Source organism: Lacerta agilis, chromosome 6, assembly GCF_009819535.1.
Source record: "Lacerta agilis isolate rLacAgi1 chromosome 6, rLacAgi1.pri, whole genome shotgun sequence".
NCBI classification, from domain to species: Eukaryota; Metazoa; Chordata; class Lepidosauria; order Squamata; family Lacertidae; genus Lacerta; species Lacerta agilis.
Window position 1 is genome coordinate 14,513,975 of NC_046317.1, and position 60,237 is coordinate 14,574,211.

At 41.6% G+C, this 60,237-nt stretch overlaps 2 protein-coding genes across 2 annotated transcripts; both read left to right on the forward strand.

Annotated features, from left to right (window-relative positions):
- Positions 1 to 932: 932 nt before the first annotated feature.
- Positions 933 to 45,880, forward strand: CFH (complement factor H). Its single transcript, XM_033151085.1, has 23 exons — positions 933 to 1,235; positions 9,097 to 9,288; positions 10,906 to 11,011; positions 11,846 to 11,922; positions 13,459 to 13,653; positions 15,791 to 15,961; positions 18,610 to 18,783; positions 19,520 to 19,720; positions 21,486 to 21,665; positions 22,182 to 22,358; positions 23,611 to 23,787; positions 25,004 to 25,177; positions 26,178 to 26,366; positions 27,729 to 27,908; positions 29,268 to 29,432; positions 30,394 to 30,564; positions 32,075 to 32,251; positions 33,759 to 33,935; positions 38,337 to 38,513; positions 40,131 to 40,307; positions 41,916 to 42,131; positions 44,117 to 44,313; positions 45,392 to 45,880. Exons 1-23 carry the CDS (start codon positions 1,169 to 1,171, stop codon positions 45,404 to 45,406), a joined length of 3,732 nt encoding a protein of 1,243 aa, XP_033006976.1. The 5' UTR covers positions 933 to 1,168; the 3' UTR covers positions 45,407 to 45,880.
- A 5,152-nt stretch (positions 45,881 to 51,032) lies between these two features.
- On the forward strand, positions 51,033 to 56,117 carry LOC117047859 (coagulation factor XIII B chain-like). Its single transcript, XM_033151086.1, has 5 exons — positions 51,033 to 51,404; positions 52,472 to 52,642; positions 53,204 to 53,392; positions 54,419 to 54,601; positions 56,110 to 56,117. The coding sequence occupies exons 1-5, from the start codon at positions 51,341 to 51,343 to the stop codon at positions 56,115 to 56,117; spliced, it is 615 nt and encodes a 204-aa protein (XP_033006977.1). The 5' UTR covers positions 51,033 to 51,340.
- Positions 56,118 to 60,237: the final 4,120 nt, after the last annotated feature.

The window sequence follows — 60,237 nt, forward strand, 5'->3', positions numbered from 1 at the left end:
CCTTCACTGCCTCTCGCAGTTTGGCCAAACTCATGTTAGTAGCTTCGAGAACACTGTCCAACCATCTCATCCTCTGTCATCCCCTTCTCCTTGTGCCCTCCATCTTTCCCAACATCAGGGTCTTTTCCAGGGAGTCTTCTCTTCTCATGAGGTGGCCAAAGTACTGGAGCCTCAACTTCAGGATCTGTCCTTCTAGTGAGCACTCAGGGCTGATTTCCTTGAGAATGGATAGGTTTGATCTTCTTGCAGTCCATGGGACTCTCCAGAGTCTCCTCCAGCAAGTAAATACCGTACATTAAAGTGCAGCACCCAATAAATACCTTGTTGATCTTATGTAAATTATACAGGTCCCCTCCCCCAATAATATTTTCAGAAAACTGAATAAGATGTAATGAACCATGTCTGGGGTTAGTGCTGGTGGGGAGCGAGGAATAGGTGTAAATCAGGGGTCAGCAACCTTTTTCAGCTGTGGGCCAGTCCACCGTCCCTCAGACCATGTGGTGGGCCGGACTATATTTTGAAAAAATATATGAACGAATTCCTATGCCCCACAAATAAGCCAGAGATGCATTTTAAATAAAAGCACACATTCTACTCATGTAAAAACACCAGGCAGACGCCCACAAATAACCCAGAGATGCATTTTAAATAAAAGGACACATTCTATTCATGTAAAAACACGGGCCGGATTGAGAAGGTGATTGGGCCGCATCCGGCCCCCGGGCCTTAGTTTGGGGACCCCTGGTGTAAATGTTAGCAGCCCATATGGTAAAATTCTGGAACCTCTGTAAAATCTGGAATCCTTTGGGCAGCTTGTAGCCCAGTGCAACTCTATTTGGGTTTTCTGGGAAATTCCCAATGAAAATAGCCACATATGTGAAGCATGAAAGAGTGAAAGCAAACAGAGCAGGAAGGGCAGAGGCAGTTGAGAAATTGGGGAAGTATTTTCTACTTCGTTTGCATAATTCTCTGCCAAAAGAAAGGGCTGATTGTGTGCATGTTGCAACAGGGTTAGAGGGGGAAGTGATTGGTGAAGTGAGAAGAAAAAGCTTAAGCAAGGTCATTCCTTGGCTCAATCAGGAGAGGCTAAGTGGATGTAGCAGAGACTAAGAGGCAACCAGGCAGAATCTGTTTGGAAAGGGTGTCCACCCCTTTGCAAGTCTCAGTAATGATGCCACATTTGCTGAGCTATACTGCTCTGCTTCTGCTATGGATATGTTGCTCTGCGCAGAAGGGTAAGTAGTTGAATTTTAAACCGATGCAGGGGACAAAAAAAATAGATCTCAGTGTTCGAACAATGCAGTTGATAAGTCTGTATTTTATTTCTCTAAGGCTGCAATCCTAAATACTCCTAATTCATTGGGATTTGGCTATAAGAGTTGTACGAGTTCCAGATTCATTCCTTTCAGATTTCCATTGTGCAGTTAAAGACGTGAGTGGTTGGACTCAGCTGTAGTTCCAGGTATGCTTGAGAAGAAAGCTGTTCAGTGTGACCCTAAGCACGTTTATTCAGAAGTACGTCCCACTGAGTTCAATGAGTTTATCTCTCATGTAATTGTTCCTACCATCTTATCAAGGTAGGAGTTCTACTAGAAAGGGCTGCATTGTAACCCAGCCTGCCTCCAGAGAATCAGAAATGAAGACTTGGACCACATTAAGAGGCATTATTGTGTGCATGTGTGGCGATGCTTGAGCATCAGCCCTAAACCAGTTAGGAGTAAGTTCCCTTGAACACTCTGGATTGCAGCTGCAACTTCTGAGTAGACTGCAAATACTACATTGTTAGTATATGCGAGAGGGCAGAACCACCCAGCTGAAAATACTTCGTATTCGGTAGAAACCAATTCTCCATCTCACTGAACTGTGAGAGTCCGTGTTGTTATGCACAACTGAAGTGTGACTAGAAAACAAGGAGGCTAAAAGCAGGTATATGGATCCAAGAAATTTTGCATAAACATAGAAGTGGAGAGGGTTTTGCATATTCAATTGCTCTGCAAAAAAGAGAGAAGAGGTGCATTTTATGTCATTGCTGAGGTGTATAGGTATGATGGCAAAGGGCAGAATTCCTGTACCTTTAACATTCCTGTAAGTGTAGCTTGTTATGTTTGGGGACTGGATTTGCTGAAAGGTGGAGAAGCAAATGTTACAACATGTTGGAAATGTGGCTTAACACCAGCAGACTAATGTATGTATGGTGGTCGTGTCCTAGTATATTCACCTTTTTTGGATCCAGTTAAGGAGAGGCATTAATAAAGCGTCAAATGCTAAATTTGTGAAAGACTTGTGCTTTTCTCTTTTTTGGAAAACAAAATACGAGCTTAAAACCAGTGCTCATATCTGTTCCATTACATTGCAAGAACAGTGTCCCTTTTATATTTGTAGTACACAATTTCACATGTAAATTGTATTTGTTATAAGAAAGCTGCAGTTCTATATACTAGCGGTGGGGAACATTTTGCCCTGAAACCCTGGGGAGCCACTGTCAGTCAGTGTAGACAGTGTTTCACAAACTTGGATCCCCTGCTGTTGTTGGACTACAACTCCCATCATCCCTGACCACTGGTCCTGCTAGCTAAAGATGATGGGAGTTGTAGTCCAACAACAGCAGGGTACTTCAGCTTGAGAAACACCAATGTCAACAATACTAAGCTAGATCGAACTACGGCAACTTACTATTCCATATTGTGTTGGAGTAAAAAAAAAATTAAAAAGTATGCAAGCAGAAAAATATTTAGCAAGTATCTATTGCCACTGTTATTTCTAAAAATTAGTTATGAACCACCTTCTTGGCAATGAATGCTTATTCTGTGCATTCTTTAATAGCCCATCTTCAAAGTATTTCTGTGCCACCGTGCACTTTGTATCACCTTGAGATGTTCAAACTAATTATTTTAGGGCTTAGTGGTAACTATCTTAATGGGTACAAAATATTGATCAGATGCCATAGCTGCCATTATGCACTATGCAATGAACATGCATGTCCCAAAGCAGGGGGTATGGTTAGGATGGGGGATAAGCTTAGAAAAAATATTGTTTTGGCAAGCAAATTCCAGCTGGTCGCTTACGTTCGGAAGTATTTGCGTGTCGAGGTTCCAGGACAGCTCCCCATCCCCAATAATTCAGACGTCACACAGTCATTTAAGTTTTAAGGTTTGTGGCATAATTTTGGCCACAACTTTATTTAAATACAACCAATGTGAGTGGTTGCTTAGGCATTGGTTCCGACTATCTGTCCCCCGCCCTGGGACAGAACTGACACCCGCTAGCCAGCGAAGTCAGTAAGGGTAAACACCTCTAGGGGAGAGATCAGGAGCTAGGTGCCAGGCCCTCTGCTCTCCCCCAAATGATCCCAGGGGCTCTTGCACGGCCCTAGCCCCTTCTCGGGGGGGGGGGGTACGGACAAAAGCAAGATGAGCCCCTGGATTCCTTTAACGGAATACCCTTGCAGCAGCATTTTGCAAGGGTAGGCCCAGCCAATTCCATACCCCTGCAGCAGCATTCTTAGGGGCAGGCCCAGCCAATTCCTTGCCCCTACACCAACCAATTTTAACCAATGCCTAACTGCAACCTTACAAGTTGTGACGACTTGCTACGCAGTAGGCAAAAACCAAGTTGTCCTGTTAACCCTTCCGCAACCCGTGCTCTCTCTAAGTGGAGAACCCGCTTTATCATACAATGTGACACCCCCCCCACACTACACTGTGGGTTTTCACTGCCCCCACAGTTGGGGCCCACCCAAGTTATTGCCTGAGGGACAGCAGCAAATGGCATCTCCCCATAGTACCTAACCTGCTTGGTACCTAAGACCAGTAAAGTTATTTTAGCATCTTACATACAAAAAAACCCCATAAACACTCTCCTCTACTCTGGGAAGAAAAATGGAACAACAATAAATTAAATAACTGACCATTTGCTACCTTTTCATAATGCCCAGTATTAGCCAGCACACTGTGCCAGACAAAGGTGGTTACTGTGAACATAGAGGGCCACTTTTGCAAATAATATGTGGCTGTTGTGTAGTCAATGCTTGAAACCTTATGAGCCAAATAGAGAGTGAGAATCACTGGGTAGCCATTTTTGACAGCATTCCCATGGCAACTGTAATGTGTGAACCAGTCCTAATTTGTGCACACTGCCTCTAACCTCCCCCCTCTCTCTCTCACAAACACACAATTACAACACCAGCTAGAATATTCAAATCTTGCCTTGTAAATACCCTTATATTGCCATGAACTGCAAACCTCTATTTGGAAGTCGACATTGGGCAAGGATGTAGTTAATCATTAGTTACGAGAGAGCCAGCCTATGCTCCTTTTTTGTTAGTGCTCAAGTCCAATTTTTCATGCTGCGCTCCCAGGTATAATAGAACAAATAATATTGTAGACTTCCGTTTATATCCATTGCTCATCGGATATTCTTGTGGGTGGTAATGGGGAAATAAGAGAGTATTTCTGAGATAAAAATTCTTCGTCTGCAGTGTTGATCAGGATTCCTGTTTAGATTAAAATAACCGGGAACAGCAATCTTCTGCATGCTGTCAAATCACAAAGAGTTGTTGCTGATCACTGTTTTGAAAACCATTCTTCACCCAGAATGTTTTCTAACATGTTCTGAAATGTTTCCATTATATAAATGCAAAGGAAGGCATGTATGTCTGGGGTTATTTTCTTTCTTTCTTTCTTTCTTTCTTTCTTTCTTTCTTTTTGAAAAGCAAAATTCATACATTTGAAATCTGAAAAGAAGCTGAAAGCCCCATAGCTGTTATTGCTGCATGCTATGCAGGGGCACTTAGCAGGAACTAAGCTGAAATTCCTTAGGACACTTATTTTCTGAGAGAAATTTCCGAGATCCCCCCTTCCCCCCCTCAACTCTTGGCAGAAAAGGAAGGCACCCCCACCACTGAATTTCCTCTGAATATTCTTCACCCTATTTTTGTGGCAACTTCCACACACACACCCCCAACCAAAGCTGTGGCACGGCACTGGGCATTGTGGAGAAGGCAAAAATAGTGGCTGGGTTGTGGACACTGGTTGCCTCTGCTCCTGTTTAAAGTGACCACAATGAGAAGCCTAAGATAGAAAGGAAGGAAGATGCTAACAGTGAGTCTCACTCCTATTAGAGCTGACTCCTGTTGGAAAATGTCTTCTCCCTGTGAAGAAATTTGCTGAAGTGGCCCTTCCGTCTTCTTCAGCCACAACTGAAGTGGAGAATTCCAAGAGGCAATTTGCACAGGGCTCTAAATTATAATGTGAGCCTGTAAGGCCCAGTAAACTAGGTCTCTCTTTCTGTTTTTCTTTCTTTCTCTTTCTGTATGTCACTGCATAAAATTGCCTCTTCCTTCTCTCCACTATTCCCCTGCTGTCACATCATTAAGGCTGTGAGGCAAGCATGGGGACACTTCTCATGTGTACATGCCCCGAAGCCCAGTCCCTTTGGCTCTTAAGAGCTGCTGTAGGAAACAGAAGTGTTTGCCCTGAGGGGAGTGGGAGAGAGCTGTCGAACCAGCTGCAGATGGTAAAAAGGCATTCTAGCCCCCGAGGCTACCTGAGCCTCCAGTGGCAGAACTGGATGCAGAAGCACCCCTCACAAACTGCAAGTCCCTTCATGGGGAGTGTGACCCCATCCAACTGATCAATTTCTCAGACATAGGAACGACTCACCCACAGTGCCAGGATTCAAGCTCAGCTTGTTTTTCCGCATCCATTTCACCACTGCATCCCAGCAGTGGTCCAGGGACTTTGCAGCCTCTCCTGATTCAGATGTTATGAAGAAATAGAACTGAGTCTCATCCACATACTGAGGGCATCTAACCCCCAAACTCCTAATGACTGCTCCCAATGGCTTCATGCAGATATTAAATAGCACTGGAACATAATAGTTCCATATAACACCAGTCCTGAAAGACCTACATTGGCTCCCAGTACGTTTCCGAGCACAATTCAAAGTGTTGGTCTGATCACTCCAAAGTTAAGTGACTTAATTCTCATAGTGTGCAGCCAGTTGGTCACAGTGGGTCTTTGGGGTATCCACAGGTTCCTCCCCTACACAACGCATTCCTTCACATGCTGCTTGTGAGCTTTCAGAGGGATATCACTGGCTGCTGTTGGATACAATGCATTCGTGCAAACAGCCCCATAGAAAAGATTCCCATCTGCCTTGCACTTTAAACACTATTGACTGCCTGCACAAGAGTCTGCAGAATGGAATTTGGGCATTCTCGGATCATGCTCGGAGGTGTAGCAATGATAGTTCCTTGCAGCAAAAACAGCAGAGAGTCTTCTGGTGACTGGATAGCTCAGTTGATTAGAGCATGGTGCTGGTCACACCAAGGCTGCAGGATCGATGCCCACATGGGACAGCTGCATATTCCAGCATTGCAGGGGGTTGGACCAGATGATCCTCAGAGTCCCCTTCCATCTCTACTATTCTATGACTCTAACTTAAAGTATAGCAGCATTTATAATGCCATATACCTTTGCAGACTGAAGTCCATCAAATTCATGAAGTGTCATTGAGTTGCATGGTTTGTTGGGGAGAGGTGGACTCGTAAATAGTAATGTCGGAAGCAAAATGGTGATGATTATGCTATCGGCCAGGACAATTCGCAAAAAAACAATTACTCACATGATTTCTCAAATCATGAAAAAGTTGGAGAATTTTTTTTACAGAGAAGGTTCATATAGTAGTGGAACAAGTTTACAGCTCCGCATATCAAACAAAACTTGGAAAATAAGTAGAAGAAAGCAAGTTTGAATGGGTCTTTCAAAATCTTTAATCAGACAGTGCATCCTTTGGATAGTATTACTGCACCCTCTAGTGGGAGCAATAGTACTTTATAAAATCCAACTGCACACTTGAAAAAAACAGAGCTGAATCCATTTTCAATAATAGTCTGAGGCTATGCTCCAGTAACTACAAATGTAGTATTAAGTCAGATAATCAGTTTCATTCCTAAACCACTGAGCTCACGTACCCTTGTGTAGGATCATGCCGTTCAGTTAACTGATCGACAGAGCAATCTGAATTGCCTTGCACTAGTCTGGTTTTGTATGGGATGTTAGGGGAGGAAGAGTACCTCTGGTAGGGGGCACGTTGTGCCTCTTCCAGGGTAGTTTGACCATAGTTGGTCTCCACCCTGCACTCAGCTTTTGCCTGTGGCTCCTAGAATAAGACATGCTCTGATGGATTGAGTGGATGAGGCCAACAGTGGGTCCAATGGTCATGAAGGTGATTTCTGCACGTGCTGTAGAGGGAAGTGAGGGGCAATGAAGCTTGTGTAGGAGAAGGAAGTCTCTGATCCTAAACTTCTGCTGCCTTGTGGGATATCTTCAGGATAGGAAAAGGCTAAGCATGAAACCCTACACAAATCCAGAGTGGAGTCCCTAAGATAGTTGAATGGCAACTTGTACACCTCCTTATGGCAACTCCTGCAGCCAAGTTGGTGCCAAACGTATGGCTCTGTTTTTCTTTGGACCACATCAGCATGGCTTGTCACCTCGGCAGCCCAAGCTTGCACCCCAGGGAGGCCACTTCAGTGCTGCTAATGCAGCGGTTTAACTTCACCCCAAGAGACACACTCCATTGTCTCTCGAGACAGACTAATGCCAACAACCACCACCGTCTGGTTGTGCACGGACCCACCCCCTTTAAAATAACACCAGTATCACTTCATCAGCACAGACCTCCTCCTTCCTCCTGTCATTATTAACCAAATGTTAATTCACTAATGTGTTAATTTCATAAAGTTCCCTACTCATTAACTATTGGTCTCAATTCATTAAAGAGAATGTATTGAACTCGGAACTTGAATCCAGACAAACAAACAAAATGTGCTTGTCACTGTTGCCTCAGTTCTTGATTACTTTGAAACTTCCCCTCTAAACTCTATATGTCTTCTAAAAGTAATACCTCTAACCAGAATTTTAAAGCTTTTAATCATTATTCTGCTTTTACTATTTCTCCTTCTTTCTGTGCCACATTCCCACAAAATTGTACCCCAAATGGCTTACAACATATCAAATGGATAATAGCCATTCAAAATAGATATAGAGAGATAGAGAGATAGATAGATGGATAGATGATAGATAGATAGATGATAGAGGATAGATAGATATAGATAGATAGATAGATAGATAGATAGATAGATAGATAGATAGATAGATAGATATTGATAGAGATAGATAGATAGATAGATATTGATAGAGATAGATAGATAGATAGATAGATAGATAGATAGATGATAGAAACAATTAGAAATAATACTAACATCGGTAAGAAAACAAAGATCAGTCTGTACAACATTGTGTAAAACAATGTAAATGATTGCTTAAATTAAACAATATTGCATAAAACAATAAGAGTAAACTAATCTAACTGAATGGCTTAAATCTGATGAAGCAACAGCCACATCTCTTGGCTCCACAACCATTAACAGCAGCTCTTCAGCTGAACACCACTCAAGATGTCTAACAGCTTTTCCACATTCTTCTCTACATGTTAATCCCAGCTGGCTAGGCCTAAACTAGAAGAAAATAAACCAGTAAATTAAACCATGTAATCTAAGAGTGTTTGATGGGGCACAGTCTATCACTTGCTTCCTAGACCCTTGTCTATAATGGCTCATTGCATCTAACTGGGTGGGGTGGGGTGGGGTGGGGTTCTAAGAAACTTAATTCTTCACTAAGACTCCCTAAAGAACACTCCTGGAACAGCCCTTGGATTCAAATAACCTTGATCAATATTAGCCCATTATCAATGTCCCCTTCTCGGATAAGGTATTGAAGTGATTAGTGTCCTTGCCGAATTAGTGTGTTGCCTGATAGGACCAGTATTTTGTGAGAATCCCAGCAATGGGCAACAGGGGGTATTCTGAACATTTTGCACTGGTGGACTGCAACTTACTTTCTGCTCAAACCTGATTTCTAGTGCAGTAAAGGGAGATTATATAGCAATCACAATTACGAAGCCAGCATTTTTATTGCTTAATTCATTGGAATCCTCAGTTCTTGCTCTTTTTTTCTTCAGATTCTTTAAATGTTAGTGTACAGGACCTGGAAGTCATGCTTGATTGATGCTTCCCCCCCCACTCTTATCTAGGTGAAAATGACTGCGGACCACCCCCAAGGAGAGACCGTGAAGAACTTGCAAAATTACCAGGCAAACCATCCTATTCCCATGGGGAAGAAGTAGTCTACAACTGCCGGCCTGGATATATAAAACTTGGGCGCCTTAGATTTTCTTGTAACGATGGAGAATGGGTGCAATCTGTACCACATGTGGAATGCAGAAGTAAGTAAAAGCATAACTTTGCAGAATTCAGAACCACGGGCGATTGAAATATTTTGAGCAGTTAATTTTCTCTCTCTTTGTGATAATCATTGGGATGACTCTTTTTTTTTAGCATTCTAACAGAGGGACCACAAGGTTCTATTTCAGTTTGTAGGCACTATCTCCTTTTTTTGTTTGACATTTGGATTCCATTATTTGTTTCCACTCAGAGAGGTGGAGAAATATTATCATTTTCCTTTTTACCTGAAAGCTGAGTACTGCCTACACTTCTTCTCCTTCTGCTTCTCCTTTGGCGATCACTCATAGCCAAGTAAGATTGTCTTCCATAAACACGGTTTTAAAAGTGAGTCCATACGTGACTGTGGAGGCCAATTCTGGATCCACACGTCCTTCCACAGTGGGGACATAGGTTTCTGGGTGGGAGTTGATCACGGTGATGGTTTGCCAAGCATGCCACCCTCTTAGCACATTTCTCCCTTTCGTCCTGAGTTTGAGCGCCTTCAAAGCCCATGACACCTTTGGTAAAGGCTGTTCTCCAATTGGAGTGCTTGCAGGCCAGTGTTTCCCAGTTGTCAGTGTTTATACTACATTTTTAAAGATTTGCCTTGAGAGAGTCTTTGAAACAGTGTGGTGTAGTGGTTAAGAGTGGTAGACTCGTAATCTGGGGAACCGGGTTTGTGTCTCCGCTCCTCCACATGCAGCTGCTGGGTGACCTTGGGCTAGTCACACTTCTTTGAAGTCTCTCAGCCCCACTCACCTCACAGAGTGTTTGTTGTGGGGGAGGAAGGGAAAGGAGAATGTTAGCCGCTTTCAGACTCCTTCGGGTAGTGAAAAGTGGGATATCAAATCCAAACTCTTCTTCTTCTTCTTCTTCTTCTTCTTTTGTTGACCACCAGAATTACGCTTTCCATTTTCAAGTTCAGAATAGAGTACAGTGGTACCTCCGGTTACGTACTTAATTCGTTCTGGAGGTCCATTCTTAACCTGAAACTGTTCTTAACATGAAGCAGCACTTTAGCTAATGGGGCCTCCTGCTGTTGCCGCGCCGCCAGAGCACAATTTCTGTTCTTATCCTGAAGCAAAGTTCTTAACCTGAAGCGTTATTTCTGGGTTAGTGGAGTTTGTAACCTGAAGCGTATCTAACCTGAAGCATATGTAAGCCGGGGTACCACTGTAGTTGCTTTGGAAGACGATAACCAGGCACCCACACAACATGACCAGTCCAAAGAAGTTGATGTTGAAGAATCATTGCACACACAAACACGCACACACACGGAAGCTGAGGACCAAGTATAATGTTATGAAGAAAAGTTGTTCGCCACCACAAACAGCTCCGTATCTCCCTGGTTAAGCCTTCTAAAAGAAGGTGCTTGAAGCAACTTAAGACTTCCACACGAAGAGGCACCTGGCGAATCAGACCAGCAGCGGGGGAAGTCTGAGCTCAATGATGTCGCACGTCTTCTATTACTTCACGGAGAGACAAGAAGAGGAGATGCAAGGCTGTTCTTCATAGTCTCATATATTCCTGCTAACATTGCATGGTTCTCAAATGCCATGTTTTTTTCTGGCCAGAAATGTTATAATGCATTACATTTCACTTTTCTTTTTAATTTCCAGAAAAGCCTTGTGGACATCCTGGAGATATCCAGTCTGGCTCTTTTGAGATTGCTAATGAAAATGAATTTGTCTTTGGCGCTCGTGTTGTGTATCGGTGTGATGAAGGGTAAGTCTCCCCCCTTCAGATATTTAATCACAGTAGTATTTTTAGGACAGCTGGTATATGATTAGAAATTCTACTGATAAAAAACTCTCATTTAAAAAAATAGAACACCAGGTGTATATTACATTCTTAAATGAGTGGTTGTTCTGGGATACTGGGGTGCTTGACATGGGTGGTGCTGTGGTCTAAACCACTGAGCCTGTTGGGCTTGCCAATCAGAAGGTTGGCGGTTCGAATCCCCGTGACCGAGTGAGTTCCCGTTGCTCTGTCCCAGCTGCTGCCAACCTAGCAGTTCGAAAGCACACCAGTGCAAGTAGATAAATAGGTATCGCTGTGGCGGGAAGGTAAACGGCGTTTCCATGCGCTCTGGTTTCTGTCACGGTGTCCCGTTGCGCCAGAAGCGGTTCAGTCATGCTGGCCACATGACCAAGAAAGCTGTCTGTGGACAAAAACCGGCTCCCTCGGCCTGAAAGCGAGATGAGTGCCGCAATCCCACAGTCGCCTTTGATTGGACTTAACCGTCCAGGGCTCCTTACATTTTTTGCTTGTCTGCTCTTGGACTAAGGCACCCATTTCATTGCAAGGTATTTCAGCCAGAAGAAAACAAGTGGCTGCAAGTTATTTTTATCAGCTTTGCCTGTTGTGCAAGCTGCGACCGTTCCTGAACATTTGTGTCATCCCTAGAAACAACTAGAAAATACCTTCTATTCTAGAAGCAATTGCTTGAGCCTCATGTTTCAAAGTATTATTACAGAAGCTGATCTTCTCATGTAGTTCTAGAGTTTTAAAAAGTTTCAATTTGTTTGTTTGTTTGTTTGTTTATAAAAAACCTTCCAGGTACAAGATGCTTAGTCATACAAATTACCGTGATTGTCGTGCAGATGGCTGGAGCAATGATGTCCCTCATTGTGAAGGTAAGTGGACCTTCAGAGATCTTGACTGAAATTCAGAGTACATCAGAATTGTCTAAGGTTCTATAAGGTGGCTTCCACCAATTATCCTTTATTCCCTTTCCCCTTTGTTCTGAAGCCTGGGGAACTCACAGAGGAGCTTTCCAGGGTGCTGCAACCCTCTGTGTATATCTGAAAGTTCTTTCTATGTGTGACTGAACCTGAGCCTTTGTCCTTTAATTGTTTTACTTGGAGCAAGAAGCATTTCTCTTTTGTTCACACAGCTCCCAGGATTCCATAGTGTTATAAGTTTGCGGGTGCCAGACCACCATAATCTCCAGGCTGAGCAAGTGTTAGAATTCAATGATGGCTTGGGTTGTTAAAACTGGGTGCCAGACCCATGTGTATTAGGCTGTATGCTAGGCACTTCTAATCCCCTGGAACCAGCAAGTGTTAAAAGCTAGTTAAATTCAGCTAGCCTCCTGTGTTGAGATGGGCCATTAAGACAACAAAGGTCAAAGGAACTCATTGTGAGATAGCAAATGGTTGGGGTCTCGCCCTCAAAAGATAAAGCCGCAGAGCTTAGGTTAGAAAGGTTAGAGTTAGGTGTTGTGACGGAGAAGCAGAAGAGCAGGAGGCAGAGCACAATATTTGATGCCTGTTTGAATCCAAAGTTGTGTCTATGGGAGACGCAAGACCCATTTGGGTGTTGATGCTGTGAATCCCTCCATCATAGGCTCAGGTTCTATGTATGTGTAAATAAACCATATATCACAAAACAGTGTAGTCACCCCTGTGTCTCATTCCCAAATTGTGAGAATCTATGAATATTGGTCTACTTTTTTGTGGAGGAATTGTTTCTTTGCTAATGGAAACGTTGACGTAGCTAGCAATTCATACTGTAGAGATTGAAGATTTACTGGTTTTAAAAGGAATGTTTGGCTGCTGTGATAGCCAACACTTTGGGCTATAGATTGTATGTTATGGCCAATGGCAAAGATAAGAAAAACTGAACAGAAAATCTTGTGTATATTAAATCCACACACAGCCTGATTTAATTTTGATAGATCTGCTCAATAATTCAGTCTGGGCCGGGCTTCCTGTTTCCTGTGTGCCAAGGGTTGGATGGAAATAATCAGAAAATGATGAGGAAATTGCATTTTCTGCATTCCTCTTCAGGTGATAAGTAGTATACTTGAATGTCTTCTGTTGAGTACAGTCATACCTTGGATCCCGAATGCCCTGGAACTCTCCTGAAAACCACAAACCTGGAAGTGTTTGTTCCAGTTTGTGAGCGTTCTTTTGGAACCTGAATGTCTGACGGGACTTCTGTGGCTTCTGATTGGCTTCAGGAGCTTCCTGCAGCCAATCAGAAGCTGCGATTTGGTTTTCGAATGTTTTGGAAGTCGAATGGACTTCCGGAATGGATCCCGTTTGACTTCCAAGGTACGACTGTATTATGGTTGTAGTAATTATGCTACTCATTTTCTACTGTTTTTCTTGATCACCTTAAAAAAAAAAAAACTTGCTAAACTTTGCATGACATTATTTGTTTTATAGTGATGAAGTGTTTCCCAGTAAAAGCACCAGAAAATGGAAGAATCGTTATGACTGGAGTACAAGACTTAGACCAGGAATTTCTGTTTGGCCAGGTGTTACGATTTGAATGCTCCGGAAGTTTCAAAATCCAGGGATCCGAACAAATCTTTTGCACAGCTCATGGAAACTGGAGTGACAATGTACCGAGATGTGTAGGTTAGTTGGGAGGAGGGGATAAAACGAACAATCGAAAGCAGCAGAATATATGTTAAAGCTCAGTGCTTAAAGCCCCTTTTGCATGCTAAAAAGTATCACCAAAGAGTTTGTATAGAATAATAAGGTTGGTTCATTTAAAATTAGGTCCATCAATTCCATACCCTCCAACATTTCTCTGATGAAAATAGGGATGTTCCATTGCATAATGTTATTTTTACTATTTGCAGCATACCCCACATATCTTATTGGGTTGCCCCAGACACTCTGGGCAGCTTCCAACATATATAAAAACTTAATAACATTTTAAAAAAACTATACAGGATTACCTAAAGATGGCTCGGGGGTCAGATAACTCCATACCCTCCAACATTTCTCTTATGAAAATAGGGACATCCTAAGGAAAAGTGGGACATTCCAGGATCAGCTCAGAAACCAGGACAGCTTCTCTAAATCAGGGACACCCCTGGAAAATAGGAACATTCCTGGAAAATAGGGACACTTGGAGGGTCTGCAGTTCCCCTTAGCTTTGCCTAACTAAATCAATGATTTAATGAGTCTTTGAATTTATTGATGGTGTGTTAACATGTGTCCCTTATCACATGTGATGTTCACGTGTACATGTGCCATCAATGGAAGCATGTCTTCTTATACTTGAGGGGGGAGGGGCTCAGAAGATGGTTCACCATGGGGACATTTTCTTTTTTACAGTAACAGGGGGAGATCGGCAGTAGAGCAATCTTGATGAGGTCCCGTAAAGACTGATTGAAGATTGAAGAATGGGGGCACTCTTAAATGCTTTATTTCCTTAAAAGGTGGGGGGATGTTACTTGACACAACAGGCAAGCCATCTACAAAAAAGAGGTAGGGTATTTTAAGCGATCAGTAAAGGTAAAGGGACCCCTGACCATTAGGTCCAGTCATGGACGACTCTGGGGTTGCGTCGCCCATCTCGCTTTATTGGCTGAGGGAGCCGGTGTGCAGCTTCCGGGTCATGTGGCCAGCATGACTAAGCTGCTTCTGGCGAACCAGAGCAGCACACAGAAACACCATTTACCTTCCCGCCGGAGCGGTACCTATTTATCTACTTGCACTTGACATGCTTTCGAACTGCTAGGTTGGCAGGAGCAGGGACCAAGCAACGGGAGCTCACCCTGTCGCGGGGATTTGAACCGCCGACCTTCAGATTGGCAAGCCCTAGGCTCTGTGGTTTAACCCACAGCGCCACCCAATTCCTAAGTACTTTGTGCAAATTGAATAGAGTACCTCTGCCATCCAGAGTTTCATGTTCAAACCTGGGTATGGGGCAACTAGCCTTTCCAGATGCCAGCTTGTAGAGATAGTGTTTTTGGAAAGGCCATTTTTGTTCTCACCAGGGCTAATGAATGGCCAAATACTGGATTGTGGCCAAATACTGGATTGTGTAGAGCAATGCATTTTCACGCATCCAGAATCCTTAGGCAATGACGGCAAGCACAATTCCAGCAGGGGAGGAGAAGCAAGGTTGCCACGGCTCACTTCCTTTGTTGTGCTTCTATGACATAGGCATTGCTTTTAGAGCAAACGAGTCAAGATGCTCAAGGGAAATGTTCAGGATGCTAGGGAGGCAGTAACTCTTGTTGCAGCGGCCGGTAGGGGAGCATTGCTCTCCTGGCATCACTGCCAGTTAGAGAAAGGGGAAGGTCAAGGCAGTGAGGAGTTCAGCACAGTGCAGTGGCAGTGGCAGGAGTGCTGGATTGACTCTGCCACTGCACCTGTGTCGCAACTCCCCACTGCCTTGCCCTCCACTCTTGGTAGTTGGCAGCAATGTACGACATTGGGAAGCCCAGGTGAGCAAAGCCAAACCACCCACACCACTCAGCCAGCCACAACATATGGAAGCTGTTGAGAATATTTTATGTCACTGGACTTGAATCTACCAGTAGTTCCTTCCTGAATGAGAATTATGACTTCAGTTCTGCATTTATCCTGCTCTCGTGCACGATTACGTGACTCCTTCTGAGTTCTGGCACCTTAGAAATGGGAATACAGTGAATTGTTCATTGAAGAAACTTTTTAGAAACATTGCATTACATTTCTTTTTGTTACAAGTTAACCCCTCGTTTCCTAATACAGAAATTTTGTTTGTATTTTGCCATAGAAATTACTTGCCATGAAGAAAACATTGATCATGGATATATAATAAACCCAAAGAAACTTTACAAAGAGGGGGAGCGAGTGCACTTCTCATGTAATAATGGGTACAAGCATGCTGAGAGGTCGGATGCTACTTGCACTCGGAATGGGTGGAGTTCAAGACTTGCGTGCATAGGTTTGTATGTTTCTAGTCCCTAAAGCTGTCGTTGTTTCGGTGTAATCATGTGCATGCTTACTTTGAAGTTAGCCCACTCTGTTGCACGGATCTCTCAGGGAATTGTGCACAAGATTGCAATTTTAGCCAAGTGGATTAGATTAGATTAGATTAGATTAGATTAGATGATTTAAATAGATCAGAACGTTATCGTTGGTGGATTGGGATAATGATTTTTATGCCTTTAAATCTATGCCATTTATTTACTCATCACTTACATCTCGCATATAGGAGGGAATGCTCCTTCTGCAGTGGTGTCCGGAAAGGAAACTGTTGTTGTTGTTGTTGTTGTTTTGTTGTTGTTGTTGTTGTTGTTGTTGTTGTCAGATAGATATTTATTATTATAGCCATTGGCCCATCGCGCATGATTTTTCAAACAACATATATATACTTAGCCTTTCTACTTAGAACTTCGAGAGGACTTTAAAGTAACAGACTAAGCAGTAAATTTACAACATAAAACATCACCCCCTATTTATAAAATTATAAAAACATCAATTAAGGTATCACATAATTACATCCTGAGTCATGATTTAAAAGGAATGTCCAATCCGCCCAGAAGTCTGTTTTTCTTCTTTTGGGATAGGACAGTGATCAGAAATCTGGCAACCATAAGTGATCTTGGAGGGTCTTCATCATTCAGTAGGTATCTCAGTTTGGCTTCGTTCGAGTCATCGGCAATTCCCTTTAAATATGGAGCGAGAAACTTACTCCTGGACGATGAGTGAAGAGCACAAGCAAAGATTATGTGATACAACGATTCTGGTGCTCTGCAATTACAGTCACATAAGAGCGATATGTGTCCATTGGAGAATCTATTTCCCAACACGTTGGATGGGAAGGTGTTAAATCTGGCCTTGATAAAGGCATATCTATGAGCTGAGGAAGTTAAGGAATTCAAATAATTTGGGAGTTTTAGGGGGGGGGTAGTAAACCAAGGTTAAGAGGTGAACAGGTACCACTACCCAACACCATTTTCTGCTGCAAGTCCATCTCCTCTAATCTACCCGTTACTGTTCTTTTAGCAGGAACTATATCCTGCTCCAGTAGTTTAAAAGGGGAGATTCCCATTGCCATGATTTTCAGTTGTAATGTTTTTACCCATGGGCTCTGGAATTGTTGTTGTTGTTATTATTATTATTATTAGAATTTATATACTGCCCTATACCTGGAGGTTTCAGGATGGTTCACAAAAAATATATCCATGGCAGCAGAAAGGGAAGAGAGAAGGATCTAGAATGGCAGTGGCATGTTGCAGCACTGTGCTTGTATTATTTTAAAGGGAATAATAATTCAGTGATCCAAGAACAGAATACATGTGCTTTTGTTCCTTTTTAACTGGTGGCTACGGTCATAGGAGCAAAGGAAGCTGCCTTATTCCTATCTAGCTCAGTGTGGCTCTAAAAAGGTTTTTAAGACAGGGGTCTGTCCCAGCCTGATCTTCAGACTGTTGGGTTTAAAATTATACCTGAGCCAGTCTGATGTCAGTACTGTCTGTTTAAGAAATAAAAGATACAAGTGCCGGTGTTTTGTTCTTAATTGGCTGAAGCGTGGGTGTTACTCTGTGTATATAAGACTCTGTTGCAAAGTGTTTAGTGCTCCTAGCTTTGGGAGTTGTGGGGAATGTTGGAGGCTGGGAGTGAGAGTATTTTGATAAAGTGTATTTGTATTTAGTTTAACAGAGTCTCTGGAAGAAGGCCAGAAACTAACAGGGTGTTCTTACTTTGTTTACGTAAATTAAACTCTAGTTTAGAAAAGCTTTTTTTTCTTTACTCCTGGTGCCTGCTTTAGCCAAGTCAGTTTTTTCTGTTGCGTTTGATCTTTAACTCTGCTGGAAGCGTACTTTAATGGGCCACTGTTAACTGGGGTGTAAGTTCTACTTTTGCACCTTTTGTTCAGTACCCAGTTATTTTTCATTCAATACAGACACTGCCTGGGATTTTTGCATGAGCTTTCACCCCGCCCTGATTTAGACGTTGACTGATTTTAAAATACATATTGTTAATCAAGTAAGTTTCCTTTAGCAAGTTCCGCTGATTCTGGTTCTGCAGTCTTTTGCTAAGATGTTTAGATGTGAATTTTCTGTTTTTATTCAACTGTTATTTTATCTTTTGCAAAGTTTAAAATTATTATTTACTTTTTTGTAAATTTACTTATTTGAGTTTTTCAAATTAAATTTTACAACAACATATCAACATACAATATAGAAACAAGATTCCACAGAATCTCCTGGACTCCCCCCCCCCCTTTGTGGGTCCTATTGTTAGTCCTTACCTCCTGCATCTTTTATAATAATCCAAATCTTTTGCATTTCCAATTCACCATTAAACTGCAAGTATTATTCCAACCTGACTAACGATTTTAGCTGTTTACAATGGTTTTTAAGATAGATTATAAATTTTCCCCATTCCTTATTAAGATTTTGGTCTTTAAAATTATTGCTTTTCTTTCTTATTGAAAAATTTAGTATTTTGTGAACCACAGTTTGTTTGTTTTTAACAAATAATGAATACATTCTCATACCGATGTACTGAATTATATCTAGCCAGGGAAAGACTTTCTTGCTTGATCTGTTGCTGACCAAGTGTCCCTCTTGTTTTCCTCCATAGAAATTGTCTGCTCCCCACCACAAGTAGAAAATGGCGACTTCCGGCCTAAGCTGAATCACTATGAATATCAAGACACAATCGAAGCAGGGTGTGAGTCTGGGTATCAGCTTCAGAGCCGCCAATCCACTTCTACGTGTACAGAGACGGGGTGGTCTCCTCCTCCGACATGTGTTCGTAAGTAGCTTTCTCTTTGCAGTTTCATAACATGAACAGCTGACAGTCAATGCATCTGACTTAGTAGTTTATGAATTATATGCCCATCACAATGATAGTTGAGGGGTGTGTGTGCAGGGAGAGCCATGAACCTCTAGCTATTGCTCTATTACTGGAGGTGAGGGGCTGTGCATGGAGACACATGGGGTCCCTTGGATGGAGGCTGGGTTATTCACAGTCAGAGTAAGGGCTCATATTTTTGCCCACTGAAATGTTGTTCCCAAGTACAAAGCTTTATTGCTGTCATTCACAAATATATGGGAGAAAATAGGGATGCAGACACATCTGACTGAATGTCTGCATAGGCTAGAGCTTTTTGCAAATATTTGATTTCAATGCTTGCTAAAATGTTAGAGTTCCCTGCACCATTACCCTGTGTCCTTGTTCTAAGGACCAAAAGCTTATCTTTGGGCTGGAGAAGACAGTGGTCTTCAAGCCTCAGCAAACTGTCTTTTCCCAGCTGTGACTCTTCCTGGCAGCAAATGTGGGTCTGGGGACGACCTGCATCTGTTGCCACAGTAATCCATTTCTGTTTTAAGAAACAGACCAAAGAGGGAAACCCAGATAATATTCAGACACTGATACACTTGAGCAAAATGTGCAGCCTCCTTTAAACCAGCCAGCCCTAGGAAAATAGCAAGTGGAACATCCTGATTTATTTATGTTTGCCTTAACCTATTTCTCATCTTATCCAAAGCAAAGAACTGTGACTATATTCGGATTGAGAATGGACAGTTTTCTGATTCCTATGAACGCTGGAGAGACAACTATTTTCCAAGAAGGGTGGGACAAACAGCTGACTATCATTGCCGTGATGGTTTTCTACCAGGGAATAAAGAAGAATGGCATAGAATTTCATGCACCAAATCCGGCTGGAGTCCAGAACCAAAATGCTTCAGTAAGTTAACGTTTTCCTTGCATTCTCCTCTTTAATGAGAAATGGAAACAACCATGTGTAAACACAAAATATGCCCATTCCAAAAATATGTGGAAGGAATGAAAAGATTTTGAAAGATGGCCAAACGGTCATAAAAGCCGAAGTAATGGAAGTTGCAATTTGTTTAGGGTCACATTATTCATTATATTTTCAGTTCCAAACTGAACATTTTAAATGTATAGTCTGAAAGATTGTAGTTAGAATGTAATCACACGGCATCAAAAAGATAATAAGCTGAGTACCAGGTTGACCCATTGGGTGGTGGTGATTGTGTTCCATAAGTGGGGGGGGGGGGCCTGATGGAAAGGCTTTCTCTGTGATCACCACCCCCTGATATCAGTGGAACATCTTGGCATTTGGGCAGGTGGCTGTGGACGTAGGGGTGGGTTGAATCATCTTAATCTCTCGTTCTTGTAACCTCCACACAAGCACATTGTAAGTCCCTTCTGTCAAATGTCTGTGCAATTTTTAAAGGCAAAATCCTTAAAATACGCCTATTCTTTAAGTATAAAAAATAATAGTTATAAATGGTATTTGAAAGGGTTCCATGGTACACTTTTTCCTTTAACAAAAAATCTAACTGCTCAAGTTCAGTGTAATAAGCACCTGGCGGCCATAGTGCTTTATGATATCACACTCCTTCCTGAGTAATTGTATGGAGAGAGAAATGGCTGCCCTCCGGTACCTATGGAGTCACCTCTCTCTTTCTCTATGCAGTCATACCTCATGTTGTGTCCACTTCAGGTTATGTCTTTTCAAGTTGTGTCCCGATGCAACCTTGAAGTACTGGAACGGTTACTTCCGAGTTTCACTGCTCTCACATACGCAGAAGCGCTAAATCGCACCGCGCCCGTGTGAAGACGCGGCACTTCTGAATGCAAATGCTTCGAGTTGCGGACGTGCCTCCGGGACAGATTATGTCCACAACTCAAGGTTCCACTGTACCAAAAAGTCACACACATCACAATGTCCCCGCCCCCTTCCAGGGGCTTCTAGTTAGTGATGGGAAAGTCTGTTCATTTTAGTTTCTTTGGGTTTCTAATTTTTCCAACCTTACGTTCATTTCTCCACATTTCCACATCAGTTTGTTGGTTTGCCTCTGTGTGTGTGTGTGTGTGTGTGTAGTAACAAATTGTCAGCAAATGTTGGTGAATATTGTACGGAAGTTTGCCTAACATACACATTTTTGCAAAGCCATTTCCCCGTACATTTTTGTATGCTATTTTCAACCATGTATGTATTTTAATCCACACAGTACCCTAGCATATGCACTTTTCTACACATCAGTTGGCCAGAGAACTGCTTTGCAAAATTCGGAGCAGTGAGAATTTCGAAGGATGTCTGTGTTTTGGTTTCTGTATTTTTTTTTGCGAAGGCAAATAACATTCACGTTCAAATACAGATTCACCTTCAAATATTAATAGGATTGATTCATATTTAAGCAGCTAGGAAAGGTTGTTAAAAGTGAAAAAAGTGGTGTGTCTCTGTGACTCCTAAAGATTCTTTCAACACATGAAGGGGTACATACAAGACCTATTTTAGGAATCACATTGTGTGTCTATTTTCTGCATCTATATATTGCAAATGTATATATAGGAAAACTTAAAACCAAGTCTCTTGAGCAATGCATCATCTATCTTGAAAATAAGATTTCAATTGCCAAAATATATGTCCATCAATGAGGTAACCTACCTATTTTTTATTTTTATTTTTATTTTGCTTTTAGAAAAATGTGATGTTCCTAGACAGCTTGCACATGGTAGATTCAATGCCTATTATTGGCATAAGTTCATAGAAGGTGAAGAAATTTCATTTTATTGTGAGGATGGATATGTTCCTGCAAATCAAGCTAAGGCCGTGTGCACCAAAAATGGCTGGTCACCTGCTCCACGTTGTAACATAAGAAGTAAGTGTTATTTATGGGATCTGATTTGCCAATATGGAACCTGAGGACCTCGACCGTGCCGTGTCCTGCTGTGAACAACCAGTACGTTATATTATTTTCTTGGACTTCTCACAGTTAAAGCAAAGCTTAAGGATGTGCATGTATGCAAATCCCATGTTGATTTGCCATGAGTAGCAGAAGAAAAGAGGCCTTTGCAGCACCTACCACTTCTGTACATCTCCTCTTCACTGGGTGAAGCAATCACAAGCACTCTGGGTATTTGCCACACATGTTGTGAATGAAGCTGAACCTGGAAGAACTTGTTTAATATTTGTACCCAAAGGGTGGGACTTCTGTCAGGCTGTGGAATGAACCTTAAAGTCTCCCTAAAGCCTGAGCTACATAACTTAATCAGACCAGATCTCAGTTGAGAAATTCATGAAACGTTGTGGACTTCACAAGAAGCTGATTTTTAGCTAACAAAGCCCACCATAATTTGTGGGTCCATGCATCTAATATCTTCCTTTTCCTCATTAGAAATATGTGTACGCAAGGAACTACCAAACGGCTTTTTCACTGAAAGAAGAAACCGATATAATTTGAATGACAAAACATCATATCGCTGTCATTCTGGCTTCACAACTCCACAAGGACTTGAAACTGGAGATATACAATGCCGTGAAGAAGGGTGGAAGCCTGAACCAAAGTGTATCAGTAAGCAGTTTAAAGACTCATGTATTTTGGATGAAAAATGGGTTGATTTAGACCACACATTGGAAAAGTCATTAACTTAAGCTTCAAAAGCAGTCTGCTCTGATAACCATGTGCAACCTGGCTAAACTCTACACAATATGGACTTCTTCCATCTGTTTCCTCCTCCTTTCAGTGGTAGTAATTTCAAAAGCAAAATATTGAGGCAAATATTTTGAGTGGCAAATCCACTCGAGTAGTCAAAGAACTCAAATGTGAAATTACTGTCCATTTAGCCAAAATATGTAACTTGTCCCTCAAATTAGCCTTCATAACTGAGGTCTGGAAAATAGCCAATGTATCACCAGTTTTTAAAAACAGGATCCAGGGAGAGCCTGGAAGTTACAGTTGCTTAATTTCTATTCTGCTTGCTTAATGCCTGTTCTGGGGGAATTTGTGGAAAGTATTGTGAAAAATAAAATAACCAACCATATAGAAAAAGAAATCTTGCTGAAGTAGAGACAGCCTGACTGCTGTAAGGGCAAATCCTGTCTCATGAACCTAGTAGAGTTCTTTGAGTGTGTTTGGACTTTCAAAAAGCTTTTGAAAAGGTACCTCACCAAAGACTCCTAAATAAGCTTAGCAGTCATGAAATAAGAGGTGAAGTCCCTTTATGAACCAGGAATTGGTTAACCAGCAGGAAGCAAGAAATGGACAGTTCTCTGAATGAAGGGACTCAGTCCCTAAGAATCAGTAATGGGACCTGTTCCTTTTAACTAGCTCATAGACAATCTAGAGTTAGAGGTGAGCAGTGAAATGGCCAAGGAAGCTGATGATACTAAATTGTTCATGGTCATTGTAACAAAAGGAGATGGTGGAGAGTTCCAAAAGGGACTCTCCAAACTGAGTGAATTGGTGGTAGAATGGCAAAGGCAATTCTATTTAAACAACTGTAAAGTGATGCATATTAGGGCAAAAATATATACCGTATTTTCTGGCGTATAAGACGACTGGGCGTATAAGACGACCCCCAACTTTTCCAGTTAAAATATAGAATTTGATATATACTCGACCACAGATTCTCCACCCAGCGTATAAGACGACCCCCAACTTTTGAGAAGATTTTCCTGGATTAAAAAGTAGTCTTGTACGCCAGAATATACAGTATCTTAATTTCACATGTATGTTCATGGAGTCTGAACTAGCAAGATTTTAGAGCATGTAAACTGATACTATAAAACTGATCATAAATAAAATTCATTATTTATTTCCTCAGAGACATGCCAAGTACCAACTCAAAATAATGAAATCTTTAACACAAGTCAATCAGTTTTCTTGTTTGAAGAAATACTTCACTACAAATGTAAAGATGGGTTTGAAACCATTAAAAAGGCCACAAGTGACCATGTAGTATGCACAGAGAATGGATGGAGTCCAAAGCCTGAATGTCTACGTAAGTTATAAAATATCATTGTTTAATTATATAATTATATAACACAGCCTTGATATAATTACCATACTTTTCCATGTATAAGACTAGATTTTTTTACTTTAAAATACGGTTAAATAAATCTGGGGGCGTCTTATACACGGATAGTGCATATGCCCATTTCCTGAATTTGGGGTCCCCAAAAGTAGGGGGCGTCTTATATATGGGGGCATCTTATACACAGAAAAATACGGTGCGGTATATAACACAGCCTTTGTCAATCAAACAAGGTTTGTTTCATTGATGTTTTCTATGAGGTTACATACATAGATCACTAGTTTATAATCTTTCAGAAGCAAGGCCTCCAGTTATCCTAGAGATACACTTTAGGATTATCTAGTATGTCATAACCAGCAATACTCTGGTTTCTCTTCAGATATTACTATAACCAGCAATATCCTTTATTTTCTTCAATAATTTTCTCCCAGTGATTCCTAATGATTTTACATAACTAAAGTACCTCAAGTTGGCATGCACCAGTTATTTAACACTTCCATTAATAATGAACAGTAAGAATATATATATTCCTCTCAGATGTAATAAAGTAAGATATGAAGCTGGATTTTTAGCAACCTGATTTTGTAGATGAAATTGCTACCTATAGGAGTTAGGCAACTTGCTCTGTGTTTAACAATATGTTTGGCTTGCTCAGAGTTCATAGAAAACATTTGAGAATAAAATACCCCAACTGAAGCACCTTTTTGCAGTGGTTCCGCCATCCAGGCAGACTGATAAGAATCTTTCACCTGGAATGTAAAGGAATTCTATGAAGAAGAGAAAACAACAGGAAAGCAAAAAAGTTAATGGAATATACCCAAGCCCAGGTTGTTCAAAGAATTTACACCATCTTCCAGATTAAGAGTAGCACCAGCAACTCATCTGAGTGTGCCAGATGTTGTTGTGAGAAAATAGAATTTGACTTCTTCTAGAGAGATTTTAAGGTACGGAAATTTTGAAGGTATGAGGAAGATGGACTCGCCCAATAGCTGAGAGACAACATGACATGCTGTCTTTTTAAAGATTGATCAGTCTCCAATCCTAGGGGGTCAGAGGTTATGCAAGCCTGCAATGAGTTTGATGAACATTTGCAAACATTTTGCTCAGCTGGTTAATTTCAGACATGTTTGTTTTGAAATGCACATAATTATATTCAATCTGCGTTGCTCAACATTTCCTCTAGCAATACATTGCGAAGGTTTCCTTCTGGAGAATGGGCTACTTGACCCTAGAAACAACCAATATCAGCACAGAGATGTGGTGAAATTTTCCTGCCGCAGAGGCTTCACAAGAGTTGGGCCTGACTCTGCCCAGTGTTATCATTTTGGATGGTCTCCACAGCCCCCAACGTGTAAAGGTATGCATTTTTTTCCATAGCTTTTACAAAAAGTAAATATCAGTGTGCTTGTTACTCTTAAAAATTTCCTGGCATCCTTTTTAAATAATGTATCTCCCAAGCCTTACTGGGGAAGATTTCACTGGCTAGTGCATTTATTATTATTATTATTATTATTATTATTATTATTATTATTATTATTATTATTATTTTGGTTTTGTGTTGTGTAGTCAATAGAATATGGAAAGGGGGTAATTCTGATGGTGCTGTGGTCTCAACCACTAAGCCTCTTGGGCTTGCCAATTGGAAGGTCGGGGGTTCGATTCCGCACGATGGGGTGAGCAAATTAGCTGCTGGAGTTTGGATTACATATAGATAAAGGCAGCTCCATGGATAGGAATGGAGGAAGAATCTGTTTTAAACAGATTTATGCAGGGAATTTGCTGGTTCCAACCTGATTGAGATTTGCTCACATTGCACTGCCTATTGCAACGACCAGCCAGTTATGTCCATGCTATATCTGCATTGCTGAGTTTTGAAAGAAAAAGAAAATGCCTGAAATGAAATGAAACACAAAGTTATATGGGAAAATAGGGCATGTTACACACGCAATATACCCCATTATGTAGCCTCATTTGATACAGGTAAATTTCATCGTATGCAGGGGTTACATTCCTTGCTACCATGTGTATAAGCAAAATTATGTAAAGCAGAAGAAGTAACTCCCAGAATGGACAAGTGTGAGCAACCCTGCCTGTCTGTAGCCAGGGGGCTCATTCAGCAACATGGCAACCATTTCCCCCTGTTTCTGCTATGCATTTGCTGGTAATGGTGAAACTAGGAGCTACATGAGTAGTGCTGATCATTTGAGTCTTTCCCACATAAATGGCACCATCGATTCCACACAACTGGCTGGAACTCCGCGCATCCATTCATAATTATGAAAATTCTATATGGAAGGATGTGCTGTCCAGACTTACTTTGAGTTAACAGATACAAGATTGAAATGATTCTCTCTTAGTTCCAGATAAAGTCAATACTTGTCAGCCACCCTCCAACATTACAGATGGTACTATTAGCGGTGACCTTCAGGAAGAATATAAACATGGAGAAACGGTGGAATACAAGTGTGATTTTGGATTTGCAATGACTGGATCAAAGTTGATTGAGTGTGTGGGTGGACAGTGGACATCTTTACCACTCTGCAAAGGTAAATTACAGATGCAACTAAGGCATGTTCACGGCAAATGTTATGTGCAGATAAAACCATTTTTGTTAACTCGGCAATGTCCACCACATTCATATACTCTGCTAAGATTTCTTTTCTATTTACATGCTGGAATTTTCTGTCTCAGAAGTTTCCCAAGTGGCAGAAGAAGAAAAAGGTCTGCAGAAGGGGAAGTGAAGTGTAACATTTGATGTATCCATACGAAGCAGAATCAGACCATCTTAAGTGTCTTCTTTTTTTAATAATTAATATTTATTGATTTTTTAACCAAAAACATACATAAAGAAAAAACATAACTACAATAACAACAAACACAACAACACAACAAAAACAACAACTTATTACATTTCTAAAAGAATAATGATACTTCCTCACATCTTAGTGGGACTTCCTCCTGTCTCCTCCTCCTGCGTCCCTTGTAGATACCTTTTTTGTAACTTCCAAAATCTCCTATAATTCTATTCTATTTTCTAACAACAAAAATTCATTAATATCTCATACCTCTTAACTTATATTATATCATTGTCTAATTAATTAAACTTATACCTTATCTTAATCCTTATCATCTTCTAACTTACTCCTCTATCTTCTACTCTACAACTTCTACTCTTATCCTCAGATTTCTACTCTTATCCTCTAACTTTCAATCATACAATGATCTTTTAAGTACAATTTAAAATTCTTCCACTCTTTCTTCACCGCGTCGTCCCTCTGGTCCCGGAGTTTCCTGGTCATTTCTGCAAGCTGCATATAGTCCATCATTTTCATCTGCCATTCTTCTATTGTTGGTAGTTCTTCTGTCTTCCAGTTCTTAGCTATCAAAACTCTAGCTGCTGTTGTGGCATACAAAAACAAATTTCTATCACTTTTAGAAATATCCTGGCCTAGGATGCCCAGTAAAAAGTCCTCTGGTTTCTTCTTAAATGTGTTTTCAACACTTTTTTAAGTGTCTTCATTCTTTGTTTTATCATTGAAATGCTATGTTTAAACTAAAGCTCCCAAATGTCCATTTCTAATTCCGGTCTTAAGTTTCCAATGCTTGGGGGGACTGGAAATAAGATCAAAACTGAACAGAGAAAAATGACAGCAAATCAATGCTCAGTTATTAAGAAAGAAGTTAAAATCATACAAGCCATAATAGTATCAAAGTCTGCCTCTTCATTCTACTTCTGCAATATATACTGATAAGCTGAAAAATGAAGAGCTGCCCTTTGCATTTCTTTTATCTGGCATGTAGGAAAGGCTGAAGAGAATGAGCAGCCAAAACAACTGGGGACTGAGATTACAGTTTTAAGAAAATAAAGAACTCATGTTTTCCACATCATTTCCTTCTGTTTTCAACAGAGGAACCCAGAACTTGTGAAGCACCTCCAAACATTAGAAATGGACGCTCTGTCAGTGTTGACTCAGATACATATCAGCATGGCGAAACTGTGTCGTATGAATGTAATGAAGGTTTTTTCATTGTTGGAACTAAGGAAGCTGTGTGTCTGCATGGACAGTGGGAGTTACCATTATGTGTTGGTAAGCTATTACTGTTGTTTATTGAATTTATATACCGCCCTACACCCAGGAGTCTCAGGGCGGTTCACAGAATAAAATCAAGATATAAAACCACAAAATACATGATAAAAATAGAAACAACTACCCAAGAGGCCCCCCCCCCCCAAAAAACATTTTAAAGGGCATAGGATGTAAATCAGATCAACCAAAGGCCTCATTAAAAAGGAACGTTTTTGCCTGGCGCCTTAACGGTGTATAATGAAGGTGCCAGACGAACTTCCCTGGGAAGAGAGCATTCCACACACAGGGAGCCCCTGCAGAGAAGGCCCATTTTCATGTTGCCACCCTCCAGACCTCTTGAGGAGAAGGCCCACGAAGGAGGGCCTCAGAAGACGATCTCAGGGTTCGGGTAGGTTCATAGGGGAAGAGGCGGTCTTTGAGGTATTGTGGTCCTGAGCCATTTAAGGCTTTATAGGTCAAAACCAGCACTTTGAATTGTGCCCGGAAACTAATTGGTAGCCAGTGCAGTCGGACCAGGATCAGTGTAATATGCTCAAACTGTCTTGCTCTGGTGAGCAACTTGGCTGCTGAATTCTGCACCAGCTGATGCTTCCAAACCGTCTTCAGAGGCAGCCCTACATATAATGCATTGCAGTAATCTAACCTTGAGGTTACCAGAGCGTAGACAACAGTAGTTAGGCTATCCCTGTCCAGTCAGGGGAGTAGCTAGGCCACCAGCCGAAGCTGATGGAAGGTACTCCGGGCCACCTGAGCCTTGAGCGACAGCAAGGGATGCAGGAGTACCCCCCCCCCAAAGCCATGAACCTGCTCCTTCCATCAAGAGCAGGCGACCTCCCATCCATCTGGTCTAGGGAACCATCCACTAACAGTGCCTCAGTCTTATGTGGATTGAGCTTCAGTTTGTTGGCTCTCATCCTGTCCATTACCGAGGCAAGACACTGGTCCAGCACTTCCACTGCCTCACCTGCAGATGTAAAGGAGAAATAGAGTTCAGAGTCAAGCCGTACCATTACAAATAAATGCAACTCATATTTAATTTAATTGTCATTTATTGACATAAGCAATTATATGCTTGTGATCCATTGGATGGGAAATTTAGACTTACTGCCAGGAGACCTCTACCACAGACATACTTTGTGGCCTTAATCAAGTCTGTCACTACTTCTTCACCTCAGCTGCCCTATACAAAATGGCAATAATGATGGTTTCTCCTCCAAAACCGCTGCAAGGATTGACTGCAATAAAGACTGAAAGGAGTATTGGAAAATAAATGTGCATGAAAAATATCTAGTTGATTAACTCCATTTGATTGTGATTTGCTAACAAACAACTTTACTTGAACAATATTTGAATTGTTAGATGTTGCAGCAAAATGTACACGTCCACAGAATGCAGAGTTTGCACCACTTGCTTCTCTGGAGAAAAGGTTTAATCACAACAACGTTGTAACCTACACCTGTGGTTCCTATCAGCATAAAACAAAATGTGTTAATGGAAAATGGTCACCTGAGCCAGAATGCACAGGTACAGTTTTGCATGCTATATACAAATGCATGGTTTCTCAACTTGAATGACAGATGTGGCCACTGGAAGCAAGAGTGGGACAGACCTTCCTGGGTAGGCTAGACTCAGCTCCTTTGGAAAGACCACATCAAGCTTCCTTTAAGATTGCATGAATTCCGCATGCCTTATGTACTCGACAGGTGTGAGATCAGGAGATTAGTTTATCCACTTCAGGAGCAGAAGCATTGTTGCCACATGGGAAAAGCAATCAATTGGCCCAAGGACAGAATTAGCAGCTTGCTAAGCCATCACTACAGGCTGCTGGTTCTTACAAACAGAGGCACAGAGTGCATTTTCCCTTCTGCATCCCTGTCTGAGAGCACCATCCCTGGAGGTCAACTCAACTGTGGTGCCCAGGATTGATTCAGAAACACATAAAACTGGATTGGGTGGCATATCTTGCTACTTTCTCAACAGTGACTTTCCGGTAGCTTTATAATAAGTGTAAAATCTGGTTGGAGTTCACATGTCACATTTAGGTTGCCAGCAAGAACCTTCTTGGTATGATCTCCTGCACCACAAGCAGCACACAAAGCTGAACTGAACCATACGCAGTTTAAAAACACTGCAATAGAGGAAGGGTAGCATGCAAATATAAATTTCAGTAGCGGCAGCAACTCTCCACACTTCTGTAGACAGACATTTCACCCTGCACTGAGTTTTGGAGAACCTGATGAGGCAACATGGGGATCTCACTGGAACTCAACTGAGAAGTTCTGCTGCTCTTGCAGGTTTTACCAGGCAGCTCTTTGGTTCAAGACCAATGCAACTAACTCATTGCAACACTGAATCCATTCAAGGGATAAGGAGGTTTGACTAGATGCTCCTTTTTAATAGATTATTAAATGTTCTTCTCTTTCATAGTTTCCTTGCATAACTTTATATCATTGAATTCTAATGGATTTTTATTTATTTATTAAAGCATTCTGTCCACCACCACCTCAGCTTCCCAATGCCGTTGACATAACTGATATGAGAAACTACAAGAGTGGTGAGGAGATAAGCTTCAGGTGTCAGGAGAACTTCCTTCTTCAAGGGCCACAAAAAATAAAATGTGACAATGGAAAGTGGCAAACCCCACCACGCTGTTTTGGTTAGTATGCTCTTCCTTTCATATTTCCCTTTTTTGTTTTGTTTTCAAGAAGTCAGAGAATTGAGGGTGGTGGAGTGTGATTTATAAACTAAAGAAGCATAACTTTAAAAGAAAGAAAGAAAAGAAACTAGAAAATATAAATGACAATGTGGCCTAAAAAAGGCAACTCCTCTCTCAAATTATTCTAAGGACACAGTTAAACTTTGGAACCTACTCTTACAAAAGACGGTGATAGCCCCCAAGAGGTGAAAAGAGGATTGGAGAAATTCACAGAGAAGGCCATTGATGCCTATGCTTTGCAGTTACTACAAATCACAGGAAGGGAGACTGCTCTTGTGCTCAGATCAGGCTTGTTGGTCTCCAACAGACATTTGGCTGCCCACTTGAAGAACAGAACACTGGCCTAGAAGGGCCATTGACCTGATCCATCATGCTCTTCTTGTGCTCTTCTTCTTATTTAATAGTGGGGATTTGAACCAGGGATGCGGGTGTTGCTGTGGTCTAAACCACTGAGCCTCTTGGGCTTGCCGCAATGAGGTAAACTCCCCTTGCTCTGCCCAGCTCCTGCCAACCTAGTAGTTCCAAAGCATGCCAGTGCAAGTAGATAAATAGGTACTGCTGAGGCGGGAAGGACTTAACCGTCCAGAGCTCCTTTATCTTTTTTTATTAAATAGTAATGCACTTGTGAGGTAATAAAGATGCTTATTGGTTCCCAAACTTTGCTCCATGAAGCACTCGGTGCTCCACAAAGCATCTCCAAATGCTCTGCAAAGAGATTGGAAAGGAAAATAAATAAATATGTTTCTTTGGCATAAGGGTAGAGATAGTGCTCCATGATGAATTTCTCTCCAAGAAGTTTGGGAGCCGCTACAATAGAATGTCAGGAATTAGATGTAACACGAATGGCAGCTGATGCCATAAGGAGCAACTGAGTGTCTTACACTCTTCCCCTGTTGGCCACTACATAGCTGATGAAGCAAAATATATGATGTGATCTGATTGATTGATTGATTGATTGATTGATTGATTGACTGATGTATATCCCATTCTTCCTCGCATATCCAGGCAGTATAAAAATAAAAATAAAATAAAATAAAATAATAAAAAATAATTTTATTATTTTTATCCCGCCCATCTGGCTGGGTTTCGCTAGCCACTCTAGGCAGCTCCCAACAGAATATTAAAAACATGATAAAATATAAAACATTAAAAACTTCCCTAAACAGGGCTGCCTTCAGTTGTCTTCTAAAAGTCAGATAGCTGTTTATTTCCTTGACTCACTTAACTGGAAAAAACCTCTTGGCAAACAGATATCATAGCAATACTATAAGCCTCCAAATTTCTTTCTTCCCTGCCTCACTTTGTAAACTGACTTTGAATTGGCTGCCTCTGAAACTTTCTACCAGATGAAAAAGGAGGGAGCAGTTTTGCATATAAAACACTCTGGAAATGCTTTTATGCCCTTTAATTGTATTCACAAAGACCGCATGCTATATATCTCCCTTTCCAGATGCAAGATGTGGAGATCCCCCTGCAATTGACCATGGTGAGGTAAATAATAGTTCCCAGAGAAAGTATCTTTCTGGTGAAAGTGTGGAGTATCATTGCCATGAAGGTTTTGAACTTGGGGAATCAAGTACTTCAACATGCAACAATAGGGAGTGGTCCCCACCGCCAACTTGCAGAGGTAAGAAAATATGCTTATGATATAATAATAATTTATTATTATTTATACTCTGCCCATCTGGCTGGGTTTCCCCAGCCACTCTGGGTGGCTCCCAACAGAATATTAAAAACACAATAAAACATCAAACATTAAAAACTTCCCTAAACAGATGTCTTCTAAAAGTCAGATAGTTGTTTATTTCCTAGAGGTCAGGTGGGAGGGTGTTCCACAGAGTGGGTGCCACTACTGAGAAGGCCCTCTGCCTGGTTTCCTGTAACCTCATTTCTTGCAGTGAGGGAACCGCCAGAAGGCCCTCAGAGCTGGAGCTCAGATTCCAATCAAATGTGGAGGGGTAACTATATATCCAATGAAGAGCTTTCAATGAGACTTCAGTCTTATTCCATCAAGAGCATGCATGGAAGACATTTTGCCAAACCTATAGAAATTGTGACACTGCCTCAATCGAAGTGTCCTGCCAACCAGCAAACATTCAGAGTTTTGAAATACTCTCCCTCGTGCAGAATTGAGGGTAATTCAAATTGCAGTGTAACATTTATTTATTTTGCTTTAATATTCCAACTATGACCTTGCTTTTCGTTTTGGGCAGCACTTGAATGTCTCAGAATTTTTTTTCAGAGTCTCTTCAGTGAGAAGCTGGTTTACTGGCTTACCATCCCTAGTCAGAACAGACAAGCTTCTGAGAGAGAAAACATGATCAAAAGAACCTGATCCACATTTACTGACTTTTCCTTGTAATGCACAGCAGCAAAAGGCATAATATGTATTACGAACTGCACTGTAAGTTTATGTGGGGCAGTGGCAAAACCCAATGGGTATAGCCCAGGGGTCAGCAAACTTTTTCAGCAGGGGTCCGGTCTACTGTCCCTCAGACCTTGTGGGGGGCTGGAGTATATTGGGGGGGGGGAATTGAACGCATTCTTATGCCCCACAAATAACCGAGAGATGCATTTTAAATAAAAGCACACATTCAACTCATGTAAAAACACACTGATTCCCAGACTGTCCATGGGCTAGATTTAGAAGGCGATTGGGCCGGATCCGGCCCCTGGGCCTTAGTTTGCCTACCCATGGTATAGCCACTGCCCTACTTAAATTGCATATGTGCCTTAGGTTGTGTCTCCAAAATCTTGCAATATTTAGGATTTCTTTAGGTGTCAAATTAAAACTTGAGAGCAGGCAATTAGGAAAGTGGTAAAAATGTTTTAAAAGCACTGGACTAAGGACCTGGCCAGACTTAAACATGTATCTAAATTCTGTGGATTGGCCATAGCAGGCATATTAAATTACTAAACCATCTTCAACATTTAACCCATTGTGAACTTCTCTGATTACTGATCCCTCTGCCCACTTTCTGCCTGCCTTCATACCTCACTCACACAACCAACAACACACAACTCCCCATAGCCTTTGAAATAAGACCTTTGTTCAGTATTTTAGTAGGGAAATCCAGACACAGGTATGGTGACATGTTTTGAGAATCATATTTTCATTTGTATTATCTTCTCAGAAAAGTCATGTGGGAGCCCCCCCAGACTCTTTGATGTTGCATATGAAGGATTGATAAAAACCCGCTATGAGCCTGGGGAGATATTACCTTTCAAGTGCAAACCAGGTTATGCTACAGAAGGACCGCGGAATATCACATGCCAAAAGGGAAAGTGGTCAAAAGCTTCAACCTGTGAAGGTATGTTGCATGTTTTGCCTGGGTAACAATTCTAAAGGTAGTTTACTTCTGGGAGCACAGCAATTCAATCACTGGCTTGAACAGCAAGGGGCATAGTGAACAAGCAAGTTCATCTCTGTAGATGTTTAGGCTCACAAATGTGGTTCTGCTTAGATCCTTTACATCTCCCAGTTAAAATGATCAAGTGTAGAAACGCTTGGGATGAGCTCTGGTGATACCTTGGAGAGTTTCTGCTGATCAGCAGTGGCAATAGTGTGTTCGATCAGGCAATGATCTGGACTCACCCACACTGACCTTTTGCCCTGCACTTTCTAGGCAGAGCTCCAAGCTTTAAAGCTCCATATCTGAGTGCTTTTCTGTGGATTGCTGTTCACTCTGATTCAGCAATGAATGGGTATTTGTGGGAAAGAGCCAGAGCAGGGAGGGAGGGAGGGAGGGAGGGAGGAAGGGGCACTTGGACACCGTGTGGACCTGTGCCTAGAAATGTGGCACAAAGGGAAGTCTGGATGAGCCTCCTGTCTCTTCTGATGTATGTGAATGCTACTATATGCAGAACGTTGTCTGACAAATCAGAGAAGCGGTCGGCCACTCCTATGCTTGGAGAAAAGAGAGCTTCTGAACAATATCAGAGGTCCTTCTAGTACAGCCTCCCTGCTGCCATTGGATACCCTTTTATTTGTATCTGCATCTGAGCAGTCCCTGCAAGCAGTGTGTCCCATTGTACTGTACCTCCCTTATCAACCCAGGAAGAAGTGGGCCCACAGCACCCACATAACCTCTTCTCGGGTTGGAATCTTGCTGGGAAATCTATCTGACACTAAAACACTGAAACTAGTAACTTTTCAGATGAAGGCTCTTACTGCCAGCACTAGTTCCTTGGCAGGGTGCCTTCTGGCAAATCCTCTCTGGTGGTGTTAGTGCTGTTGCAAGTGATGGTGGGAGCAACAGCTCCTTCTTTGCTTCCTTTCCTGTGCCTCACCAACAGGTAGGGCAAGCAGCAGCGATTACTCCAACTTTCCATCATTCCCCGCAGGGCAACCTCCTGACTCCTCCTCCATCTCCCATCCCCAATCTCAATGTAGATCCCCGCTCTGCCAATATTAATTTACAATTTTGTTTTATGAGGGAATTGGGAAGTGGGGATCATGACATTGCATGCATGGATGAATGGAATGGACTTTTTGTTTTTTTTTAGAACTTGCTATGTTTGGAGGAATGGAATGGGTGGTTGGGGGCAACATTTATTCATTTTTTTGTGGAGCGGAGCATTTTTGCCCCACCATTAGATTGTAGGGCCTCAGAGGCTGGCCACGTTTAAATCCTGTCCCCAGGTTTAAACTTCCCCACTCCTGATGTAAACTGTTGCTAAGTGATACACGTTGTAAATTGGTTTTCTGATGGTTATATTTAGGAATTTAGTGCCGAATCCCAGGTTCTGTTACCGTCATAATTGTAGATGTCCCTTTGTCAAATTTAAATTCTGCCCTGAAGAAATAATATTGCCTAATAAAATTCAATAAAAGAGTAGTGGCAAGATCCAGCCAAGTTTGAGAACGTAGTTATTCTGGAGAGCCAATGTGGTGTAGTGGTTAAGAGTGGTAGACTTTTAATCTGGGGAACCAGGTTCGTGTCTCCACTCCTCCACATGCAGCTGCTGGGTGACCTTGGGCTAGTCACACTTCTTTTAAGTTTCTCAGCTCCACTCACCTCACAGAGAGTTTGTTGTGGGGGAGGAAGGGAAAGGAGAATGTTAGCCGCTTTGAGACTCCTTCAGCTAGTGATAAAGTGGGATATCAAATCCAAACTCCTCCTCCTCCTCCTCTTCCCACTGAAACCTATGTGACATAGAGCTTAACTTGGCCTATATTATAGCAGAACAAATCAAGTATCTTAGAGATACTTAAACTAATTGACCTTGGATTAAAATAATTATCTGTCTAAGGTATGGATGGAGCTGTCGATTTCAGTCCTTCCAGCTTCTCATTTTCCCTGCGCTGCCCAGACAAGAAGACCCCCCCCCCTCGGCTTTGCTGCTGTGGTTCAAAGGAAAGCAGAGCAATACATTTGTTTCCAGCTTGGCTGCAGCAGTTGCTGGAATGAGGTGTACAAGGCGCCATCCAACTGTTTTAGGGACTCTGCTCTGGATTTATGTAGGGTTTACTTTCTGTTATGTATTGAAGTTCCCACCCTAGGCCACTAGGGGTGTGTGTATATAGTTCATCCTGCTGCAGTTTTCACTCAGGTCAGCATATGCAAATGAGGGATTGAAAACTGACGTTCAGGGATTGGGTAACTACAGAAAGTTGTTACTGTTGCTTTGTAGCTGAGTTCTATATAAGCAGGCTGCTGAGGCCTTCAGCTCACTTCTGTTCCAGCCTGAGAATAAACAAGAGCTGCTTGGAAATCACTGTGTCGTCTGCTGTGTCCACCCACAACTTAACACTTTCCTTCTCCTAAAGATACCCCTCAAGGCAGTGAAGGTTCAGGATCAGACCTTTCCTTCTCCTAGATGGGCTTCCTAGTTGGTGAGCCCCATCTGCCCCTCACAGCATTTGCAGAAACTGCCTTCTTTCTTTCTTTTACTATCTCTCTTTATTATTTTAAAAAAACAAATACACATATACACAAACACAAACACGCAAAATAGACATATACATACTACTATCCCTTTCTTTTCTTATTTACAAATAAATTCTTGCACCTCCAATTATCCTCATTGCATTTTGAACTATTATATTTATATCGCGTACAGTTATAGATTTCATTTACAAATCATATTTTTCCATGCTTCAGTCTCTATTTATTACTTTAAAGGTTCAGTCTGCATCTGCCATTAGGATTCCACTTATACCACTATTCCTTAAGTATTCTTTAAATATTCTCCACTCTTTCCATACTTCTTGGGTCATCTGTTTCCTAACTTTACTTGTTGTTTTAGCTAATTGCAGATATTCTATCATTAAGTTTTGCCAGTCCATTATAGTTGGTGCGACTGGGTTTTTCCAGTTCCTGGCCACTAGCATTCTTGCTGCTGTTATACCGTACATACATAGTACTCTTTCTGTTTTTTTAATCTCTTCCGGCAAAATACTTAACAAGAACATTTCTGGTCTTTTTTTGAATGTATACTTTAGCAATTTTTTATGTTCTTCATATACAGCATTCCAATAATCACATATAACAGGACACGTCCACCACATATGTTTCTTTATTGCACCTCCAGCACAAAGGGGACCTATTTCTGTAAATTTTGGCTAATTTTTCTGGTGTCTGGTGCCACCTATACATCATTTTTAAGATGTTTTCTCTAAGGTTGTAACAGGCAGTGAATTTAATGTCCTCCTGCCATAATCTCTCCCATTGTTCCATCAGTATATTGTAACCTCAATCCTGGGCCCATCTCACCATTACTGATTTTACTTCCTCCCCTTTAAGTTCCCATTCCAAAAGTATGTTGTATATCTGCGAAATAAATTTCCCTTTGCTTTGGAGGACCTCTTTTTCAAATTTAGATTTTTCTTTTGCTAAGCCAATTTTTTTGTCGATCACAAATCTCTGGTATATTTGAAAGTATTGCAGCCAATCAGTGAGGTGTTCCTTGATTTCTTCGTATTTGTTCAGGTATAGTTCGTTCTGTTTTTCTTCTAACAACATTTGGTATGTGGCTCTTCCTCCTTCCATATTTACCTTTTTAATTGTTATTACATCTATTGGTGAGGTCCACAGTGGTATTTTTGGTTCTATTGCGCTTTTGAATTTAATCCATATTAAGTATAACGATTTTCTAATTAGATGGTTAAGAAACCCCTTGTGGACCTTCACCTTTTCATAAAATAAATATGAATGCCAGCCATACCTGTTGTCCACACCTTCCAGGTCTAGTAGTTCAGTATCTTTCAACATTATCCAATCTCTTAACCAACTGCCTTCTTAACTGTTGGACCCACTGTTGGTCTTTGCATGCAGGTGTGGTAGTTAAACCAAGGTTTGGCTTTAGTTAGCCATTTGACAGCAGGATTGCAGTTAAGCTTGGTCCTCCTTAACCATGATCTGTAAACATAGGCACCAACTCCTTGGGGCTGAGACATTTGGGGGTGACTGCTTTCCCTTGCACGGCAGCTGGAGGGGGAAGACGGGGTCCACCTGCTGCTGGGGCCATGCTACAGCCACATTTGGCTCCACTGCCCGAATCTGTGCAAGGTTGCATCGTTTTTGAGAAGTTGGTGACTCTGTCTGTAAGCAAGGTTTGCTTGCATTAAGCTCTTGCACTCTTATCTTTGTGTTTGTTCACATTAGGCTCTGGTATTCTTTTTTTTAAAAAAAGAACGATGGGTATCTATTATGCAGAAAGCACCATTTGTGGAGGAAAAGCTTATTTGTTGGTTTCCTCTCCCCACTTAGATGCAACCTGCAGAGAGCCCCCTGCAGTTGCCGGTGCAGAAATTGTGGCAGGGACAGCAGAGACCTATCTGCCTGACCACGAGGTGTATTATCAGTGCCACGAAGGTTTTGAAATATCTGGATCGGCTAATGTAACATGTCAAAATAAAGAGTGGTCAGAACCACCGACATGTGTAGGTAAGACCTGGCATTTCAGATGATGATGATGATTAAATAAATAAATAAACTTATTATTTATACCCTGCCAGATTTCCCCAGCCACTCTGGGTGGCTTACAAGATATCTAAAAACAAAATAAAAGCATCAATCCTTAAAAACTTCCCTAAACAGGGCTGCCTTCAGGTGTCTTCTAAAAGCTGGATAGTTGTTTATTTCCTTGACATCTGATGGGAGGGCATTCCACAGGGTGGGTGCCACTACTGAGAAGGCCCTGTGCCTTGTGCCCTGTAGTCTCACATCTCACAGTGAGGGAACCACCAGAAGGCCCTCGAAGCTGGACCTCAGTGTCCGAGCAGAACAAAGGGGGTTAGAGATGCTCCTTCAAGTATACTGGGTTCCTGATCTTCCTTCTGTGTGCCAAACATAAATGTGAAAAAGGAAGCTGAAGAAACTGGAAAGAGATAACAAAATGTCTGATGGCCAAGGCAGATTTTTTATTTCTGAGTTAAAACTGGAGGCGTGCTTTACTGTTACAGCCAAAGAAGTTTATTTTTAAAGTCCTAACAAGGAGAACTGTCCACCTGTGTGAGTCCCTGTTTTCCGTGTGCCCTCCTCTGAGGGCTGGCAATTCTGCCTCTGCACTGGGAAATACTGCATGATAGAATGGTATCCCAGTGTTAAGACATGCCTCTTTCCAGTCAGCCTCAGATGGGGGAGGGCAGCAATACAGCATGGAAACTGCCCCTCAGACTGTGCATTTTGGGCTCAAAGAAGATTTGAATGGTATAAGAGAATTTCAATATTGCAATATACTAGCAGGGATCGAAGACAGGTTTTCTATGCGCAAAGCGCCACATTCAGTCCCTGGCATCTCCAGGTGGAGGCCAAGGCAAACTCCTGCCTGAACTCCTAGAGAGCCACTACCAGTCCATATGGACCAGGGATGGGGAACCTGTGCCCCCCCAGATGTGGTTGGACTGCATTCCCATCATCTCTGGCCTTTCTGGCTGGGGGTGATGGGAGATGTAGTCCAACAACATCTGGGGGGCACAGGATCCGCGACATAGATAAAATTGAGCTAGGTGGACCAGTGGTCTGACTCTGCATAAGGCAGTTTCCTATGTGCCTGTAAACCATGTGGACTTCAGTGCTTCTTGTGTTCCAGGAAGCAGGGAAGAGGAGTTGCCATATGCACCTTGACTTACTCTTAAATGACCCGATACAGCTGCCATTTTCAGGGACTTTTCTTCCTGGACTCATTGACAAAAGCACACACTTTAGACCTCTAACTTTTATAACTAAGAATGACAGCTCTGGGGTTGCAAATGGCTGGTTCGTGGCTTGAGGTTGGAGCCCCACAAACATGTGCTCTTTCCTCAGCTTCCTCCTGTGCAGGTTTACTCTGAGTCAAACAGGGCTCTTTCCTAAGTCCATGTGTTTATGGTTACAGCTGGATAGATAGGAGCCTATATCCTTGATGGGGGTTGGGGAGCAGCAATTCTCACAGTTAGGACAGTATCCTCTCACACGACATCTTTTGTCCAGTCTCAGAATGTTGGAACAAACTGGTAGGTGCTGTTTTGTGGAAACAGAATGCATTTTCAAGGATTGAAGAAGTTTTCTCTATCATTTCAGATGTAACATGCCCTCCCCCACCTCGGATTTCTAACGGTCAGGTTACTACTAATCTCAAGCAAAGGTACTTGCCTCTTGAGAAGGTGCGCTATCGCTGCCGCCAAGGATACAGCCTTTTTGGAGCTTTTACAGTAAAGTGTGTGAACAAAGAATGGACACAATCACCAACTTGCATAGGTACTTGATGTCCAATTTTTTTAATATTCTGAAAGAGAGGAATATAACATTTTTCCTTTTAAAAATAATGTATGTTAAATTTTCCACTGTGCGGATTCTTGCATAGTCTTGGACTGTCATTTAATATTTACCTTTTGCTAATCTCTGAGCTATGAGGAATATACCAGAGGTAGTCAAGATGGAAGTGTATACTATGGGAAAACCAACAATCTTCCTCTAGAATGGGCCTGTAGTTTTCCTTCATTGACCGATCATCCTGACTGTGATTGGGAAGAAATCCATGCAGACCAAATTGGTCTTCCACAGCACAAGGTGGCTTGCTATGCTTATTTAAATCAGTTTGAGCGATGTAATCATCTGTTTGTGCTACATGTTGATCTAGATGACTGGGAGCTGCCTGTGTACCTTGAAGTATGCCATTTGAGGTGGTGAGAGTTGTGTTGTGGTGTTATATGTGTTGTGGATCATTTAGACATTCGTTCCACCATTTGGCTAACCCTTGTAACCTCATAAGTAAGAATAATATTATGGCTTTTTACACCATCAATGCATAAGGTGCTTTAAAGCATAAGAGTGGGGCTTGGGGGGAGACAATGCAGAAAAATAAGAACAGGTTCGTTCCTGAAAGAGCTTACAAACTGAACTTTAGTAGATTGGAGAGGTAGGAACATAAACACAGTGCTGGATGAGACTAAAGGTTCATCTACTGTGCTTTGCACAGTTCGTAACAGGATGGCTTTGGGAAACCCACATGGAGGACAAAATCTGGAGGGGGACAAGGCAAGAGAGAGAGAGAGAGAGATGATTAGGTCACATTCAAATATGTCTGCCCAAAATGATGGGGTCCACCCTGCCTCACCCCATCCCACTTCAGACAGGAAGCCAAACGCTTCATGGGAAAGGCAGTTTTAGAAGCAGTGGTATTACCCCCATTCAACTGCAGCAAACTTAGTGCTTCAAGGTGTTGATGGACTGCAACTCCCCTGACCATTGGCCATTCTGGGACTGATTGGAGTTGTAGTCCAGCAACATCTAGATAGCATCACACTTGCTACCCCCCAAGTTGCATGTTTGGGGCAGGAGTTCCAGACATCAAAGGCAGAGAGGAGAAAACTAGCAGAGGTGATTATGGAAGCACAAGACATTCAGGCACCAGCATTTTATAAACTTCTATGCTTCTGCAGAATCAATTTTTACAAATAGATACTTGCAAGATACTGACAGATTTTCAGAAACAGAGGAATATGATAAATTTTGATAGTGAAGAGCTGAGCAAAATTCAGAGGACTGCCTCCTCCTCCCCCCAATGAGCTCCCATCCATGTCAAAATAGGATCTAGTTGTTTTAATGATAGGTCTATTTGACCAACTAAGAAGGTGCTGATGGAATGTCAGTTGCACTTGTAGTGACCTTAGAATGACAATTTGTTAACTGTGTTTTTTGCCAAGCAGACATACATAGCTCAATAAAATGTATATTAAAACTTTTCTTCATGTTTAAATTAAATCTTTGCATGGTACTTTTTTCCTCCTGATGTAGAAGCTGAATTATAGAAATGCTTGTGTGCAGAGCCATATGTGTAATCCTAATAAGTGTGCCATGTAATAGATTCTTTTTTTCTGTTTCAATGCATCACCACAGCTGCTGAGGGAAAATGTGGTCCTCCACCTCCTATTGAAAATGGAGACTTTCTGGGCACGGCAACTTCGGAATATATGCCAGGGGCATCTGTACGGTATAAGTGCCAAGCTCACTACAATATGCAAGGAGATGAATATGTACAATGTGACAACGGGCATTGGACAGATACACCAACATGCATAGGTAGAGGAAATTTCTCTAAATCTTTGCTTTTTTTGTTCTATTGAAGGATATTCAATAAATTCAGAAACCTGTGACTTAGTGGCACCAGTGTGATGTCAGTTGGCATTGTTCTATGTGTGTTTTTGCTTCACAACACACTTTTAGTTACCCTCCATCCCAGCTCCTCCCACAAACTAAAGGTAGTTCCCTCATGAGGCAAAGTGAGCCACCCACCAAACTTTGGATGCCTTTACTGATCATAATAGGCAGCCATGTAGGTCTAACAGTCCCCCAGAATGCACGAGTTCTTTCCCTTTGCAAGGTTTTCCTCTCAGGCACTGACCTTCCACTTTTTTTGCAGCAGTGAATTCAAATTCCCCTCAATGCCTCTCCTTGCAAACAGCTAGGACATCAACAAACTATTAGATGGGCCTTAAGGTTAATCACAGCTATAATGAGCCATCAAAGTTCACGTTGTAATGTTTGGGCAAAAATCAATAGCTTAAGAAAAACATTAAGAATAACCGCTTGTGAAGACAATATTGTTCTTTACCCCAGATAAGGAGAAGGGACAAGAAATGTTGTTGCCTCTTCTGACAAAATTTGGGCTGCCATTACAGGTAACCCTCACATCTTGTTCTGCTGTTACTGAATGCCCTGTTAGCCCAAAATAAAGCAACTTTCCTCCATGACTTAATCATGGATGAGGGGGCTGACCTGGCATCTTCCTCACCAGGAAACCAATCCACCTGGGAGCCAGGGTTGAGTTCTTCCTGCTGTTGGGCCAGAGACACGAAACAGGGATCCTGTTGGTGTGGTGTTCGATCTGATGTCCACCAGCCTCTTTGTTTAAGCTAGTGCAGATGATCTGGGGAATCCCCAAGCACTTCATAGAATCATGGAGTTGAAAGGGACCCCAAGGGGAATCTCAGCTAAAGCATCCATGGCAGATGGCTATCCAAGCTCTGCTAAAAAAACCACAAGGAACCAGAGTCCACAACCTCCTGAGGGCGGTTGAACAGCTCTTTCTTGTAACTTGAAGCCATTGGTTTGAGCCAGAGCAGGAAAAAACAAACTTGTTCCCTCTCCCATGTGACAGCTCTTGCGATATTTGCGCTTGGAGACTTCATTTACAGGCCGAGGCTGCAATGTCTGGACTGACTCAAGACCTCCTAGCTACCATGACAACAGCAGGGGTCTCTCAGTACAATGTGGGCCCAACATATGTCATACCTTCAATCTGACCTTTGTCGTAAAGAAGATTGCAAGTGGCCCATTGGTGGGAGGGGTTGTCATAGGTGGATTATGTCCTGGTGAAGTGGACTTTGTGGTAGCAGGTTTTCCCTGCAGTGGGGAGTAGTGGATCATTGGGATGGTCTGCCCATGGAAACCTATAGAACATGAGAGATTCCCTTTGCTCTGGGGGATTTCCCTACCAATGCTGTGAAGCCCCTAGTTTCACTATGGAATGATGGGGCAATGGAAAGACTGTCAATAAAATCACTACCAAGTGGCCTTTCTATCATCGCATGGAAAAGGTCATGTTGGAATAAAAAGTGCTGAGGTCTTCTTGAATAACTTTGTAAACCACATACTGCTATATAATGTATAATACGGTATTAGACCCCCAATTCAGAAAGCACCCAGTTAAATGTGGACTGCTACTGATGCTTTCTTCACGTTGGCTGAATCTCAATTCAGAAAATCTAAAGCTTGTGACTCCCAATTGGTTTTCATGGGGAAAATATTCAAATTGCTATTAATTTATTCATTTGAGAGAAGTCAATAAACTTTTAGGTACAGTAGGCCCCGAGTTTTGTTTGGTTTTCCTCGTAGAAGACCCATTGATGGGACTACATTACTAATCTCAATTTATTTCAGTGGGTTTGACTGAGTATGACAAACTTTGGACAGAATCCAAAGGGTTGTTGGTTTTTGTTTTGGTCAAGTGAGTTCCTCGTTGTCAAATTAATCTCTTAGATGACATGATTTGTGCCTTTCTACAGCTCCTTGTACAGCAACTGAAGAAGATATGAATCAGAACAATATACGGCTAAAGTGGGTATCCAATAAGAAAATCTATTCTGCATCTGGAGACGTGACAGAATTTGCCTGCAAATGGGGCTTTCAGCAAGATCCATCCTCGCCTCCCTTCAGAGCCACATGCACAGAGGGCAAGTTGGACTACCCAAGATGTATACCTGTAGGTATATTGCAGTTAAAGCATAATAACAGAAAATTCAACACACATCATTGTTATTTTTGTTAAGCTATAGAAAGCAATGTGCATGAGAAAATAAATGTTTGTCTTTGAAATTTTGTTGGTCTACTACAGATTTTTGATTTTTATCCATCTATGCCCGTTTTTCTCATCTCCTCCCAGAGTTACTCCTTTTTGTCGTTCATCATCTCTTATTTTCTCCTCTCTCCTTCTTCCCCCCCCCACTGTTTTCTCCTTTCTTTCTTAAAGTCCTAAACAGAATTAAAATGAGAAAAAAGTAGTTCTGCTGCCACAAGTAAACCCCAAATTAAGCCATGACACAATCCACTTTTGGGTATTAAGCCACAATTGCGTTAGTGCTTCCTTACTTGGCCTTTAGAATAAATTGACCATTTAAACTTCAGTGCTTCTAAGCATCAGAATTGTCACATTGTGGAGTAAGCATCTCTTGTTGCTCTTTCACTTTGAATGAATGGATACGTAATATTCCCCAGGATAGTTCCATAATTCACACACACACACACACACACAATCTCAGTTGGTGTCATAAATACAACAGCAGTAGTCTTTGCAGTGCAACACTGAGCCTGTATTAGCAACTGATTTCTGACTGGTTTTCAAGTTCTGCAATCATTTAGATGCCACTGATTTCAGTGGGATTTGAAGTTCACTAACTTGGGTGTTGAGTCCAACCCATTAAATTGGTGTTAAGGTTTACCTATCAATATCAGAAATGTTTGCCTAACAAGGCATATTTTGCACATGTGGAATGCGATTTTTAATGCCATCACTCATGGAAAATGATGTTTGACCTTTATTGTAACACAGATAATTTGGAAAGTAATAATGGCAGCAATGATTGTGCAATGGGGTTATCAGTGTCTGCTGAGTGACTTTAGACAAAAAATAAATTGAAATCATCTTATTATTACTGGTACATAGTGTTACTTGCATATGGAACCAGTTTAATATAATAAATTAATCAAAGGCTGTTAGTAGTATCTACACAAAGGATAACTATGTAACCTTACATTTTCATTGCTTACTTTCTATTTAACAGAGACAACAAAAGTAATTGGAAGAAGCATTCAGAAGACAATTTTCAACAAGCACCGGATCTTCAAAATTCATTGATCATTTATTTTTAATATTATCAAATCAAGCTACTTCTTCACACAAATAGATTTTCCCGTTGATTATATGCAGCTGCTCACAATGGATCATGGACCTAAAATTGGAAGCCTACTTCATTGAAGACACACTTGTAACTTTTAAGGATTGATACAATGAGTATCAATGTAGGTCTGGTTCACTTACAATAAATTCTACTTTAAAGCATCGTGTAAAATGTTATAGGAAGGAAAGAGATACACCAGGAACAAGAACCCAAGAGTTTTGAATAAACATTTCTGGCCCTGGACTTTTGAATTCTCAGTGAGGACTAGCAGCTGTAAATAATACACTAGTTGTATAAAACTGCAGTGGATTTTTGTAAGCTTGTAGGGCTATTGTGTTCGTTAAAAAATAAAAATTAAAGCACTTGTTTTTTTTTAAAAAAATTATGCCCTTTGTTAGTATATAATAAAAATGCATAGCATACAAATTGTTTTTTAATGTACTAGTAGCAAATTTACATACCACCTGTGGGAGGAAACCCCATTGAGTACATTGAAACTTACTTCTGGGTTAACGTTTATAGGATTGTAGTATTACAGAGGCGGATTTAGAGCAGTGTGATTGGTTCCGCCGCACTGAGCACTGAGCTGGGGGGGGGGGGGCGTTATCACAGGGCATGGCAACTATGACATAGTGAATTGAACAGAACAGAAGAGGGGGGTTGCTGAATTTGGGCCCCACATAGGACACTGCTGAAATCTGTAATACCAAATTATGTCCCTGACTATTACTATTGCTTTTGAATATGCTCAGACAAGTGTATTGACCCTTTGGCATATTAACAGGTGCACAGATCGAGACATGTGGCTGCATTGGTGGCTACTGGAATTTGGGAGTAAAGATCTGTGTCTTATGTCCTTAAATCTCAACATTAACAAACCACAAAAGTATCTGCCAGATCAGCCTTTCTAGTCCTGTTTCCCACATTAAGCAATCATATACCTCTGATATGCCCATAATGCAATAATATTATCTTGTGCATGTTCCCTATCTAGGGACAGGTTTTGTTTCTTTTGCTTCTGTTTCCCAATCTTAAGTTCTCTTGCTCCCTTTATTATTTATTATTCATTTATAAAACAGAAAAATATATAATCAAAATAAAAACAACCCAATAACCCCCCAACCCCACATTTTAAAAGGGTATAGGACAGTGGTGGCGAACCTTTTGGAGACCGAGTGCCCAAACTGCAACCCAAAACCCACTAATTTATTGCAAAGTGCCGACATGGCAATTTAATATGACAAACCTAGACAGCATCTTAAAAAGCAGAGACATCACCTTGCCGACAAAGGTCCATATAGTTAAAGCTATGGTTTAGCCAGTAGTGATGTATGGGGAAAAAAATCCTTCCAGTAGCACCTTAGAGACCAACTAAGTTTGTTATTGGTATGAGTTTTCGTGTGCATGCACACTTCTTCAGATACCAGATACTAGTACATTTTCATGCATGCACATGAAAACTCATACCAATAACAAACTTAGTTGGTCTCTAAGGTGCTACTGGAAGGAATTTTTTATTTTTTATTTTGTTTCGACTACAGCAGAACAACATGGCTACCTACCTGTAACTAGAACTGATGCATGAAAGTGAGAGCTGGACCATAAAGAAGGCTGATCTCCGAGAATTGATGCTTTTGAATTATGGTGCTGGAGGAGACTCTTGAGAGTCCCATGGACTGCAAGAAGATCAAACCTATCCATTCTGAAGGAAATCAGCCCTAAGTGCGCACAGGAAGGACAGATCTTGAAGCTGAGGCTCCAATACTTTGGCCACCTCATGAGAAGAGAAGACTCCCTGGAAAAGACCCTGGTGTCCGACTCTGGTGTTGAGAAAGATGGAGGGCACAAGGAGAAGGGGGCGGCAGAGGAAGAGATTGTTGGACAGTGTTCTTGAAGCGACTGGCATGAGTTTGGCCAAACGGTGGGAGGCAGTGGAAGACAGGAGTGCCTGGCGTGCTCTGGTCCATGGGGTCAAGAAGAGTCTGACACGACTAAACCACAACAATTAATATACCATTATAAAATGAGCTTTTGGGGGGAGTTGCCCTGAGTTGGTGAGCTTTTGGGGGCATTGCCCAGATTTTTTTTGGGGGGGGGCAAGACTTGCAGAGCTTGGGGGGGCCTTCAAATTTATTAAGAAAACGGTCTCAGACCAGCTCGTGCTCATACAGCAATCACTTAGCAAGACATAAAAGGGATACAAAAGGCATTACAGTATAGATAAAACAATTAAAATTAAATGTTTACATGCCCCCACTGATTACCGTTAGTAGGGTCAGCCATTAAGAAGCAATTGGGGGGCCTTGGATCACAGTTGTTTTGAGGGGGCAGAAAAACATTCACACGCATATAAATGCTTCCTATGGCACACGGAGCAGGGGGAAAAAATAGTCTCAACAATTGCAGGCAGCAACCAATCAACAAAAACCCATGAAAAGCCACCAATCACACGAACTACAGCCGCTGACTATCTCCTGCTCGCTGCAAAAAAAAACCACCAATCGCCGGGGGGGGGGGAGGCAGGAAAACACCTGCTTGCCGGCCGATAAACTGTCTCTAAGTTGCTGTGGGTGGCGGGTATTTAGAAGTCTGCCCTTCAAAACCCATGCATCTCCATGAATAAACAGGATAGCTCCTGAGATATTTGATGCCTCTGCCTTTCTGGCCATTATCAGCTTTGTATCGTCACACACTCATAGGCCCCAGAGAAATATTGCAGCACTGTTAAGCACCATGCAGAAGATGACTGAAATTAATTTCCCTTTTCCCAACTGCAAACATTTTCAAAGCTAGTGAATGTACTGATAAATGATGAAAGCTGCCTTTCATTACATATGCGCGTTGATTGGTGGCATGCGCTGGTAAATATCAGAAATGGTTCTGACATAGCGCTTGTCTTGCACTTTTCCAACGCTAGTCATCATTGTTCATTGCCAGGAAGCAGAAATGAGGATCCAATTTCTCCATTTACCAAAAGCATTCAGCTGGTGTTCAGGTTTCCCTGTGTGGTTTGTGCTGGACATATAGCAACACTTTCAATGTTGATGGTCTTTCATACCTTTGTTGCAACGCAGAGATACTTCTGAAAAGTAAATATAAAAAAATACAAGTAAAAATCAGAACTTGGTGATTAGACAAATCAACTAAAGATGCTCAGATGTGGACAGTATCCTTTTATAAGTCTTTCGATAATAATTTTTATTAGTTTTCAATTACAATAATCCAAGAATAGCCTCATTATATCAATGCCAAATTATAATACAATTCCTAATATCAACCATCCAAATACCAAATTGTATAAATTAGGTGGCCCCCTGTGTGCTAGAATGTTGGTTTGATTATTTACTTTATTTCTGCGTTCCAAAATCTTATTGATTTCAGTTACATTCCAGTCATAATAGTAATCCCTTATACAACAGCTGTATCCTCTGAAGTATCATCTCTGTGTAATAAAGGTACATATATTGAAACTCAGTCACAAGGGTAGATAATTTACCATAAATAAATTGTGGCTGTTGTCCCGTCCCCCCAGTAATTGTGGTTTTTACTACCCTTAGGAAAGGAAGCATATTCAAAATAGGTTGATTTTGGGATTACTGGGCACCTTTAACCTTGTCAGATTTAGCACCTGCTTTCAAATAAGACCAAATTTTAATTTGCCATTGCATATAATCAATATTTCCTTTTCTCTCTGTTTCTGATCTTCTTCCTTTCTGCCCCTCATACTCTTGTCTCTTTCCAGTGGCATAGGTCTGCCCTGGGTGTCATCAATGAAGGAGGTGACAAAATGGCCAACTAGCTGGGAGGTGGGTCCACTGCTTCCCCAGAGAAGTGAAGTTACAAGGAACCAGGCATAGTACCTTCTAGGTGGTGGTACCTACCCTGTGGAACACCTTCCCAAAAGATGTCAATGAGATAAGCAGCTATAAACCTTTAGAATACATCTGAAGGGAGCCCCATATAGGGAAGATTTTAATTTTTAATATTTTATTATATTTTATATGTGCTGGAAGCTGCCCAGAGTGGCTGGGCAACCCAGTTGGATAGGCAGGGTACAAATAATCAATGTATTATGTGTAGTTCCCAGGTGCTACTGGAAGGATTTTTTATTTTTTATTTTGTTTTCCCAAAATCTAATTAGTGGAAAGTTATTTCAAAATGTGATGACCACAACATCCATTGATGACCTAAATGTGTGTGAATTGTTATAAATATAACACCACAGACAGGTTTTACTTTGCGGTTTGGACTGTTTGCTGCCCCATCATCAGAACTGGAAAAATCAAGTTATGTATTATATGCATGTTGAAAACAACTGGAAGACACCATATAATAAATCCACATACCTGTATATGATCTGACTATTTCCCTTTTCCAGTCTGTTTGCAGTCCATAAAGCACTACTGTTTTTTAATCAAGACTCGCAAAACTATATTTTTAAGGCTTAAAAATGTGATAAAACCGATAGTCTCAAGAGCAGCAGCATCCACGGTGCAGCAAATACCAATTCACGTTTTTTAAAAAATGTTCCACCAGGTGGAGTTGAAGAGATGTGAATGAAACAGCTGCATCTCTTACCAGCAAGTACTAATATTGAGATTAGATTTGGGTTTAAAGGGAAGTAATCTGCTAAGCATTAGTCTGGGCCCTGAGACATTTTCAAATGACATCTCTAATATTGTTCTAATACGGGGGGGGGGGGGGTGTTCAACAGGTCAGTGTAGATCCAGGCATTGTAAAATTTGCTTTACATTGATAACTCAGGGGTTCGTCCTTGTTGCTAGCTGCCTTGTGGCAGAGTAGCATAGGAGCCAAATCCAGGGGGCTGTGGGTGCTTAGGCATCCACAATAATGTAATTGTGGGAGTCAGGCACCCACAAAGCCAATGGGAAAAACCGGCAGGGAAAGAAACTGTTCGTCTCCGTTCTCCACTGCCAGAAAGCGAGGCATCCTTTTCCGAGGGGTAGGGCTCAGTCGCAGAGGCAGAGTCTCTCTGCCTCTGCCTCCAAGTCCGAGTCTCTCTCTGCAGAAAAGTGTGCCTCACTGGCTGTGTAAAATCACATGCAGCGTGTGCACCAGGTGTGCGCGTGACATCGTATATCCATGTGGGTGTCGGGCACATACAAATCCTGAGGGCAAGATGGCGCTCCTGCAGAGTATAACATTTTTAAATTAAGAAAATCAAATCTACCCTGTTGTTGCCATAATATTTTCAGTAGAATGGGAACATTTCAATCCCAATGTCTCCTAATGAACACCTTTTTGTATGGAGTACTGGCTAAGGCAATTATATCAGCAATTTCTGCTGATATAATGCATTTTGCATGTTATTTTCACCAATTTATTCATTTCCTGCATACTTTCCCTAAAATATGCATTTCTGTATTCACTGTTTTATTGGAGAACCGCCTCACAAAACTGTATGAGTTTTGAAGGACAACTGTGTTTTGGTTCTTGTGTTCTTTTGTGAAATGAGAATTGGATAAACTCGGCTTTAAATGCAAAGTGAATTGAATTTATCTCTTACTAGGTTAATAGATGGCTAAAAGGGCTTGCCCAAAAGTTTTCAACACTTGCAAGAAGGACTCTTTCTTCTTTGGGCTCATTGCCAGGGTTATACCAAAGGCTGGGCCAGTGCTTCAATCACTGTTGCCAGAATTGCAACATAAAACTGCAAACATGCCTTGCTGGGTTTAAGAGTTCATGTTCCGCATTCCAGTAACTCGTCCTCTTCTCGTGGCACAGAGCCATGAACCGCTGGTGAAACCAAATGTGGCTTTTGCAAAGTCAGTCATTAGAAAAATTAGAAGAACGTGAGCAACAAGCACTGCTATGAAGAACTTGCTGGTCTATCTTCTTCCATTTCTTCTGTGGACATGCTGTACTTCCCAAAATGGTGAGTGATGGTGGAAAAGGGCAACCCTTTGCCAAGGTAAATGGTCACTGAAGTATTAATAGTAGAAACATTTACATTCAGCAGGTGTGGAAAGATGAAAGATAATTCAGCACTGTTTTATGTATAAAGCTGTGAAATTTTTTTGGTCCATTTGTGTTGGCAGTTCTGCAAGGATTACCAGAGACACTTCACTAACAGTGTAATAAGGTTTTAATATTAACTCACTAATGACAAAATATTTCACCTTCAACCTTCCATATGCACATAAATGTTAGAGTGTCTTTGCTCAGCTAATTGAAGAAGCAACGTTGTGTTGAAGTGACTCTAGAAGCAATTGATAGTAGCAGAAGAAGAGGAAGGTCTCTCAGATAGGGGGATTCAACTCTCTGTATCTGTGAAAATCAAGATGAAAGGGTGACCGAGGGCTACATAGATATATTTATAATTTTGTATCTTATGAGGATCATATGATGATTATTAATATGATTTCTTTTCTTTTTGTATTTAGTTGTTCTTATGATGCATTGTTTTCTATTATTCCCTTTAGTTTAGTTGGGATTTTATGCTATGTTAGGTTGGAAACCTTTAATAAAATTTATTTTAAAAAAAATAAAAGATAATGGTAGATTCTTTGAGGATTAGGATAGTGTTGGAATCAACAATGCTTAATGTAGCAATAATCTCCATACCTTTGTAATTGCACATAAACCTTTGAGTCCTTTTTTTTTTTTTTTTTTGCTTAACTGACTGAAGAAGCTGATATACAGTATTACTACACTGATCATTCTAGTTATGACCCTCCTTTTCTGTATTGTTAACATAATCAGGAGTCCAACAAATAGAAGTTCATTAATTTGATGCCTTGTAATTCCATTCACAAAATGACTGATAGAAATTAATGAATTAACATCCAAAAAATGTTAGGAAAAAAGAATTTACTAAATTTAAAATATATGTTTGGGAAGTGTTGGTAATGTTGGCTTGTATTTGATTTAAGAAGTTTACTATGATCTTTATTATCATTATTACTATTTTTAAGTTGGTTTTGATGGTACATATGATTGCAGTGTGCGAAGAACCACCTGACATTGATTTTGGGGAAATAATAAGTGGCAAGAAGGCCGCGTACATTGAAAGTGACAGAGTACAATACAAATGCAACCATGGATGTGTATTGGAAGGCTCTGAGTGGATAACATGCAGTGGGCAAAAGTGGACACCACCACCAAAATGCTTGGGTAAGGGGCCATCTTCTCTTTGAATAGTACAACCTTCAAATTAGACTGTGGATTGTCCAACATGACCTTTGATATCTTCTCTCCATGCAAAGCTGTGTTTGCAGGCTGGAAACATGAATGCGGAGTGTGAGAATCTCATTATCTCATCTCCAGGAGACAAATATGGTATTTCCAGTCTCTCTAACTGAGCTTCAGTATTCTCCCTAGATAATAGTCCCTCATCAGCTGTGCCCCTCACCAGCCTGTTTTGCACCCTCCTTGTGTGTTTTTGCCTGAACTCTAATGTATCCTGCTTTCCTGGATGAGGCTCCGCATGTTACGGCTGCTGCCAGCTCAAGATGGAAAAAGAGGAGCATGCCTCTTTCCCCAACTTGGGATGGCAGCAGCCATGGCTGTCCTCTTCTTTGCTCATCAAGATATGGCAACCCTACCTGAAGACAGTGACAAATGTGAGCCAATCCTTAGAGTACAAAGAGGGCAAAAGGAATAGGGCACAGGGAGAAATGAGCACCAGTGATGATCCCTGACTTTTGTCCCCATCGCCACCTTTTTGTCTTTCAGCACCTTGTATTGTCACAAAACAACAGCTAGAGGCCAAAAACCTGCTTCTGTCTGGGAACCGAGTAAGGGCACAACTGATTCAACATAATCATATGTTGCAGTTCCAGTGCAGGGAAGGGCATGTCCTCACGGCGCCTTCGGACAGGAAGTGTCTTGATGGGCACATGGATTTGCCCTCGTGTATCTCTGGTAAAGACATTGTTCATATTGAAAAATTCCACAACTGTTACTCAAATATTCGAAGGGTTCGTAGGCACCACACTTTCCATTTTGACTGGTTCCACAGGTTCCAAGGCTGCCTTCCTCATTTGTTTACAAGGACTCTAATCCTCTTAAAAGAAGTTTCACCGCCCCGCTCCCTCCACAGAATTGATTGTATCCTGCTATAAGCACATGGAGACAAGGCTGTAGTGGTTGTTTTTGGTCCACTGCACTGTGGTTGGATTGGACCAGGACTATTGCATCAGAAATAGGGCTGCATGTGCTGGGCATCCAATTAGTATGAATGTTTGGACCAGAGGCATGTCCGTAATATTTTGTTATTATTATTTGTACCCCTTCCATATGACTGGGCTGCCCCAGACACTCTGGCGACGAGGATCAGTGTATCCAGTGCTATTTTTCTAGAAAAAGAAGTGCCGGAACTCACCATGAACACCTCACTTTTTCTCTCATAATGGCAATGGAAACCACCTGAGAGATGCCGGAACACAGTTCTGACAGAAGAAAAAGCCCTGAATTGTCATGTCATAACCCATGCTGTTAAATGTAGTTCGTAACGTTTAAAGTTGTGTTAATTGTGTTATTGTTTCTTGTGAATTACTTTGGAATCCTGGTTTGGGCCAACAAAAATTAGCCTCGATAAACTGTCTCCCAACATGCACGACCTACAGAATGGATTAATTTCCCCAACCACTTTGTGCTACATTTTCTGCTATGTCCCATGAAACACACTGGAAAAGAACTAGCATTCTGAGTGAATCACATAATTGCAGTTATGAGATTAATGCCTTGGTAGTTCAATCCATCAGTTCTTTATTGCAGTCAAAGCCCCAACAGACCTTGGTAGTTAGATGCCAAGTTATTGCACATAGCCATAACTGACTTTCCCCCTGCTATAAATATTCCAGGGTAGTGAGAGTATTTGCTGTTCTTCTTTCTTGGCCCTTGGTTGCTGAACTAAGTCATCATTCTTATTGCTTTATTGTTTACCAGAAAGAGGGGGAAACTGTAGCCGCCCACCTGCAGTTGAGGATGGAGACATTATTACCTTATCGAAGCAGCAGTACAAAGCTGGCTCTTCAGTTCAGTTCAAATGCCAAAAATATTATGCTCTGGAAGGAGATAACAGAACTTTTTGTGATAATGGAACCTGGACAAAAGCACCTATTTGCTTAGGTAAGAACAAAGGTGGTGGTTACCGGTATATTATTTGCATGAGTAAGTTTAGAATATCATTCAAGGAAATTCATTGCTGACGTTTGATTGTATTGTCTGACTTCCGGTTTCATTAATATTACAGACAGTGGTTCTCTATGACGTTTGAATCATATGGGGGCAAATTCATGGTAAAGGATGTGAGATAAAGCAATTCATCTCTCTCTCTCTCTCTCTCTCTCTCTCTCTCTCTCTCTCTCTCTCTCATGCACTGCTTTTAAGCAAGCCAGGGCCAACTGTACTTGGGAGAAAAAATCCTTTCTGGCTGTGTAAACCAGTGACTGCGAAAAGCCTCTGTGGGAGCCTCTAAATCGAAGGATTGGAGGGTGGAAAAGTTTTGCCCTATGGGGAAGAAGGAAAAGGGTTATGTGAGATGATGGTTATTCCACTTTAAAGGGGGTACCCCTTGTGACGGATTGGCCCTAGGGTGGAGGAGTTATTACCTCCCAGCTCAGAAGGAGTTAATCCACCTTCAACTTAAATGACAGCTCATCCTTTGGGGGGCGGGACGGTCCCCGGTTTAAAAGGAGGGACGTTTTGACAGTGGTGAAGTGGGAGGGTGTGTGTGGAGACAGGGAAGAAGAAGAGGGTGGGGCCAGGATATGTGGGATGTAAACACAGAGCAGCCAAACACAACACTCCTAGAGAGGACATGAAGGTAACTCAGTCCTCCAGGCTTAACTTCCTGCTTACCTGGACTGAGTTACAGGAACCAGAAGTAGGTGTGGTCTTACCTGGGAACAACATCCCAAAGATCTCTCTCCATTTTGCCTCATCTCTTGAAGAAGCAGGATGCTCTCTCAGCCTGCAGCTGAGAGAAGCAGAAGTGAAGCTTCTTTCCTCATGGAATCAGCTTCACCACATGTAAATACATTTATCTAAGTTCGTCTGCCTCTTTTTGCCTGTACTGTGACTCATGGATGTCTGTAAGTAAACTCCTTTCATATCTTATAATCAGTATTGTGTCTTTTTGCTTTTAAGAGGGAACAAGGGGAATATACCAGGAATATAGCTGGCTTAAGCAAGCCTATGCAAACGTTTTTCTGCTGTGTTTTAAAAGGGAATGTAAACTCTGCTAAGTTTGGAGCTTGCTCACACAAGCTTGGATTGAGATATATAAATAATATATACTCATCCACACTCCTAAACATTCCCACAAAGGGTTATTGGCCCCAGTATTGCATATTTTTGTGTATTTTTGAAGGATTGCATTGGATTGTATTTTTGAGTTGAGTTAGATTTTTTGAAAGTACTTCCTGGTGAGCACATGTTTTCTTTGTCTTTGTTCTTTTGTTACTGTGCTGAAAAGGGATTAATCCCCCTCCCCTCCCTCAGAGTTTACAGTACTCAGAGGCAGTGAAGATTTATTTGAGTTTTTTGTATTTTTGAGCATTTTTGAGTTTTTGTTTTTGGAATTTTTGACAAATTTTTGGATTTTTGAAATTTTTTTCAACTTTTTGAATTTTAAGATGGCTAGTCTAGCTTTTGATAGTGAAGCAAGGCCAAACTATATGCTGCTGAACGACCATAATTTTGTGCACTGGAAGCAACGCTTAATGGTATATCTGAGTGCAAGGAACGTTCTGCAGGCTATAAAAGATGAAAAGCCTACAGGAGATAAAGAAGAAGATTTAGCCAAAATTGAAGCCTGGGGAAGGAAGAATAGCGAAGCCAAGCACATAATTTTAAGTGCACTTCGCGATGAGCATCTATCCTTAATAAACATTGAGGATGATGCATCCCAGATTTTAAAAGACATTGAGCGGATTTATGGAGCATCTACACAGAACTCCTACAGGCATTTGCTAGATAAATTGCTCAAGTTAAAGATGAACTCCAGAGAGCAGTTCACAGAGCATGTTAAGAGTTTTTCAGAGATTGTGCAAAGAATTGCTCTCACTCCTGAAGCTCTTAATGAAGTGACTAAGGTGACTTTCTTGCTAGCATCGCTAGGACCAGCATTTTCTTCATTTAGAAGCCTAATGGATCACACAAAAGATCTGACTTTTAATGAATTAATCAGCCACTTAAGAGAGGAATGCAGAGAAAGCTTGGATTCTCAAGAGCGCAACTCTAGGAGAGGTGACTGTAATTATGCTTCTAAAGCAAAGAATTCCCAGACCTTTCAGCAAAAGGCAGAAAGGAAGGAAAGATTTAAGTGCTCCATGCTGTTACAAGAGAGGAGTTTAGCTGTCCAGAATTATGAAAATGTGCATAATACGTGGATTTTAGATTCTGGAGCGAGCTCCCATTACTGTTTTGTAAAAGGATATTTTAATGAATTAAATGATCAAGAATCTGAGATCGAAATAGCTGATGGCCGCATTTTGAAGTCGGAAGGTGCAGGTTCTGTGCATTTGGAATTCAATGTAGATAATGAGTCTTTTAGAACCAGAGTGTCTGATGTTCAGTATGTGCCAGAATTGAACTGCAATTTACTCAGTGTGTCCGCTTTGGACAAGAAAGGCTTCAAGATCACATTTGAGAATGGACAATGTAGTGTGACCAAAGATGGTGAAGTGTATGCTGAAGCCAGACTAACAAATGGGGTTTATGAGCTTAATGTTTCAGAAAAGCAGTCTGCAAAAGTCGCCCATTCCAGCCAGAAGGATGAAGCAGATTTAACGCTGTGGCACCGAAGATTGGGACACAGAGACAGAAACGTCATTCTGGATCTACAAAAGAAGGATCTTGTAAGAGGTTTGCAGGTAAAAGGGAGCAACAACCAGGCTCCAACAAAATGCATAAGTTGTATAACTGAAAAGGCTGTAAAACCTTCTTTTCCACGTTGTGCAGAGCAAAGAAGTACTAAAGTTTTGGACATTGTGCATTCAGATCTATGTGGACCAATCAATGTTCCATCACTTGGAAACAACAAATATATATTGATATTTCTTGATGATTTTTCGAGATATTGTGTTGCATACTTCATCAGAGAGAAATGTGAGACAGTAGAAATGTTCAGAGACTACATTGCCATGGTCAAGAACAAGTTCCAGAGAGCTCCAGGTGTGTTGATGAGTGACAATGGAGGTGAGTACTGCTCACGTGAAATGCAAGATCTCATGTCCAAGGAAGGTATCATACATGTAACCACAGTCGCATATACCCCACAACAGAATTCGATAGCCGAAAGGAAATTCAGATCCATTATGGAAATGACAAGATGCATGCTAAAGGAAGCATCCTTGCCCCAAAGGCTATGGGGAAATGCAGCCCATACAGCCGTTTATCTCCAGAATAGATTGCCCACCAAGGGGGCAGAGCGCACACCATTTGAACTTTGGCATGGAAGAACGCCTAATTTGTCACACATACGTGTGTTTGGTAGTCTGTGTTACTATCACGTGCCCAAGGAACACAGACACAAGCTAGACTCCAGAGCACAGGCAGGTATCCTGGTTGGGTACGCCTCTGGAGGAAAAGGATACAGAGTGATGGACTTACGAACTGGTAAGGTCAGCGCACAACATGCAATCTATTTTGATGAGCATGCAAAGGTTGACACAAGGAAGACTGTCATTGACTGTTCCAAGGAGTCAGAATGGACTCAAGAACTTATACACTTTCCTTCTGTAACCCCACAAAGTACTAATCTGCCTTCTAGTGTCATAGTGCCCCCTACAGGTGATGCACCAGAAGACGCAGAGGACCAGAATCCTGGCGGCTCCAGAGACGAAGAGGATCCAGAGGGGGACATGCCAGCGTTGGAGGATGATGAAGAAGCTGATGCGGTTCAGGAACCAGAACCAGAGGTCAGACGCTCATCCAGAACCAACAGAGGTGTTCCACCGGTAAGGTTGTCCTACCTTGCAGGGTCGGCGTCACCACAGGAACCTTCCACATGGGAAGAGATTCAGCGGATGCCAACTGCAGAAGCTAGTCTCTGGAAGAAGGCCGCGCAGGAGGAGATGGATGCACTGCATCAAAACAAGACTTGGACCCTCACAGAACTACCTCCGGGTAAGAAAGCCATTGGTTGCAAGTGGGTTTTCAAGGTTAAGAAGGGGTCAGAAGGGGAAGTGCAACGCTACAAAGCAAGACTAGTAGCACAAGGCTTTTCACAGAAATATGGTGAAGATTATGATGAAACGTTTGCACCAACTGTAAGATACAGTAGCGTGAGAATGCTTTTGAGCATAGCAGCCTCTAAGCAAATGGACGTGCATCACATCGATGTTTCGACTGCGTTTTTGCATGGCGAGATTACAGAACAGATTTATATGAAACAGCCTAAGGGTTTTATAAAACCGAATGAGGCTCATCTAGTATGCAAATTAGAAAAAGGACTTTATGGATTACGGCAGGCTGCTAGAGCTTGGAATCAGAAATTGCACAGTATGCTGGTGCAACTTGGATACAAGCAAGGAAACGCTGACAAGTGCTTGTACAGTAAGTCAAGTAATGGACAATTTTCTTATATATTGGCTTTCGTTGATGACTTGATTATCGCAACATCTAATAACAGAGACTATGTGCAAATTGTGAAACACCTCAGCAAAGAGGTGGGAGTCAAAGAACTAGGAGATGTCAAGTACTACCTAGGAATCCAGGTGGAAAGAGAGGAAGATGGATCGTTTCTTCTCAGCCAGCGACAGAAAATAAATGAACTGATTGAATGCATGCAGTTGCAAGATGCAAACACAGTTGCAACGCCCATGGCCACAGACTTCCTGAAGAATCAGCAGGATTCGAAGCTGTTGCCAGATAACAGTGAATATAGGTCGGTAATTGGTAAACTTTTGTATTTAGTTACCACATGTAGACCTGACATAGCCAATGCAGTGGGGATTCTTAGCAGGAAAGTGAGTTCTCCCACTGAGCATGATTGGGCTGGTGTGAAGAGGGTGGTGCGTTATCTGAAGGGTACAGTGAACTGTAAATTAAGGTTGCCAGCTGTCAGTGACCCTAAGTTGGTGGGGTACACTGATGCAGATTGGGCTGGGGATAATGCTGATTATAAATCAACAAGTGGTCATGTTTTTATGTTTGGGGATGGACCTGTTGTGTGGGGCAGTTATAAACAGAACTGTGTAGCATTATCTTCCACAGAAGCTGAATATATTTCTGCATCGGAAGCGTGCCGAGAGATTGCCTGGCTCGATGAACTCATCAAGGACTTTGGTTTGGTGAGAAAGCAAGCTGTCAGTTTGCTGGAGGACAATCAGAGTTGCATAAAACTGACACAGAGTGAAAAGTTCCTTGCCAGGACAAAACATATAGGTGTGAGGTACCATTATATACGTCAGGCAGTCCAGGATGGACTTGTGGAACTGTCATACTGCTGCACCAATGAGATGGCTGCGGACATCCTGACGAAGCCCCTCCCAAGAGAGAGTTTCCAGAATCTACGTGTCAAGCTGGGACTCTGGGTGGTTGAATAAAGTTGTATATTTTTGTATGTTGTGTTCGTCTGAGAAGGGGTTTGTGGGATGTAAACACAGAGCAGCCAAACACAACACTCCTAGAGAGGACATGAAGGTAACTCAGTCCTCCAGGCTTAACTTCCTGCTTACCTGGACTGAGTTACAGGAACCAGAAGTAGGTGTGGTCTTACCTGGGAACAACATCCCAAAGATCTCTCTCCATTTTGCCTC

Bases quoted from the DNA above. Each gene is read 5' to 3' on its own strand.
- CFH (XM_033151085.1), top strand. From the start codon at position 1,169: ATGATGCCACATTTGCTGAGCTATACTGCTCTGCTTCTGCTATGGATA. The intron at 22,359-23,610 runs GTAAGCAGTTTA...TTATTTCCTCAG, and splicing joins GCCTGAACCAAAGTGTATCA to AGACATGCCAAGTACCAACT. The intron at 25,178-26,177 runs GTATGCATTTTT...ATTCTCTCTTAG, and splicing joins ACAGCCCCCAACGTGTAAAG to TTCCAGATAAAGTCAATACT.
- LOC117047859 (XM_033151086.1), top strand. From the start codon at position 51,341: ATGAAGAACTTGCTGGTCTATCTTCTTCCATTTCTTCTGTGGACATGC. The intron at 51,405-52,471 runs GTGAGTGATGGT...ATATGATTGCAG, and splicing joins ATGCTGTACTTCCCAAAATG to TGTGCGAAGAACCACCTGAC. The intron at 52,643-53,203 runs GTAAGGGGCCAT...TTTGTCTTTCAG, and splicing joins ACCACCACCAAAATGCTTGG to CACCTTGTATTGTCACAAAA.